The sequence below is a fragment of the Tinamus guttatus genome, unplaced genomic scaffold (genome assembly GCF_059628265.1).
Source record: "Tinamus guttatus ecotype Peru unplaced genomic scaffold, ASM5962826v1 Tinamus_guttatus_pri_ptg000175l, whole genome shotgun sequence".
NCBI lineage: Eukaryota > Metazoa > Chordata > Aves > Tinamiformes > Tinamidae > Tinamus > Tinamus guttatus.
Window position 1 is genome coordinate 304,853 of NW_028288709.1, and position 70,292 is coordinate 375,144.

The 70,292-nt window shown below is 55.7% G+C and overlaps 1 pseudogene; it reads right to left on the reverse strand.

The window, feature by feature from the left end:
- Nucleotides 1–45,375: 45,375 nt before the first annotated feature.
- On the reverse strand, nt 45,376–56,041 carry LOC148594952 (antigen WC1.1-like; annotated as a pseudogene).
- Between the last annotated feature and the right edge of the window lie 14,251 nt (nt 56,042–70,292).

The window sequence follows — 70,292 nt, forward strand, 5'->3', positions numbered from 1 at the left end:
GCAAAAGAAAAGACAGTTTTACTTGCCACCAATGCCCACTGAATTTTAAGTGAACGGGCTCTAAGGCACGACCCGAGGTGACAAGATCCACACCTCCAGGCCATCTGCTGACTGCTATGTAGAGCCCAGGAATCAGGTTTGGACAAAAGAAAGGACAGGAAGCATGGAGCACTGGAGAGTTTTCCTTCTTTCTTTACACCACAGGATCCAGGAAGGAGGAATCTCTGACCCGACCAACAAACATTGCATGAAAACCAAGACACCCATTTACCAAATGAAGAGTACAGCAACACTTGCCTCCTCACTACCCTGCAGCAGGCAACTGCTGCCTGAGAGAACTCCAGGTGCAACTTGTGTCCTTAGTCACCTCTTCAGAGCTGGCTCGAAACACTTGTGGCCCCCTCCAACTGGTCTTGATTTGAAGGTGACCAACTGCAGGAAGCAGCACCAGACCAGAAGTACAGCTGCCTTCAGAAATACTGTTGCCTGCAAGGCTGAAAATCAGAGGCCAACCCTGCATCCTGAGAGCTGCAATGGGCATCTGCAAAGAACAGGGTGTTTTGCCAATTGACTGGGGCAGACGGGGCGACAGAAAGAACCAGCCACCACTGCAAAGAATGGTCTTATTTCACTATTAATATTAAGGCAGTACAGAATGATACATTTAATAAAATAAGTTTATTACACACTCAGTTTTAGCAACAGACAAAATAAGCAAGATAATGCACTTAACCATTAATATATGAGAAAGGGAATAATGATTAAAAGATACATCACCAATTGCCTAAATATGTTACTGTCATCCAGATCCGCAGTCACTGGGGAGTCCCTGTTGTGGCGAGGATTTGGAGAACCTTCCCGGCAAATGGGAGGTCTTACGTGGTGCATCCACCCATGAGCTCTCCAAAATCATGGCAAGAGTGTCCATCTTTTATAGAGCCAAATCAGCAAATCATGATAACTTGCATTTTGTTTGTGAGCGGTAACATCTGATGTGGCATACTTTCCCTATCATGTGGGATGGGGATCTGCTCAGAGCCCAGGCCTCGGATGGGAGGGCTCCCTTCAAGGTCAAAAACAGCCGCACGAGAGCTTAAAAAAGCTACAGTTAAATAAGCCCAAGCTGCCATGAGCAATTCTACAGGTGAGTGTTGTGTACTGCAAAGGCAGTGCCGTATTCATCTAGTCAATGCCGACTCAGGCCTGTCGTTCAGGCCCTGGCACTTCAGTTCCTCACGTTCCACTCTGTCGTGGAGGATGGAAAAGCTCTCAATGTCTTCTGAGGATGGAAAAGCTCTCCATGAAGGGAAGGAGAACCTCTTGTGAGAACTTGCTGGGGAAGCAGATTGGGTGTCCATAGTCTGCAGGGACACAGGAGCAGGTCTAGGATGACCTGTGGCAGACATGGCCAAGGGCGCTGCCAAGGCCCCAGCAAAATGGAGGTCTTTATCCTTCTTTGACCCCTTTATCCTTCTGGGGACCCTGGGAGGTGTCATATGTTTGTCCTGCACTCAGCATTGCAGACCCTCACCCAAACAGTGATGCCAGGGAGGACGTGGGCAACACATGGAGGAAAGGATCTCCCTTCCCAGGGTTTCTCTGCCTGTGCTCTGCCATCTTCCTTGATAAAACACATCAAGGGTGTATTCAGCATCAGAGCCACCTGAGTATTTTCTCTACCTATTACCAATGATTATATTTTTTAGTTTTAATCAGGCCCTGGTGAGTTGTTGTAGTTAATGGCCTCAGTGGGATCCATTAATGCTCTACAAAACTTTAGGGTTTCCTTCTGACTTTGACTTCTTCACTGATTTCTTCACTCTCCTTTCAATAGCTGCAATTCATGGACTCACCTCCAAGTACTGCATGGAGCTCATTAAAAAGCAAAAAGCCCTGATAAACCAGGACTCGCCCTGCTATTTCCTTCAAGTGTCCATGGCTAATTGGAGAGGTTTGGGAAGTGCAGCTGAAAGCTGAAGACAACAATTTTATACAAGTATTTCATCTTTTTGAAGTTTTCTATTTTTATTCTAAAGAATAGGTGACAGCACACCATCCAATTCATAGCCCTCCAGAGTGACTCCTAATGAAGGCAGCACATGTAGGAAAAGCAGTGTTCCAGAGATCAGGCACTGTATGCACAATCTTCCTCCCCAGCTCCCCAGCCCCAGTATTTCCCTCATCAGCCTCTTGGGAATTTAAATCACTCATGTTGAAAGCTAGCCTTAGTCCACCTAAGTCTGGCACTCAATGTTATAGCTCACCTGCCCCAATTCTCACCTGCTTTACTTAGACAACTGGCTGCCAACAGGCACAGGGGGATCTTCTTTTAGTTGCAAAGAAACAAACAACAACAACAAAAAAAAAAAAAAACAGAGTATAGTTTCATGGAAAATAATGACACTCTTTGAATATATGCTAAGTCCATACAACCCATACATATAGTAAGGACTTGGCTAATGGGGCAGACTACAGAGAGACAGAGCGAGCTTTAACCTCCCTAAAGGGCAAACCAGCCGCTGGGTCTCTGAGTGAACAGAGTATCAGGAGGAGTCACAATGTGTCCAGATACTGCCCTAAGGGGATGTTAGAAATTGTCACGTTAAACAGGACATGTGGGAATGGGAGACTTAGGTAGATGCACAGGAGACAGGGGAGAGAATGTGCCAAGACACTCAGCATGCAGAGCTGGGCTCACAGCATCACTGATGAGCTGCCACAGACTGAATAAGCAACCCAAAGAAGTCCTTCCTTGGGCAGTGATTTGGAAAGCCACATCTGTAACAGGGTTCCAGGGAGATGGGGGTTTTCTTCTTTAAGATGGTCCGGAGGACTATGCAGAGATGAAGGAGAGCACGAAGGGAGGTTGCAGGGATATTCGCCAGCTTCATCAGCTGCAGAGCAGGGAGCTGGCCATCTCACAAACTGCTGATGGAGTCAAAAGAGATGGGGACTGATGAGTGAGATGGGGACTGCTGGATCAACACCCGCAGCCTGGACCTCAGTTCTTGTTCCCAGTGATCCTGCTGCTCTCCACCAAGGCTCCCAGCTTCGGGAGCTCCTTCCCGAGGTGTCACACAGAAACTGTCACTGCAAAGACCCCTGTGGATCCTGAGCTGTGGCAGTGGCTGCTCAGGGCTGGAGGCTGCCGCAGGAGTCCTGCCTGAGGGTCCCACCTTGCTTGAGGACAATGTGGCAGCCAGGACTCCTGGGGCTGGGCTTCCCCTGTTAGGTCCGGTTTTCAAATCGACAGAGGCAAACACCATCGATATTTTGTGCTTTTAATAATAGGAGAAAGATAATAAGTATTACCAGCTAGCTAGGGTCCGGGCTTTCCCATGCAGGGGTCACACCACGGACCCCGACTATTTCGGTCGTCCCACTTTTATACTGGTTTAACCCCAAAAATGTTCCCCCCTCCCGTTTCTCTGTTCTACTTTCATGTTAATGTTATCTAATGTTATGTGATCTCGAAGGGAAGGGCTCTGGAGCGGACACTCGTCCCGGAGCTCCTTGTCTAGAGGCGAACAACAGAGCGAGAGGCAGCCCCAGCGCCGACCCCCGTGCGGGCAGTGCTGAGCTCCCGGCCAGAGGCGGCTCTGACTCAGCGAGGGCGGAGCCGGCAGGGCAGGCGGGAATTCAAAAGCTGCCCCCAGGGAGCGCGAGCGACCAGGAGCGCGGCGAACAGAGCGGGCAAACAGGGCGTGGCGCGCCAGGGAGGGCGTGGCGCGGCAGTTAGCGCGGCAGTTTGCGCAGGGAGGAGGTGCGGGCAGGGGTCAGGGAGTAGGGGTCAGGTAAAGACATGGTCTCCACTCGGCAGAGAGCTTCCGCCAGGAAGACTGTGGCGACCCAGACTGAACCGCCACAGAAACATGCAGCGGTCCAGGCTGCTGGCTGCGGGGAATGCCTGGGCCTCTCCATGTTACCGGGGAGTGGCGAAAGCACAGCCTGCCTTAGGTGTGAGCAGGTGGATGACCTGCTCAGCCTGGTGGCGGAGCTAAAGGAGGAGGTAGAACGGCTGAGGGCCATCAGGGAATGCGAAAGGGAAATCGACTGGTGGAGCTGCATCCTGCAGTCTTCCCAGGAAAGCTACCCTGAGAACTCCCCAATTCAGTCAGAAAGTCCAGTGCCCTCTTGCCCTAGGGTAGAGGGGGTGGACTTAACAGTATCCAGGGATGACCAACAATGGAAACGGGTCCCCACTCGAGGTGGCAGAAGATCCCCTCCACAGCCCACCTCACCTCCACCGGTGACCACGTTCAACAGGTACGAGGCCCTGGAACATGTGAATCAGATAGAGGAGGCCTTGAACCAAGGCCCGTCTAAGGGGATCTCTACAGAGGGGCAGTCTAATCCATGCAGTAAGGCTGCTCCCCCTAAAGTGAAAAGGAGCACCCGGAAGAAGCGGCGGGTGATCGTCGTGGGTGACTCCACGCTGCAGGGCACGGAGGCACCGATATGTAGACCGGACCCCTCATCCAGAGAGGTCTGCTGCTTGCCTGGGGCCAAAATAAAGGATATCACAGAAAGGCTCCCAAGAATTGTTCAGGAGTCGGACTATTATCCTCTACTATTGATTCATGTGGGTGCTAATGATGCCATGGGGAAAATGAGGGACGTCAAGCAAGACTTCAGAGCCCTAGGGATGGCCATCAAAGGTACAGGTGCCCAGGTGGTGTTCTCCTCCATTCTGCCAGCGAGGGGAATGGACTCAAGGAGGAGAAGGCGGATATGGCAGCTTAACAACTGGCTGCGCCGCTGGACCTGGCAACAGGGTTTCGGCTTCTACGACCATGGGTCTCTGATGACCAACAGCTAGTGGGGAACGATGGTACTCATCTTAGCAAGAGGGGCACACGTCTCTTTGCAAAAAGGCTGGCCAACCTGGTTAGGAGGGCTTTAAACTAGGCAAGAAGGGGGAAGGGGAGTGGCACACTGACACGGCAAGCAGTACCGCACAGCCCAGGTCAGATGGCGCCCAGCGGGAGTATGGTAGTGGGGAAGTGAGGATAGGAAATGATCACAGAGGGTCCTCTTTCACCCCTCCTGGGAAACCTGTGGCCTCTGTTGCTTCCCTGAAATGCCTGTATACCAATGCGCGAAGCATGGGGAATAAGCAGGATGAACTGGAGATCTGTGTGCGGTCCCAGCGTCATGATCTCATCGGAATCACAGAGACGTGGTGGGATAGCTCGCACGACTGGAGCGCTGCCATGGAAGGCTATGTGCTCTTTAGGAAGGACAGGCTGGGAAGGCGAGGTGGTGGAGTTGCTCTTTATGTGAGAGAGCAACTGGAATGCATGGAGCTCAACCTGGGAGTCGAGGATGAGCGAGTTGAGAGCTTGTGGGTAAGGATTAGAGGGCAGGCTAATGTGGGAGACACTGTGGTGGGTGTCTGCTACAGGCCACCTGGCCAAGACGAGGAGGTTGATGAGGCCTTCTATAGGCAGCTGGATGTTGCCTCACGGTCACAGGCCCTGGTTCTCATGGGGGACTTCAACTACGCCGACATCAACTGGGAGGACAACACAGCCAGGCATAAGCAGTCCTGGAGGTTCCTGCAGAGCGTCGACGATAACTTTTTGACGCAGGTTGTGGAGGAGCCGACGAGGAGGGGTGGGCTACTGGACCTCGTGCTATCAAATAGGGAGGGCCTAGTAGGAGATGTTAAGGTGGGGGGTAGCCTCGGCTGCAGTGACCATGAGTTGGTGGAGTTCAGGATTCAACGAGGAGGAGGCAGGGCTGTAAGTAGCCTTGCGACGATGGACTTCAGGAGGGCCAACTTTAGCCTCTTCAGAGACCTCCTCGGTAGAATCCCATGGGCTAGTGCTCTAGAAGGAAGGGGGGCCCAAGAGAGCTGGTTAGTTTTCAAGCGGCACTTCCTCCACGTCCAGCAACAGTGCATCCCTGTGTGTAGGAAGGCAGGCAGAGGGGGCAGGAGACCTGCGTGGATGAGCCGGGAGCTTGTGGCAATGCTCAAGCAGAAGAAGGCGGTGTACAGAATGTGGAAAAAAGGACAGGCCCCCTGGGAGAAATACAGGAACGTAGTCAGGGAGTGCAGAGATGCGACAAGGAAAGCTAAGGCACGTCTGGAAGGCAAGCTGGCAAGGGACGTTAAAAATGACAAAAAAAAAAATCTTCAAATACATTAACAGCAAAAGGAAGATCGGGGAAAACGTGGGTCCACTGGAGGACGGGATGGGCACCTTGGTTACAAATAACACAGAAAAAGCAGAGTTGCTCAATGCCTTCTTTGCTTCGGTGTTTACCAAGGGCAGCCCTTTAGAGCCCCAGGCCCTAGAGGCAAGAGAAGAAGCGGGTGGAGAGGAAGACTTGCCCTGGGTAGAGGAAGGTTGGGTCAGAGAGCACCTAAGGAACCTCGATACCCACAAATCCATGGGCCCTGATGGGATGCACCCCAGAGTGCTGCGTGAGCTGGCAGATGCCATAGCTAAGCCGCTCTCCATCATCTTTGAAAGATCCTGGAGAACCGGGGAGGTGCCGGAAGACTGGAAGAAGGCCAATGTCACGCCAGTCTTCAAAAAAGGCAAGAAGGAGGACCCAGGCAACTACAGGCCAGTCAGCCTCACCTCCGTCCCCGGAAAAGTGATGGAACGGCTCATACTGGCTGTTGTCTCCAGGCACATGGAGGACAAGAAGGTGCTCAAGAGTAGTCAGCATGGATTCACCAAGGGAAAATCTTGCCTGACTAACCTGATAGCCTTCTATGATGAAATGACCGGCTGGATAGACGAGGGGAGAGCGGTGGATGTCGTCTATCTCGACTTCACCAAGGCTTTTGACACCGTCCCTCACAACATCCTCCTGGGCAAGCTCCGGAAGTGTGGGATAGATGAGTGCACAGTGAGGTGGATTAGGAACTGGCTGGATGGCAGGGCCCAGAGAGTGGTGATCAGCGGTGCAGAGTCTAGTTGGAGGCCTGTGGCTAGTGGGGTCCCCCAGGGGTCAGTCCTTGGTCCAGTCCTGTTCAATTTATTCATCAATGACCTGGATGAAGGCACAGAGTGCTCCCTCAGCAAGTTTGCTGATGATACCAAACTGGGAGGAGTAGCCGATACCCCAGAGGGCTGTGCTGCCATCCAGAGGGACCTGGACAGACTGGACAACTGGGCGGTGAAAAACCTCATGCAATTCAACAAGGCCAAGTGCAAGGTCCTGCACCTGGGGAGGAATAACCCCAGACACCAGTACAGGCTGGGGACCGACCTTCTGGAGAGCAGCTCTGCGGAGAGGGACCTGGGTGTCATGGTGGACAACAAGTTGACCATGAGGCAGCAGTGTGCCCTCGTGGCCAAAAAGGCCAATGGGATCCTGGGCTGCATTAAGAAGAGCATCTCTAGCAGGTCGAGGGAGGTGATCCTGCCCCTCTACTCAGCCCTGGTGAGGCCGCATCTGGAGTACTGTGTCCAGTTCTGGGCTCCACAGGACAAGAGGGATGTGGAGCTGCTGGAGAGAGTCCAGTGCAGGGCCACAAGGATGATCAGGGGCCTGGAACATCTGCCCTATGAGGAGAGGCTGAGGGAGCTGGGCCTGTTCAGCCTGGAGAAGAGAAGGCTGAGAGGGGACCTGAGCAGTGTCTAGAAGTACCTCAAGGGAGGCAGTGAGGAGGATGGTACTGACCTCTTTTCAGTGGTAGCCACTGATAGAACTAGAGGAAATGGCCAAAAACTAAAGCATCAAAAGTTCCACAGAAACTTAAGGAAAAATTTATTGGCAGTGAGGGTGACAGAGCACTGGAACAGGCTGCCCAGAGAGGTTGTGGAGTCTCGTTCTCTGGAGATCTTCAAACCCCGCTTGGACGCAGTCCTGTGTCACATGCTCTAGGTGACCCTGTGTGTACAAGGGGATTGGACTAGATGACCTCTAAAAGTCCCTTCCAACCTTAAGCATTCTGTGATTCTTAGAATAAACCTCCCTATTCATGGATGCCATAGAATGCCCTAAGGAATTCTTGTTGTGTTTATCTCTGCTCACTCCAGGACCAGCTTGTTCCCCCCAGCTTTGTGTTTTTCCTTCCAGAGTTTGTGGCCTTGAGGCTGGAGAACAGTGATGGCTGCTCTGGGCGCCTGCAGGTTTTCTACAACGGGTCATGGGGGAGTGTTTGCTCCAACTCGATGACTTCGAGCACCGTGTCTCTGGTGTGCAAACAGTTGGGCTGTGGAGATGGAGGAATCCTTGAAACAGACCTGCCATATAGGAAGGTATCTGGCCATACATGGCTGGATCATGTTGAGTGTGGGAAGAGGAACAGTTCCTTTTGGCAGTGCCCCTCTGATCCCTGGAACCCACAGTCCTGTGATGACCAACGAGAAGAGACCCACATCACCAGCAATGGTAATGCTGGAGCCACGTGGGCGCAAAGCTCACAGCAGGTCTTGCTCCCTGTTCAGCAAGGCACAATGTTGAGAAGGGGTCTGGAGTGGCTTTTACTTTGCATATGAGATCATTCTGCTGTCAGTGACACAAATACAACATATCCATGAGCAGTAGCTGCCTTGAGCTACCCCCATGGCCAAGGAGGGGAAGAGGCACATGCAGCCTCCACCTCACCTTGGTGATCTCCTCTACCACACCTTGGACACCTCTTGGAGGTGCCTGTTGATCTCTTTTGTGAATAGATGGGGCCCAGACAATTACCTTTTAGCTTGGGAAGTCCATGCAGAGCATTCCACTCATGGTCGTGGTTTGCTGAGGGAATGGGGAGAGAGAACGCGGTGCTGGTGGCTCAAGGTTATGTAGGAACCTGGCCGTGCCCGGGCAGTGCTGGCACCAGAGCTCGGAAACAGCCTCCCCCTGGGGACATGCTCCTGCTCCTCTGATAACCAGGAAACCTCTTGGGGTCAGCAGCCAGGGTAACCCTGGAGTTCAGCACTGTTACACACTGCATTATCAGGGGGGTTCACCTTTGTCCACGAGCAGGGGGAGGTGCTGGGAGGTTCAAGCACAGGTCAGTCCTGATCCTGTCCACATGACCCCCATAAAGCAGCCCCTTCCTTCACTGTAGCGTTTCCTTCTACAGGGAGACGACCAGAAACCCCTCCAGCCCTAGCGGCAGAGTGCCCCAACTCTACGAGCTGCACAGGTAACTGCTGCTCCCTGTGCCCTTCTCACCTGGCCAGGCCCTCCCAACCACCCCAATGACACGGAGGGTTCTGTGTTTTCCAGAGATGGAGAAGATTCGTGTCGTGGGAGGAGAGGACGGCTGCTCGGGCAGAGTGGAGGTTTGGCACCGCGGCGCCTGGGGGACAGTGTGTGACGACTCCTGGGACATGAAGGATGCTGAGGTGGCCTGCAGGCAGCTGGGCTGCGGCCCTGCCGTGTCTGCCCTGGGGGAGGCTGCGTTCGGGGAGGGGACGGGTCCCATCTGGCTGCAGCAAGTGAAGTGCAGAGGGACAGAGCGGTCTCTCTGGGACTGCAATGTGCAGTGCGGCAACAGCGGTGCCTGCCAGCACAAGGAGGATGCTGCTGTGAATTGCTCTGGTGAGTGGCAGTGCTTGGTCCCCTTGTTTGGGGACATGTTATCCCAGCTGGGCCCCCACAGGGCCCCAGACTCCAGAATAGGGATGTCCCTGCAGAGGTTGGGTGCCTGGTGCCAGGTGGGGAGCAGATGTTATGGGGGAGGGTGTCCTCATGTCTTTGCCTGTGGGGTTCTGCAGCCCCCTGAATGCCTGTCCTGGGCTGTCCATGCTGTCCTCCCCATGGCCCAGAGCAGAGAGCCCAGGGCCTGTCATGGGCACCCAGGGAAGGACTGTTCTGATGGCACTTGGAGGGGACATGCACAGGCACAGCCACATCTCTCTCCCTGCTCTGCAGCTGCACCCAGGATGACAACAGCAGCCCCGCGAGCAGGTAACCTGCCCTCCTCCCTGGGTTGGGTCTCCCTGGGGCCAGGCTGTGACCTGCAGCCCAAAGGAAGGGGCCCTGTGCTGGGGTGCAGGGCCTCAGAGAGGAGGCCCAGGGGTGGGAGCGGGTGGATTTGTGGAGGGATGTGAGTCACCCAGCAGTGTGAGAGCTGCCCCACAAACCAGCACAGGGTCCCCCAGCCCTGCCATGTGCAATGGTTCGGGACTGGGGTGTCCCTGGGCCCCAATGTGCCCCAGGTGAGGGCCTGCCTCGTCCATGTCACTGCCCATGCAGATCCCACCCAGAGGCGTGTGAGGGAAAGCGGAGGAGTCTCCGTGCCTGTTGTCATCTGCATCATCCTGGGGGCCCTGCTCTGCCTGCTCCTGGCCCTCCTGGCAGGGCAAGTGCAAAGAGCCAGGGCTCAACGCAGAGGTGGGTCCTTCCCCAGTGGTACCAGGGTGGACGATGCCTCTTGACAGCCCTGTGGGGGCTGTGGGGTGTGTGTGAGGGCACAGAGGGGCTGGGGTGGGGTGCTGCCTCCTGCCTTATTCCCTGTTCCTTCACTGTTTGTGGGACACCTGCAAGCAGGAGCTGTGGGAGTGCTGATGCAGGAGGAGGTGGTGATGGAGGAGGTGAGAAAAGGCAGCGAGGGGCTGGGGGAGATGGGAGCAGCAGGAGACATCCAGGGACGCTGCTGGCTGTGCTCTGGACAGTGCTAGGGGGAGGCTGTGGGGCAGGAGCCAAGAGGAGCTCAGGGCAGGGAGTCTCTCAGAGTGGGAGTCGGTCCCTGGGCTGCTCCCTCTGTCCTGCCCTGTTCTCCCATGTCAGGGCAGGATCATTTTATGGACCAGTCTGGCAGAGAGTGAGAAGCTCCCTGGGGAGAGGAGCTATGGGAGCTGCTCCCTGGTCAGAGCAGGGACTGACTTGGAGCTGAAAGGGACATTGGGGTCTGTGTCTAAAAAGAGAGCATGAGGTTACATTGCCCCAGGCCATCTCCACGGGGGCGTTGCTGTCACTGGGGATCTGACTGTGCCTGGGCAGAGCAGTGGGTCTGGGCTGTGGGGTCAGTGCTCATCTGGCTAAGGTGGAAGGGCTGAGTGCCCACATCGGGGTCCTTCTCCTCTCTCCATGTGCCTGTGCTGATCTTGCCCATATCCTCAGCCTCCAGGAGGTCTCTGGAGCCCCTCTCTGAGGCCGTGTACCAGGAGATCGACTACAGCCAAGTGTGGGAGAAGCAGGCGAGGTTCGGTCCTCCAGGTCTGTGCGGTCGGTTCTGGGACAGAGCACATGGCAGGGCCCTTTCCACTGGCCCTAACCCACGATGGGACCATTGTAGCCCTCGGGCCAGTTGTCTCCTCAGTGCTGAGGTCACGGGTTCCTTCAGGAGAGCAGCCCAGTGCTGGGCTCAGGTGAGGAGCTTCCTCCCGACCTGCTCTGCCCATCCCAGCCCGGGGGCACAGCTTCTCCCTGCCTGTCCTGCTGCCCCCATCAGTTGTACCTGTCGGGTAAAGGAAGGGGGTGGCCAGGGCGGCTCTGAAAGGCCCTTGGAGATGGGATTTTTCCCATGGGAGCAGGGCAAGCCCTGGGCTGTCCTCCCCATGCAGTCCCTGCTAGGTGGGTCCCCATCCCCAGCAGGGCTGACAATTGACAGGGTCAGCAGGGCTCATCCCGATAACACTCGCTGCTCCTCTTGCCAGGTTCCTCTTCAGAGGGCTCCCTGACCAAGCTGCAGCTCGAGCCCAGGGACAGTGAGGAACATCCTGGGTCAGCACCAGGTAACGGGCAGGGAGGCAGGGGAAGGGTTGGTCTCTCCTCCCCATAGCTGTGTCACTGAGTGTCACCATTGGGATGGGGAGGAATTGCCTTCAGGAATGACTCTGGAGTCATGCAGTGTAGGCAAGCATTGGACATGCCCCATTGAGCTGGGTGCCTGAATGGGGCCTTTTTGGGCTCAACTTGTCCCTGCCTCCATCAGGCTCTGAGTTTGTCCCAGGGAATCCCTAGCCCCGGTACAGACTCCAGCTCTGCTATCCCTGTGGCAGGGGGAGAGGGCACCCTGCTGCCTCACACACACTCCCATAACCCTGGATCCAGGATGCTGGACCTTCTGTGGCCCTGCCAACACCCGTGTCTCTGCCCTGTGTTCCTTCATGTCCTTCTTTCCTCTGCTCTGTGGGAGGGCTCCTGTCATCACCAGCTCCTCTCTTGATTCAGAGGTCCCTGTCCTGCCCACAGGTGACCCAGCGGATGGCTATGACGATGCCAGAGAAGTATCTGACCCTAGGGAGGATCTTGTTCCTGGCCAGCAAGACTGGGAAGTGCCCAGGGAAGCAGAGGATGGTGAATGGCTTGAGGAGGCACAGAAAGGTGAGGGGGGAAATGCAGCTGCTGGCTCCTGGGGTGCTGTCCCCAGTGCCAGGAGAGTGGCAGCAGCCTGAGAGCCCGACCTCCCGGCATGGGGAGGGTACCTGCCTCAGGAGTTTTCCTGGTGAGGAGACGGGGGTGGGATTAGGGGACTGAAGGTCTCAGGCAGTGAGAGACAGGGAGGAAGGGGGTTCACAGCCCAGGAGGGGCATGTGTGTGGGGCAGACTGCAATGCACTGGCCTTGCTGCTTCCAGTGGGGAATGTGCGCTGCTGGGGGTGTGATGGAGCCCCCAGGGCAATCAGAGCAGCTCCATCCTTTCCCTTCGCAGACACAGCGTATGATGATGCTGAACGAGCATCCCTGGCACATCCTCATGAGGACACCAAGGCTGTGAGATTGGACCCTGGTGCCAGACTGTCACTGAGCCCAGGTCTGAGAGAGCCCATCACTGCCATGAGATTGGGTGCAGCTGGGACAGAAGAGAGGTCTGTGCAGCTTGGAGAGTCATGAGTGACAAAGACTGCTCTCCCTTCTGCCACTAGTAGCAGAAAGAGCTGGACATTGCCTCTCTCATCTTTTCTCTACTTTTATCCCATGCATTGCTATTTGTTCTTATTAAAACCATGTGGGAGTTTGACCCAGAGATTGTGTTTCCCTCCCCAGGTCTGGATGTCTCCCCAGAGCTAGTCAGGGAAGGTGAAGCAGCACAAACCAGCAGTGGGTAAGGGGAACATCTTGGGAAGAGCAGGCTCTGAGACAGGCTGTGCTCCTGCAAGAGCCCGTGATCTCTGGGGTGTGGGAATCGTGATGAGTCCAGCTGGAGGATATTTCTGCTGGCAGGGACATAGAATCATAGAATTATTAAGGTTGGAAGGGACCTTTAGAGATCATCTAGCCCAACCCCCCTGCACACACAAAGTCACTTAGAGCACGTGGCACAGGATTGCATTCAAGCGGGTTTTGAAGATCTCCAGAGAAAGAGATTCCACAACCTCTCTTGGCAACCTATTCCAGGGCTCTGTCACTCTGTCAGGAAATTTTTCCTTCAGTTTCTGTGGAACCTTTGGTGCTTCAGTTTGTGGCTGTTTCCTCTTGTCCTATCACTGGCCACCACTGGAAAGATGCTGGCCCCATGCTCCTCACTCCCTCTTAAGGTATTCATAGACACTGAGCAGTTCCCCTCTCAGCCTTCTCTTCTTCAGGCTGAACAGGCCCAGGTCTCTCAGCCTTACAGTCAGTCTTAGACATTTCCATCCTGCAAACCTCATGCAGGGTTTCCAGCCATATGTGCCGGTCTGCAGAGTCCTATTATGTCCCTCTGGGCAGGATGGTCCAGTCTCCTGCCCCAACCTTCTCTTTTCCCAGGGGCTCTTCCTGGGCTACCCTGGGACAGGGGCCACCACAGAGCTGCAGCACAGAGCTGCACAGAGCCCCGAGTGCTGGGCTGGGGCCCCATAGCAGTGAGCCTGGAGGTTACTGTAGGCCCTGAACGCCAGCCCATATTTCCATGGCCGAGAAGATGTCATGTCTACCCCTAAAGCAGGTGCCCATGGGAGCTGAGGAAGGATCCCTGTTCCTTGGCTGGGTTTTAAGCAGCTGCTCCCTAGTGTGAATGGGTGAAAGACCTCTCCTGTGGGAGCTGAGTAGGGAGGAGGGTTCGATGGTTGTCCAGCATGTGGCACCCAAACTGCCTCCCTCCTCCATTCAGGGGTCTCTGCAACTTGCTGACCCTTCCTGAGGGGATCCCACACACTGACGGGCAAGTGAGGGCTCAGGGCAAGCCCACAAAACCCGCCTCGTCCTTCACCCCGGCTCATTTCTTTTCTTGCGCTAACCTACTCAGAGAGCTGCTCCTGGAATAGTGAGAAAGGAGTCACACACCTCTATTCCTGTATCTCTTTCTATATAATATATATAGATGAATATGTAGAAGATGAGACATCTGTGGCTAAACTATCAATTTCTGAGAGCTGATTTTTTTTCCTCTTGCTTTAATTTTCCTTTCCTACACTGCAGTTTTCCTTTGCTTTTTTTGCCTGCCCATCACACTACCACTTGTGCATCCATCCTCCACTCATGTCCTGGTTTCAGCCTTCCCAGTCACAGAAGAGCAGGGACTGTGTGGCTGCCACCACCTCTCCCTGCCTCGCTCACCTCTCCCGGCAATGGGTGCCATCAGCTGCGAGACAAAATCAGACATCTCTGCTCAGGGTCTAGGGTCTCTCCGGGGGCGGCAGAGGATAATGCCCCAGGCCCTCTCCCATGGTAGCATCTCCCCACTGGGAGCTTCTCCAGCCCCAAGAGGCACTGAGGAACTTTTGGGGGATCCCAGAGGAGGTTCTGTGGGCCTCGCCAAAGGACCGTATGTGCCAGAAGAGCAGTGGGTCTTTGCACGTCTCTGAGAAGGAAGGGGATCCAACGGGCTGCTGAGACACAAATGGAGACACATGGAGGCCCCTGATATTCACTGAGGCCTTCAGGGCACCAGAGCTCACTCAAGGAGCCTTGGGATGCACTGAAAAACTGACAGCAGCCCAATGAGGGAAATGAAAGGAACTCAAAGACCCATGAGATATACTGAAAAGCAGATCAGGGCCTCCAAGAATCATCAAAAACTAGACAGAAATCTCTGGCACACACCAAACGGCACCTGAGGCCCCAGGAATGGACCAGAAAATGAGACACGCTGAAAGGCACTCAGAGGCTGCTCGGACACACTGAATGTGCTTGGGTTCTCCTACGGTGCCCCAAGAAGCAGACAGAGACTCATGGGATGCACCAAAAATCAAGTGTGGGCACTGTGAAGAAACCAAAGGCAATCAGAGGCCTCTGAGAGGCTCCAAGTAGTGCTCTGAACACCCTAGAAGGGCCCACAAGGCACACGAAGCCCCAAGACAGAGGTTCCTAGGAGCACCTGATAGACACACTGAGCCCCCTGGGAAGTGTGCAGAGGTCCCTGGAGCAAACTAAAAGAAACACAGAGGCCAAGGGAGCACCCCAAAATGTACTCAGAGGCTTCCAGGGAGCCCTAAAAGGTGCTTGGAGGCACCTGAGGCACACTGAAAGACACTCCAGCAGAGCAGTTGTCCCCCAGAAGGCAGTGAGGAGCTGCAGGAACACTAAAACACACATGGAGGCACTGTGGAGAGCTGTGAACAGCGCATGGAGGGCCCTGGGATGCCCCAAAACACCAAAGAGTGGGAGTCCACTGCCAGAACAGGGAGCACGTCAAAGGGACATGGAGGCCTTGAGGGAGCACTCAAAGCCATGCAGAGGACCCTGGCAGGCTCTGTTCGCAAAGAGGGCAAAAGAAGGGAAACTGGCAAGGCAGACAGGAGGTTTGCATGGATCACTGGCAGTGCAGCCCAGCTCTTGGCCTGCTCCCAGCCACTGTCATGAGCTATCCAACTTCTTCTTTCCTAGAGGAGGTAATGACAGAGGAGGGATGGCTTTCTGGACGATGAGGCTTTTTCTCCCTGCAGCCAGCACAAGACAGCTGTACCACTAATGCCACTGCCACTAGCAAAGGAGTGCTTTAACCTGCCCTTGCTGCCTGGGCGCTGGTGACTCTGCCTAGGAGGCTTTTGCTTCCTGCCCCTTGTCTTCAGTACATCCCCAGGCTCTTGCCTGGTAGGGCTTCTTCTCCAAAAGCAGCCAACCGCTCCATGCAGGGCACGTGTTGTCATGGCCGGGGCAGGTGGGGAGCAGAGGGAAGAGGTGGCTTTTCTGTTTGGCAGAAGAAGTGCTCTAGTTCACAAGCAGGACTCTGGCTGTCTCTGCTGGCTGTCGGCCTTCAGCCTGAGCTCTGGTGATAGAGAAGGAAAGAGAAGGTAACTCAACAAATCTGAGATTTCCATGAACACAGCACCCCACAGTGCCATTCCCATATTCTCCGCTGTGCAGGGACAGATGTGTGCTCATCAGCATGAATGGGGTATACAAGTGGGATAGACTGCAGTGACCAGGCACATGGCTTGGCCACACAAGTGCAGTGGTCAGGGTCTTGCTTACACACCACTGCCCCTTTTCACTCCCTCTGCCTCATTCTGTTAGCTGCAGTGTCCAGTGATTTCTTTTACCCTCTAGTTCTTCATGTCCTGTTCAGTTAAGTCCACACTGGGCCAGGGTTGAGGCATCTGCCTGCACACCCTAACTCTGCTTGGCCGGGGGAGCTGTGGGCCTGGATGGAAGATCCACGGCCACCACATCCTTCACTGTGGTGCGGAAGGGCCCATTTCAGAGCAAGACAACCGAGCTGCCCAAGAGCAGCTAAGTACTCGGTCAGGCTTTGTTCACTCAAAGTGCTGCAACTTCCCTGGGGCCCAGTGTGAGGATATGGAGTTTGCTTTAAAGAGTTCACAATTCCCTTGAGAAATGGGATGCTCACATACAGTTTATAAAAGACATTAACAGCAATTCTGCCCCTCAGAGGCCCTAACAAAATGAAACATGAATGCAAAGGAGTGCTTTCCGTTCCTCTGCACTTTTTTGTTATCCCTGGTGCAACACAAAAAAAAAAAAAAAAAAAAAAGAGAGATTTCATCAACACTACATGCTTCTGCCCATCACTTTGCCATGAAAGGATATGGATGATAGAAGGTTAGTTTATTAGAAAAAATAGTTTATTTGAAAACATTCTCAAACATGGAGTACTTCTTCAGCAAAGAAAAAGACGGTAGGACATGCTTATGTATCCAAGATAAAACACTTTTTTTTTTTTTTTGTTAACAGAAATGCATCCTAGACTCATCAGTGGATATAAAATGGGGCTTCTAACAATGAACATGCTGGCAGCATGTTGTAAATATATATATTTTTAAGAAACCTCCCTCAAAAGTGAATAAATAAAGCTATTGCCCACATGCCATCACTGGCTAATGAGTGAAGCTGTCTTCATCACAACAGTGAAACTGAGATTTATTTATGTATTTGAATCCAATGAATTTTAACTTATTGTAAGCTTAATTTTCTTGGCACCTTCTTAGCATCTTAAACTTAGCATTTTCTGTTCTTCAGGGAAGGAAGGTGTTTTGAGGTTTCCTCAAAAGCCCTTGGTCATTGTTCCCAAAGTTTTCAGATAAACTTCCTGAGATGATTTATGAAAGTTCCTTGTGTCAACATGTACTGTCAGCCTGTGTTGCAGTCTGAATAAGGGGGGTTACATTTAGTGAACATATTTTCGATTTCATTTATAACAGTCCCTTGTAACCATGGCACAATTCACACCCTCCCCTGTCACCACTGCAATCCAAAGAGAACACAAATCTGCTGAGGCACCTGTATTAAATAGCTACATATATATATATATGTGATATAATAAATCATGCATATTTAGAATGGCTATTACGAAAAGCGTCAAGGCAGCCAAAAGTTTGCATGTCCAATGACTTCCTTCAGGGCCTCAGGGCCTTTTTTTTTTTTTTTTTTTCCTGAGACTTTAGATGAAGGTGTTTGCAAAGAGGTACAGGACCATGTTCAGCACAGCTGCAGTTCTGACGGTCTCCATGAAAACGTCTTCCATCACAAAGATCTTCCCAAGGATGGACTGGGCCTGTTTTTATTTTATCTCTCTCTGAGTCATGTTCCTGTCTGAGAGTGTAGTGATGTATTTGCAGCTCAGAAGAGGGTTCTCTGTGCCAGACCTTTGGGAGAGTATATCCTTCAGGGGAGGGCTGAGCTCAGCCCCACATCTTCAGGGCCAGGACTGACACAGCCCCAGGGCTCAGCTCCGGAAGACCCGCGCAGGTCCCAACAGCTCCCCTCATGCAGCCCCTGGTGACACGCGCTGAGGTCACACTGGCTTGTGCTGCATCACAAGGAGGTGACCCCAGCGATCAGCAGGGCCCTGTCACTTTCCTGCCAGGCACGCGCGCTGCTGGTCACTGCTCGCCGTGCTGTGCTCCACTGCTGCCCTTTGGAGCTTCTCGGTGACGAGGAGCGCACACAGGAGGCAGCGGGAGTGCTCGGGGAAGCTCTCCCTCACGGGCTGAGAACAAGGGGCTCGTTGGAGAGAGAGGAGGCCTTGGCGAGGTCGTGGGAAGAGAATTCTTCATCCCTGCTCGACCGGCGAGCCAAGGACAGCGGGGAAGCCAAGATGGAGGGCTTCTGGACTAAGACCGTTGGTCCGGAGCACTCATTTCTATTCCCCGTGCTCCTGCAGCTCTCCACTGAGGGTAAGGGTTTGAGGGCTGCTTTGCCAGGTGCCGCAGATCCTGTTAGGGGTCAAAGCAGCTGTGGCCCCGGGGCTGTAGCCTGTGGAGGGCTGGGGGCTGTTGGGAGAGCCTGGCCTGAGGGTCCTGCCTGGCTTGGGAGACAACGTGTCATCCGGGACTCGTGGGTCTTGCACCTGTGGCTGCCTTGGGTCCTAAGGCTCCTTTGGGCACAGCTCCCTCTGCTCAGGGAGTTGCAGTGTGGGGTCACGTCTGCCTGGGAAGGGGGAAGGCCTTTGGTGGACTGCCGCTATGAGGGAAGAGATCCCCTGTCCAGGAGATGGATGTGCCCCCGCATTCCCCCAGGGTTCTCAAGTGCTCACCACCAATGCCCCTGGTGGAAACAAATCCTTTGCTCTGGAGTAAATCCAAGGAGGTTTCTTGTTTGGGACAACCTCAGTTTCATGCCCCTGCATCCTCACATGTGCTCTAGTGGGCAGAAGATGTTTTGAGTTTCGCACTTGCAACTGGCATCCTTTGCCAAGAGTCACTGGCCACTGATCTTGTGCCAAATCCTTCCCCTGTCCCGCCTTCTTCTCTGCATGTCTGTGGGGATCAGCGTAAGGCTGGCAGCCTGAAACAGGGGCACAGACCACCTGGGCAGCTCGGCCAGTGGCTTCTTGGTTGGCTTGCATGCACGTGCATCGGTCACCCAGGGGGAAGTCGTTTGCGGAGAGCTCGTGAGCTCTCTGACACAGGGCCTGACACATCTTTCCCTCATTCCACAGAGATTGTCACCATCTGGGACGCTGTGTCCCATTACATCCTGAAGCAGCTGAAGCTGAACAAGGTGGGCTGCCATCCTGCTCCTCCTCTCCTTGGGGGTTTCAGTTGTGCAGAGAGCCCTGGGCCCCTGGGAGCAATCCTTCCCCCAGCGCCATGGCAGCGCACTGCCACCAGCCCGTGTGCCGCAGAGCAGCTCCTTGTCAAACTGGGGGAGAAACTACGGGCAGGTCTCGTGTGAAGAAACATTCGACACCTCGTGGGGCTTCCCTTTCCTGGTGGCTACAATGCAGAGGCCAAGCAGAGAGATGGAGGCATTTTCCTGCCTCTGTCCTCTTTGAGAGCCCTGGGATCTTGTTGTCCACTGCCATGGTAGGAAATACTTGGAGGACGGTGAGGACCAAATGTGGAGAGGAGGCTGAGGACAACATCCACAGGAAGGGGCTCTCCTCCAGAGCTTTCCAAAGTCTTGCCCTGTTGTAGCGCAACAGCAGGGAGGGCGCAGAGCAGCCTGCCCTCGCTCACACAGTCCTCCCCTTTTCCATCAACACAATGCTTACACAGGGCCTTTCTGTCTTTTCTGTGTGCAGGGTGTCCTGCTCAAGGGTCTTGGCACCTTCTGCACAGTCCAGGAGCCAGTGAGCCTGGGTGAAGAAGGGGTGCTCATGGTTCGGAGACCCATCTTCAAGCTGGGCGAGCAGATGGTCTGTGTGCAGGAGTGCCCCGAAGTGACTCTCCCTGGTGAGACAGCAGGGACCACCCTCCGCTTCCCCTCTCCACTGTACCCGGGCTGGGAGTGCGCTCCCTGCGCTGTGCAGGGGCTGCCAGAAGCAGGCAATGCCCTCCACAGCTGGGGAACACAGAGAGCTCCCCCCGCGCAACCCCCCACACAGAGAGCTCTTTCTTGGGAAGGACCTTCGGTGCACTCTTCTGCTGCGAGTGTCGCAGCAAGTTGGGCTCTCTTACCCTCGATGCCCCAACTCTTGGCTCCACGCCACTCCCATGCCTTGATGGCCCAGCGATGCCAGCTGCGGCCCCTGTAGCACTGACATTGCAGACTCTCTTCCTTGCAGATGATATCTGGATTGAGACGCTCGACTACCACCGCTTGTCCCTGGCCACCTCCTTTCCGTGGCATGTCATAAAAGACTGCGTGAGAGAGACCATCCACTTGTTCAGATTGCAGTTGGGCAAGAAGCAGGATGTGGCCTTTGCCTTCAGGGACATCGGCGTGCTGACCCAACAGGGAGACAGACTTTGCATGAGGTTTTACGCCAGCTGCATCAAAAAGCTGGAAAAAACAGCAAGCTTAATTGCAGCCCTTCGCAGTGTAAGTTGCTCTGCTTTCCAGGCCTACTTCCATTGCTTTGGGAAGCCTCAGTGGCTTCCCGCTCTGGGCAGGCTAAACAAACACCTTCTCCAAAGCTTGGTCCCACCAAATTCCCCACTCCCCAGGAGAGCGTCCAGCCCCACTTCCCTGCATCCTCGTCTCTACAGAATGACTCGCATGGATATTGGAGTCATTCCAGAGCCACTCTCAGGGCTCCCTCGTGCAGCATCTGATCGCCACATCAAGGGCCTTATGGGCACGGTTGGGGCTGAGGAGGCGGCTTTGGAGCGGCGGCTCCTCCTGCAGCACCCGCAGGGGCTGCTGCCTTTGCCAGCAGGCAGGAAGCTGCCTCGGAAACCTCCCAACGGGCCTGTGCTGCCTTGCAGGTCCCTTGGGCAAAGGATCCCAGCAAGGCAGCTGGGAGGATGACTCTTCCCGGGACCTGCTCTCGCCCCGTGCGCGTCTTCCCCAGGTGAGTGCGTTTCCCTTGCAGCCCTTGGCTGGCTGACAGGGGGCCCTCGCAGCTGCTGCTCAGCCGGGTGCACTGCCGGGGCTCAGTGCTCACAGGCACTTACGCCAAGTTCCCTGGCTTTGGGGGACACTGCCAACCCCCCCGGGGAAGTGTGCACGGAGGCAAAGCATCTGGTAAACGAGGAGTTCTCCTAGGGCAGGAAGCAGCATGAGTCCTGGAGCAAGAGGCCAGGGCAGACAGCCCCCTTGCTTCAAACCTGCCTCGTCCTCTGCTTTCCAGGTTTCGGCTCCTGGAGAAAGGCAGCCCAGAGGCCAAGGCTGTCTCCACCGCCTCCCGCTCTGGGAAAAATAAAGCCGAAGAGCTCAGGAGCACCAGCCCCACCAAAGGTAAGGCCAAAGCTGCCGCCTGCGGGGCACGTTGGCTCCCTGTCCCCCCACGCTGCCTCACAGCAGCCCCCTGGAAAGGGGCTGCTCAGCAGGCTCTGCTCAAGAGCTTCCTCCCTTCCTCCCTGCAGAGCAGCAGCCTGGCAAGCGCCTGCAGCAGCGCCAGGAGCTGTGTCTGCCCGCGCTGCCCAACGCAGGCACAGGCAGCAGGCGGCAAGGCCTGGCGAAGCAGCCTGCTGCCAGGTGAGAGCCTTGGCGGGAGGGAGGAGGATCTGTGCTCCAGAGCGGGCCCCTTTGACCATGCTGGGCCTAGGGCCTCCAAAAGGCCTCCCACACACACCCCACTTAAGGCTGTTCTCCTGCTGGAAGGCAAGCATGTACCACTTTTCATGAGAGCCTCCCATGTCCTTAACTTTCCTCCAGCGCCAGGACGTTTTGGGGAGCTAAAAGGAAATGCCTAGTGCAGGAGTGTTTGTCCAGGAAGGAGTCCCTCGAGATTGCAGGGAATCCCATCCTTTCCCTTGTGGGATCAAATGCCTCCTGCCCTCAACCTCTTGCCTCCCACGGTGTCTTCTCAGCAACTCAGTCAAACAAGCGGGGCCCATGGAAGACGTTTTGGTGCCGAAGGAGGGGAAAGTGGAGCACCGCCCGCATCCTCCGGCCGCTCCTCGGCCTGCCGCTGCCCGTGCTGCTCCCAGGGCTGCCGCACAGGTGTGTGATGGGAGGTCGTGGAAAGGGCCCTCGGCGCGGGCTCCCTACAACCCCCAGTGGCCTCTTTAGGATGTGTCCTGCAAGGATGCACATTTCGCTCTGTTCTCCAACACCAAATGCCTTCAAAAATTCTTCTGGGGTTTTCTTAATCACAGAAGTGGTTCTGTTTGGCATTGAAGGCGTAGAGGACAGCTTGGTGCCTCTTTGGTCCCTGCTCAGTTAGGACAGGAGAGAGCAGTATTCCCGCTGTGTTGAAAAGGGGCAAAGAGCGCGTGAGGCTCAAGAGCAGGGGCAGAAGAGACGGTGAAGGGCAAAACCCATCAACTCTCCCTCCCAACCGCACAAAAGTGTGATCGAGTTGCCTTCCTGTGCCTTTGCCAGGAAACAACCACCCTCCCATGCAGTGCGCTCCAAGGGCTGCCTGCATCTCTGTATTCCAAGAGAGGCAAGGGCAAGCCGCACAGAGGGGACAGCAGGCTGTGGGGGCAGAAAGGGCCCCACGTCAGGGATGCCGTGCAGGGCCCTCTGAGAAAGGGGCATCTCCTGCCTGCCGGGCAGGCAAGGGAGCTTTGCAGGCAGCCAGGGCCCAGGAGGAGGATTGCTGCCTGCTTGGGGCAGCAGCCAAGTTGGCTGAGCCCTTCCGAGGAGGGAGATGGCTGCAGCCAGGGGAAATGGGCGAGGGGGTGGCAACCTGTGCATCTGTGCCTGGACTAGGTGCATCCCCTGCAAGTGGGCCAGTGTCGTCGTCTCTGTTCACTTCCCTCCTGAACCTCCTCCTGAAGTTTGTTCTTCTTGCCCTTACAAAACAGACGCAAAGGCTGAAGAAGCTGGAACCCCTTGGCCAGAGCTCCTCTGCAGACAGAGGCATGCCAGCGGACAAGTGAGTGTGCAAGGCACGCGAGTTGCAAGCTGCATGACCTTGACCAGCCCCATCCCTGGGGCACCTGAAATCCCTCTGCTGCGGGGCATGCAGCATCCCCTGATATCTACCGGGATAGACAACATCCCCTGAATTCTGCTGGGGAGGGTGTGGAGGAACTGCAGAGGGGAAAAGTGCCAGGGGTCCCCAGGGAGCCGGACAAGGACTTTGTTCCTCCTCCTGCAGATATCACCTACCGCAAGCAGAGCAGAACGCGAAGGTCACCACCGCGTACAAACTGCTTCGGGACCGCTGGAAGGAAAGGGTGGAGCAAAACCAGCAGGAGCAGAAGCAGGAGGAGGAAGGGGCTCGCCGGTAAGTAGCTCCCAAGGCAGGCAGGGTCCCTGCTCCTGCCAAGCCCTTTGTGCCAAGGCCCGGGGGAGAGAGGGTCTTTCGCTGCCCCCTACGCCAGGGCACACAAGTGCCCTTGGAGCTTGGCCTCGCCTGTGCTGGGCCCAGCCATCCCTTGCACGGAAATGGGGTGGGGGCTGGGGTGTGCCTTTGGATTTCCAGGAGGCACCTGTGTGTCATGACACACTCAGCATCTTTCTCCTGTACCCCTCAGTGCTTCGGTGATGTGCAGCCTCCAGAAGAAAGAGCAGCGGGGCCACAAGCTGGATAGATCTGGGAGAAACGTCCCTTTCCCCAAAAAATAAACTCCCTTTTCAAGTTCATGTGCGCCTTTTTTTGGTGCGGTGTGAAGCTTGCAAGTGGCACCAGGGCATCTTTGGAGGGGCAGGCAGGGGGCATAGGGCAGCAGGGGGAGCGTGGAGCCCCCATCCCGGGACACTCTCGCTCTGGGCCATTCCTGTCTTGACCAGAGAAAGGGAAGAAGAAAGGCCATAGGAAAGGCCCTCCAAGGCAGCCGTTTCTGAGATGACGCTGGGCGCTGCGACACTGCTTTCTGCACCCTGGGACCAGCCTTGAGCAAGGGCAGGCGGGCTCCTGCAGGGAGAGGACCTGCTTGCGAGGCAGAAGCTCTCCCCCATCAGTAGCCAAAAGCCAAGTGGGCACCTGTGGGGCAGTCCTGTGCAGCCTGGCAGCTCCTCCCTGCGGGCAGGTTCCTTGGCCCAAAGCAAGATCCTCCCCAGCTCCGGGAGACCGTAGCATGGGGAAAACCTTGCCTAAATCCTGCTCTGAGACATGCCAAGTCATACGCAGTGGGAAACAAAGCGTCTTATGTTCTGGATAGCAAAATGGAAGAAGATGCTTTGTGAGTTACAAACGCCGGTGTTTAGCAGGTGGGAAGGCCTCAAATCCCTTCCCCACGATGCTGCTGGCAGGATGCCTGCATCGCTCTTTATGGCTTGCGAAGAAACAGCCCCTAGGGAGAGCCCTCCTCCTGTTTTAGCGCCGAATGCCATTCTTCCTCCTGCTCTTCACCTTCGAGTCCCTTTCAGGCTCGAGCGTATCTTGGACAAAAGAGCCAGATAACCGAGAGAGCGGGGCTCTGTTGCCTCAGTGTGTGGCCACACAAATCCTGTGGTGCTCGGGCACAGGCATTTTGAGCCTTCTCTGTGCACCATGCAGAGCCCAGGAGCTCTCCGTCTCTCACAGAGGGAGGAGATGCTGCTGGTCGGGGCCAGGTGCTCCCTCTGCCCTGCTGCCTAAGGACCATTCCCAGCACTACAGGCCATTTCCTAGCAGCAACCGGAGTGTCTGGGGGCCTTGCAGCTCCTGGCCTCAGCCACTTGAGATGAGCCCAGGACACGCAAGATGGCAGCTGGGGCCCTTCCATGGCCAGGGAGTGGCACAGAGTCGCCCCCCTGCCCAAGGCACGGCCACTGGCAGAGGCGAGTCGGCACCTGGGTGGACCAGTGTCGATACCTCTGGGTCTTCCCTCCTCACTCTGCATGGGCAGGAGGTGCCAGGCCCGCCGCAAGGACACGGTGCAGGATGGCCATTGAAATGAGAGCAGCAGGGCTGGGGTTGGACAACAGGCTGTTCTCCTCCCGGAAACACAGGCGAAACAGCACGCGAGAGTTTTATTGCTGGGGACGTGCTGTGCAGGACACCATGCACCCACGTTGCTGGAGCAGCCAGGAGGGAGCGTCTCTTGCGGTGGCTCCTTGGTGGCCTCCATCCCCCATGTCAGGGGAGCTGCCTGGCAGCGGCATTGCGGCGCTCCTCCTCTCGCTGCGCCGACACACAGCAGCAGCAGAAAGCTCTGCGCAGAGCTCGCAGCGCTGCCCGGAGGCGCGAGGGCCGTCTCGCGGGAGCTGCAGCGCACGGGAGGGTGCTGGTGCCTGTGGGGGAAGCAGAGCCGTGGGTCAGGGTCTGGGTCAGCACCAGGTGCCTGTCCCCCACCGCCAAGGGCTTCCCAAGGGCTCCTGGCCTGTGCTCAGCCGGTCCCCGAGGGCATCCTGCTGCCGGCCTCAGCACCGACCGCTGTGTTGGGACGGGCTCGCCGTGCCCACAGTGGCTCTGCAGTTAGTACATACCTGTCTCTACCTCTGGCGTGTTCTCGGGGGAAGATGGTATCTTCTCCTGCTCCCTGGGTCCAGAGGACACCTGCACGGGCAGAGCAAAGCCCCAGAGGCGGGTGCTATGAGCTGGCAGTGCTCAGGGTGCTGCTGCCCCCAACTGTGCACGGGGAAGGGTTTGGGGTGGCTGTGTGCTGTGGGTATGCGCCAGCGGCAAGGGGAGGGCCGTGCAGCTGCCTGTGCAAGGGAAGAGGCTGGTGCTGGGGCTGCAGCAGCAGGGCTGTGGCAGGGGCCACGCCATGCAGGGAGCACTGGAGGCAGCCCCGTGTGTGTCCCGAGGAGGCTGGGGGATGCTCGTGCTTGGGGCCTGCTGCTGGGGCTGCCCCTTCCCTCCTGACTCCACATCCATGCCCCAGGGCTGCGCTCAGCGCAGGGCAAGCAGGGCCTGGCAGCCGTGCCTGCAAGCACAAAGCAGCAGGCGTCTTGCCCAGGGCACACAGGCCATGGGCTGAAGGGCTGGGGGTGACGGGGACTGTGAGCAGGGGGGACCCATGGGATGGGTTAGCTCTCCAGAGCCACCCTGCAATGCCCTTCATAGGGCAGCTCCCTTTGGTGGTGGGTGCTGACAACAAATTCTTTGCTCACGTGCTGAGGAGCTCCGGCGGCCAGTTCAGAGCTGTCTGGTGCAGTGTCTCGAGGCTCTTGTGTTTCAGGAGGTGGTCTCTTGCTCTCTGTACCAGTATCATCAAGCACAGGAGGAACTTGTGTCTCTTGCAGGGTGGGAAGAGATAGAACAAGAACACCATTTTCCATGGCATCGCGAGAGTCTCTGGGAAGCAGGGAGGTGTGTGTCTTTGGTGCAGTGGTGTGTGATGGGACAAGAGGCACGCTGTCCCCCACGTGTGGCAGGTCTGCAGCCAAAAGAGGTGATCCTGCCTCGATTTCCTGCAGTAGTGCTGGGGAGGAAGGTGATTTCTGCATGTCGTTGGCTGCCTCCCTCACATCGTCTCCTTCATTAAAGCTTTTGCAGGCAGGCAGCTGCCTGAGGCATGTTGCTCTGCCACCCAACATGCTCCTGAGGCTTGGAGTGACCCAACTCGTGCACACCGTGGTGTTCCTCTCCATTTCTTCCCATTGGAAACTCTCTTCGTCATCCTCCTCGTCCTCCTCACTGCACTCCTCCTGCTCCTTGTGCCATGCTCTCTGCACTCTCTTCTCCCTCTTGGGTGCATGGGTGTAGAGCCCCTCCAGCACCTCCCACTTGGACCTGGCATCCTTGAGGAGCTCCACTCGCGTCACCTCCGGTTGCCACAGGTTATAGAAGGAGTTTCTAGCGCGGAGCTGAAGGGAGAGAGGGGAATTGGTGAAAGGAGTTGATTTTTCCACCAGAAAATGCCCCGCACAGCCCTGCGAACCCCTGCCCAATCGCTGTGTTGCTGCGGGCCACGGTAGCAGACCTGAACACAAGAAGAGTTTCCACCTGCCCCAGCCCATGCCTTGCACTCACCTCCTTGGGTCGAACACTGAGGCATCCTGATGCCGTGAGGGTGAATCGTTTCCCCTTGACCTCCAATTCCTGGCCCTCTCTCTCCTTTGGCCCTTGCTCCGTCCTTTTGAGGAAGCTTTCTCGCAGCTGCCCCAAGCTCTGTCCGGTGCACGCCAGGAAAGTCCTCGCGAGTTCCTCCAGCGGCTCCGTTTTGATGGAGAGCACGGCCAGATACTGCGCGGCGTTGTCGCTGTGCAGACGCTGCGGCGTGCCTCGAAGGCAGCAGATGATTCCGGGAGGCTGCTGTTGTAAGGCCTGCCAGGAAGGCTGCCAGTGTAGAGTCACCGGCCCATAGGCACTGCCCGGGGAAGAGAGCACAGACAGATACTGCGCAGTGCTGTCAGGGCGCACACGCAGCGCTTGGCCTTGGAGGTTGCAGATGATGCTGAATGGGGTCTCCCACGGCACCATTGCACTCTGGGTGCCGGCAGTGCTGGCTTGTGCCGAGCTTGGTGGCACCTCTGTGAAGTAGCGGCTGCTGAGGCAAGCCTCCACTGAAAGGCTCTTCTCCATGTCCTCCCCGTGAAGGGCATCCTCTGTCACAGTGCAGGGTTCCCTTTGGGGAGTCTCAGCAGCAGACGCTTGGCCTCGTGGAGGCCACATCACAGGCTCTGGGGACACTGAAGTCTTGGCTCCCACGGAGTCCTGGCTCTGCGCCTTCGTGTCCAAATCCTTTTCCAAGGATCACAATGAGGAAAGTGAGTGCAGTCCTTTCCTCCCACTCTATGCCCTCCCCTCCCATAAATTCCCTGCCCTTCTGGGGCCTGAACAACAGCAGCGCTCTCCCACCTGGGGAGAGGCTGCCCTGCTCCTACAGGCAGGGTGGGGAGGGGGTTGTGAGCATGGGGCAAGAGATGGGCAAAGGCCATTCCCAGAGGACCCTGAGGCAGCTCCTTGCAGTCCCTGCACAGAGCAGGCAGTTGGGCTGTGGGGCCAGAGCCCTCCTCTTTCCCCCAGTGCTTCCTGCCTGCTCCTCAGCAGCTGCACAGTCACGCAGAGGCTTGGCCACCGTCGCGGTGCAGTCCTGTACCTGTGTGATGATGTTTTCCAAGTCTTGTGAGCTCGGTGGGGCCGGGAGCAAATGCAAGCTGTCCCTTGTGTGGGACGAAGCCAGGGTCTCGCCGTGATGCAGTGCAGCACGCGGATCCTGCTCGGCTCCCTGCGCAGACAAGGAGAAACCAATGAAGGTGGTTGTGCTGGTACTAGTGGCTCCTGAGGCACAGAAAGCCTCATCCCCACGTGAAAGGGACGTTCACAGCTGAGCCAGGCCAGCTATGCTGGCCCCACAGATGCTCTCTGAACATCAGGGCAAGGCTCGCAGGCTCCATCAGCACCTTGGATGGTCCTGCTCACTGTGCTTTGTGTGGAGAGTCCAGCAGCGAGTACCCTGACCTGAGAGCAGGTCCTGCCAGGCTGGTTTGCCCCGACTCCTCTTCCCCACCATCCTCATGCTCTCTCGTGTGGCTCCCATCCCTGCTGCCCGTCTCTCCCACTAGAGCCACCACTCACCTCACTGCCACCTTCCTGTGCATCAGAAAGGCCTTCCACAGGCTGTGAGCAAGCGTTCGCCTGCCGCTCCTTCTCCATCTCCTGGCTCTACACCCGGAGACGGGCTACTCTGGACTCAGAGAAGTGCTGCTCCCTCGGGAAGGAGCTGCTCTGCTCAGAGCACGCATCCAGAGTGGGCCAGGGCGAGGACTCTGCCCAAGCATAAATACGGTCACCGTGGGCACCATCCCATCACAATGGCCTTGGGGACGTGAGGTCATCTCCATCACAAAGGCCTGCGTGTTGCCATGGGGAGGGCCAGAACCATGGCGTGGTGATGACCAAGGGCACCCCCATTTCAAGAGCTTAGTGGTCACCAAGGGAAAGCCCACAGCACACAGAGCCCTCCGCATGGATCCCTGAAAGGTCAGGCTTTCTCCTGGAAGCAAGAGGATTCCATCACGGGGGTCCTAGCAAGTGACCAGGTCTAGGGGACTGTTTGTCCTCTGCCCTGTGCGTACCAGAGCTGCGAGATGCAGGTGGGGGCAGGGGTGGCACCAGGAGTTTCCCATGTGTTTGGAGAGCACATCTTGTCTACTGCAGCGTGTGCTTAAGAGAACACCCGGCCAAGGCTCTGGGCTCTCTTTGGAGGCTCCTTGAACCGGTGTATCTTGCACGGAGGCAGAGGATTGTAGTAGGTGCCGCTTTTCCAACAGAAATTAGGGCACTGCCACGTGGATTGTGGAAGGAATGGCACAGCTGCCACAATTCGGACAGGAATTATGCTGCCGCCACGTGAGACGGTGGGAGGAACGACACAGTTAACACCTTTCCCCACAGAAATGTGCCTGGTGCCTCCTCATTCTTTCTCCTCAACTCAGGTCTCTGCTTCTTTCCCAAATTAAACTGTGAATCTTTTTCACAGCTAAAAGAAAGGTGTATTATGCAGAATAAAGGTGCCGCTTGAGGTGGGGGCCTCCAAGCAGGGACCTCTAATCCCCACGTTCTTAGTTGTAGGTTTGGGCTGCAGCCCAAGCGCAGCCGCTCCTGCCCCCATGGCCTAATCCCTGATAACCCATCCCGCAACCTCCCAGCCTGGCGTCCTGGTGCCCCATGGGCTGCCTGTTGCTGGAGGGGTCTCTGGAGGGGCGCTCGGGGAGGGTTATCTGCCCCTGTCACTGCTGCCCTACGAGCGGCTCCCGCTGGCCGTGGCTGTGGCCTGGCTGCAGCCGGGCCTGGGCCCTGCGGTGTCAGCTCTGCAGTGACCAGTGCTCAGGGCTGCTGCTCCGGCTCTTCCCTCCTGGCGCTGCAAGGGCAGGAGGTGCAGGGCCCGCCCCAAGGACATGATGCCGGACGGCCATTGAGATTAGAGCAGCTGGGCTGGCACACAAGGGTTAGTACATAGCTGCTTCTGCCTCCGGCGTGTTCTCGCGGGAAGACGGTGTTTTCTCCTGCTCCTTGGGCTCAGAGGCAACCTGCATGGGCATGATCCACTCTTGTTATTTGGGGTAACCAACATAAAGAATTTGCTTCTCCACTCCTAAAGTCTAAGCTGAAACAAATCCACTCTACAGCAGCATATATACAATGTCAGCGAACAGGCAATGTGCCAAAATAAATAAAGGCAAAATTTATGCTATTTTTTTTTGCTTCTTAATGCTGTTCAAAGACAGCCAGAGATGTATTCTACTTGCCATTTAGAGGGGGAATTCATAGGATATTTTTTATCTTCAAAGTGGGAAAATTTTCAAGCTGAGGAGTCCAATCTTAGGCTCTCATAAGCTATATCAGGCCTTCAAATAAAATGCTTTATTTCATGTTCTTCATTTGGCTTTGCCATATACCTATACTTATAAGGAGGACTTTATTTCTGTAAACTCTGTACAAATATTGAAATCTTTCTCTGCTCTCCCTTCCAAGTTCCCAGTCCAAAAAACCCTCAAGGGTCCCTTGTCTGATATGAACATAAATGTTAGGGAGTCAATGCTGTTTCTAAGGTCAGATCACTCAAAGATCAAGAGGAAGAGTCACTCAAAGATCAAGAGGAAGAGGTCTAATGAATCTTTTACATGCACTGTCAGGGAGGGATTTGGTTTTATGCCTCAACAAAATAGTAGAATAGCTCTCTGCTAAAATATTGTTTTCCCATCAGCTCAGACTAAAATTTCTGGGGTTGCCAGAACTGAATCCTTCGTGCCATTCATTTTCCTTAGGTTCATTCAATCCAGGTTGGATGAATCAATTTACTAAATGCATGAGAACCGAATAGACTCCAGTCAACCATATAGGAAATTAAAACAGTAGCTTTCTATCAAAAAGTGTTGCTATTTCTTTTATTTTTATTGTTATATTTATTTTTTTAGGAAGCGTACCAGGGAGCGGAGCAGTGTCTTTAGTTGGTGCTTAAGGCCACTCTGTTAAGCGTCACTCCGTATTAGTCAAAACACACCCTGGTTTAGCAGAGACATAACGGCAGCTGTTCCAGCCTTTGTCATGGGCGAGTGCTAGTGCCAGCAACATGAGCGGAGCATTTGGCATTTTTATCATGCAACACAGGGATTCATTTGGCCACAGCCAAGTGAGAAAGCAGCGTGCACCCGTACAGAGGTGAAAAGTTTGGATTAGTAACCCTCTGTCATGGCACTAAGTGGAACAACTGCTAATGTTATAAGGGACCAAGTTTGTGCTTGGCTTTGCTTTCACTAAATGGGCTAAATGGGATGGGCAAACAAAACATGCATTCTCCTTCAGCCTTGGATGCATGGGGTTGGTCTGGAAAAAGAGAGGTCCATGAGGAGCCACAGAAACACCCTGACCACAGCACAGCACAGGGGATTTTAGAGGTAGGCTTCCTTGTGTTCAAAGTCTGCTCTTGTTCTCCATTAGAGTAGAACCCTAAACAAGGCAGAGATTTGGGTTTATTAGCCCTTATGCACAATGAGGAGCTGCATGAGCACATTTGGAAGGGGGAAAGGTGATTAGGACAGAAGGGGAAGGAGAGATGGGGAAGCGGAAAAGAGTGAATCCATGAGGCCGGTGGCCTCATCATCACAGTTATAACTTGCGACCACCACTTCCACACCCCCATGTACTTCCTCCTCCTCAACCTCCCTGCCCTGGACCTTGGCACCGTCTCCACCATTATCCCCAAGTCCATGGCCAGTTCCCTCCAGAGCACCAGGGCCATTTCCCGCTCAGGATGTGCAACCCAGCTCTTCCTGTTTGCCTTCTTCCCTTCAGATGATCATTCTCTCCTCACAGTCACGGCCTGTGACCACTGCGTTGCCCTCTGCAGACCCCTGCACTACGAGACCTTCCTGGGCAGCAGAGCTGGGGTCAAAATGGTAGGGGCTGCTTGAGGAACAAGAAACTCAAGCATGCACTGAATAAACAGTTCAGCTGGTACTAGCTGAGCAGCAATCAGCTGCCCATTCCTCTGCACAACTGATTTCTAATTTATCTTGGAAAGATTTTTGTCCTTTGAAATTGTCTCCTTGATAGTAGTGTTTGAATGCATCCCACTTCCCCAGCATCATGCACCACAGTCTACCTGAGCTGGTCATATCTTGTAAATATGTGATTCAGGGCTGTCCTCTCTCCAATAAAAGGGAAGGTCACTTTGGAGGAGGGTCTTTTTTTTTTTTTCTAAAGTTGGAGCCGAGGATTTGCTCAAGGCCTTTTAGCATGAAAGACACCTTTTGCTTTTCCATGGATTTCCAAGGCCTCGTGGTAATGAGCTCATGGGGTGATGTGTGAGCATGAGGGCTGGATTCAGCATTCACTACTTGGTTCCCTGGAAAAAAAAAGATAAGGGAAGCAGAGCATCACTGTCCTCTGTGTCCTTGTGCCAAGCACTGGGCCTGGTGTCAGCTTGGGGACTGGTGGGGCAGCTGATCACACATTCCTGCACCCTGGAGCTGCTTTGCCCACAGTGGCTTGGGCTGTGCTGTGAGTGTCCAGAGCTCTGCAGCACCCTGTGTCGGGCACTGCTGTGGGGCCACGCCAGCCTGGGCTGCATGGATGGTCGGGCTGGGGAGAGGGCAGCAGAGGTGGGGAGAGCCAGAAAGGGGCTGTTCTGGGCTGCTCATGGCCCACGAGAGGAAAACAACAGTGTTATCTAAGGGGGGTGAACAGGCAGCGGGGGGGACACACATAGATGGGTCTGTGGTTCTGGGCCAGCTCTTGTGTCCACGGCCTGTATGGATGGGAACGGTCAGATCTCCCCAACCTCTCTCCCATCACAGACTGCGGCAGATCCTGGAGGATGTCAGTGTGCTCCCCCGGCCTGAGACCCGACCACGGCTCGGCAGGCAGCGGGTGCTGGGGAGGTGCCAAAGCAGGAGGGTTGTGGAGGGATGGAGCACCAAGGGTTGTCCTGGGGACTGTGCTGGGGACATTCCCCCAAGCCAGAATGTGCCTTGTCCTATGTGGTGACTGCACAGTGGGTCCATGCTGCCACATATCATAGAATCATAGAATCCTAGAATGCTCCAGGTTGGAAGGGACCTCTAGAGATCATCTAGTCCAACCCCCCTGCACTCACAGGGTCACCTAGAGCACGTGGCACAGGACTGTGTCCAAGCAGGTTTGAAGATCTCCAGAGAAGGAGACTCCACAACCTCTCTGGGCAACCTGTTCCAGTGCTCTGGCACCCTCGCTGTTAAAAAAATTTTCCTTACGTTCATGTGGAACTTTTGGTGCTTCAGTTTGTGGCCATTACCTCTAGTTCTGTCGGTGGCCACCACTGAAAAGAGACCAGCACCATCCTCCTCACTCCCTCCCTTGAGGTACTTATATACACTGATTAGATCCCCTCTCAGCCTTCTCTTCTACAGGCTGAGCAGGCCCAGCTCCCTCAGCCTCTTCCCACAGGAGAGATGTTCAAGGCCCCTAATCATCCTTGTGGCCCTGCGCTGGCCTCTCTCCAGCAGCTCCACATCCCTCTTGTACTGTGGAGCCCAGAACTGGACACAATACTCCAGATGTGGGGCAGGGATACTGAGGGCACGGAGCTGGGACAGAGATGGGAGCTGTGATGCTGCTCACTGCTCCACCGCCCAAAAGAAAAGCCAGGAGGGCTCTCCCAGCCCGGCCTGATGAGCTCTTGTCCCTGCGCCCACCATGTCAGAGAAGAGGCTGAGCACCAGCAGATCCCTCAGCTACAGCTGCGCCAGCCTTGGGGAGCTGCCCGGAGCACCAGGACAGGCAGAGCACCTTCCTGGCATGTCCCAGTCCACAACGAGGGTGGCAGAAGCAGCAGGGAAATGGTCTGTTCTAGTTCCTGAACACATTAAGGCCGTGGGAAGATCCCTCGTGAAGTCATCGAGGGCAATTTGTGCCTCACCAACCTGATTGCCTTCTCTGGTGGGATGACTGGCTGTGGGGACAAGGGGAGAGCAGTGCACGCTGCATGCCTAGAATTAAGGAATGCCCTTAACATGTTTTTCCATAACATCTTTGTAGCCAAACTGGGGGAACGTGAGCTGGAGTCATCAGCATGTGAGCAATGAGCTGGAGGCCGCTTCGCCCAAAGAGGGAGAAGTGCTGGAAATTCAACTGGCCAATGGTTATGTGTGAGATTCCCCAGAGCCCAGCTGAGATTCCAGCTGTCCGCAGGGAGGAGCTGCCAGGCTGCGCAGGACTGCCCCACAGGCGCCCACTTGGCTTTTGGCTACTGAAGGCGGGGGAGAGCTTCTGCCTCGCAAGCAGGTCCTCTCCCTGCGGGAGCCCCCTGCCCTTGCTCAAGGCTGGTCCCAGGGTGCAGAAAGCAGTGTCGCAGCACCCAGCGTCATCTCAGAAACGGCTGCCTTGGAGGGCCTTTCCAATGGCCTTTCTTCTTCCCTTTCTCTGGTCAAGACAGGCATGGCCCAGAGCGAGAGTGTCCCGGGATGGGGGCTCCACGCTCCCCCTGCGGCCCTATGCCCCCTGCCTGCCCCTCCAAAGATGCCCTGGTGCCACTTGCAAGCTTCACCCCACACCAAAGAAAGGCGCACATGAACTTGAAAAGGGAGTTTATTTTTTGGAGAAAGTGACTTTTCTCCCGGAACCGTCCGGCTTGTGGCCCCGCTGCTCTTTCTTCTGGAGGCTGCGCATCACCGAAGCACTGAGGGGTAGAGGAGAAAGATGCTGAGTGTGTCATGACACACAGGTGCCTCCTGGAAATCCAAAGGCACATCCCAGCCCCCACCCCATTTCCATGCAAGGGATGGCTGGGCCCGGCACAGGCAAGGCCAAGCTCCAAGGGCACTTGTGTGCCCTGCTGTAGAGGGCAGCGAAAGACCCTCTCTCCCCCGGGCCTTGGCACAAAGGGCTTGGCAGGAGCAGGGACCCTGCCTGCCTTGGGAGCTACTTACCGGCGAGCCCCTTCCTCCTCCTGCTTCTGCTCCTGCTGGTTTTGCTCCACCCTTTCCTTCCAGCGGTCCCGAAGCAGTTTGTACGCGGTGGTGACCTTCGCGTTCTGCTCTGCTTGCGGTAGGTGATATCTGCAGGAGGAGGAAAAAAGTCCTTGTCCTGCTCCCTGGGGACCCCTGGCACTTTTCCCCTCTGCAGTTCCTCCACACCCTCCCCAGCAGAATTCAGGGGATGTTGTCTATCCTGGTAGGTATCAGGGGATGCTGCGTGCCCCGCAGCAGAGGGATTTCAGGTGCCCCAGGGATGGGGCTGGTCAAGGTCATGCAGCTTGCAACTCGCGTGCCTTGCACACTCACTTGTCCGCTGGCATGCCTCTGTCTGCAGAGGACCGCTGGCCAAGGGGTTCCAGCTTCTTCAGCCTTTGCGTCTGTTTTGTAAGGGCAAGAAGAACAAACTTCAGGAGGACGTTCAGGAGGGAGGAGTGAACAGGGGAGATGGCACTGGCCCACTCACAGGGGATGCACCTAGTCCAGGCACAGATCCACAGGTTGCCACCCCCTCGCCCATTTCTCCTGGCTGCAGCCATCTCCCTCCTCGGAAGGGCTCAGCCAACTTGGCTGCTGCCCCAGGCAGGCAGCAATCCTCCTCCTGGGCCCTGGCTGCCTGCAAAGCTCCCTTGCCTGCCCGGCAGGCAGGAGATGCCCCTGTCTCAGAGGGCCCTGCACGGCATCCCATAGCTTCTCCTGACGTGGGGCCCTTTCTGCCCCCACAGCCTGCTGTCCCCTCTGTGCGGCTTGCCCTTGTCTCTCTTTGAAGACGGAGATGCAGGCAGCCCTTGGAGTGCACTGCACGGGAAGGTGGTTGTTTCCTGGCGAGGGCACAGGAAGGCAACGCAATTACACTTTTGTGTGGTTGGGAGGGAGAGTTGATGGGTTTTGCTCTTCACTGTCTCTCTGCCCCTGCTCTTGAGCCTCACGGGCTCTTAGCCCCTTTTCAACACAGCAGGAATACTGTTCTCTCCTGCCCTAACTGAGCAGGGACCAAAGAGGCACTGAGCTGTCCTCTACGCCTTCAATGCCAAAAAGAACCGTTTCTGCGATTAACAAAACCCCAGAAGAATTTTTGCAGGTGTTTTGTGTTGGAGAACAGAGCCAAATTTGCATCCTTGCAGGACACATCCCAAAAAGGACACTGGGGGTTGTAGGGAGCCCGCGCTGAGGGCCCTTTACGTGGCCTCCCATCACACACCTGTGCGGCAGCCCTGGGAGCAGCACGGGCAGCAGCAGGCCGAGGAGCGGCTGGAGGATGCGGGCGGTGCTCCACTTTCCCCTCCTTCTGCACCAGAGGGTCCTCCACATGCCCCGCTTGTTTGACAGAGTTGCTGAGAAGACACCGTGGGAGGCAAGAGGTTGAGGGTACGGGGCTTTTGATCCCACAAGGAAAAGGATGGGATTCCCTGCAATCTCGAGGGACTCCTTCCTGGACAAACACTCCTGCACTAGGCATTTCCTTTTAGCTCCCCAAAACGTCCTGGCGCTGGAGGAAAGTTAAGGCCATGGGAGGCTCCCATGCAAAGTGGTACGTGCTTGCCTTCCAGCAGGAGAACAGCCTTAAGTGGGGTGTGTGTGGGAGGCCTTTTGGAGGCCCTAGGCCCCGCATGGTCAAAGGGGCCCGCTCTGGAGCACAGATCCTCCTCCCTCCCGCCAAGGCTCTCACCTGGCAGCAGGCTGCTTCGCCGGGCCTTGCCGCCTGCTGCCTGTGCCTGCGTTGGGCAGCGCGGGCAGACACAGCTCCTGGCGCTGCTGCAGGCGCTTGCCAGGCTGCTGCTCTGCAGGGAGGAAGGGAGGAAGCTCTTGAGCAGAGCCTGCTGAGCAGCCCCTTTCCAGGGGGCTGCTGTGAGGCAGCATGGGGGACAGGGAGCCAACGTGCCCCGCAGGCGGCAGCTTTGGCCTTACCTTTGGTGGGGCTGGTGCTCCTGAGCTCTTCGGCTTTATTTTTCCCAGAGCGGGAGGCGGCGGAGACAGCCTTGGCCTCTGGGCTGCCTTTCTCCAGGAGCCGAAACCTGGAAAGCAGAGGAGGAGGCAGGTTTGAAGCAAGGGGGCTGTCTGCCCTGGCGTCTTGCTCCAGGACTCATGCTGCTTCCTGCCCTAGGAGAACTCCTCCTTTACCAGATGCTTTGCCTCCGTGCACACTTCCCCGGGGGGTTGGCAGTGTCCCCCAAAGCCAGGGAACTTGGCGTAAGTGCCTGTGAGCACTGAGCGCCAGCAGTGCACCCGGCTGAGCAGCAGCTGCGAGGGCCCCCTGTCAGCCAGCCAAGGGCTGCAAAGGAAACGCACTCACCTGGGGAAGACGCGCACGGGGCGAGAGCAGGTCCCGGGAAGAGTCATCCTCCCAGCTGCCTTGCTGGGATCCTTTGCCCAAGGGACCTGCAAGGCAGCACAGGCCCGTTGGGAGGTTTCCGAGGCAGCTTCCTGCCTGCTGGCAAAGGCAGCAGCCCCTGCGGGTGCTGCAGGAGGAGCCGCCGCTCCAAAGCCTCCTCCTCAGCCCCAACCGTGCCCATAAGGCCCTTGATGTGGCGTGCAGATGCTGCACGAGGGAGCCCTGAGAGTGGCTCTGGAATGACTCCAATATCCATGCGAGTCATTCTGTAGAGACGAGGATGCAGGGAAGTGGGGCTGGACGCTCTCCTGGGGAGTGGGGAATTTGGTGGGACCAAGCTTTGGAGAAGGTGTTTGTTTAGTCTGCGCAGAGCGGGAAGCCACTGAGGCTTCCCAAAGCAATGAAAGTAGGCCTGGAAAGCAGAGCAACTTACACTGAGAAGGGCTGCAATTAAGCTTGCTGTTTTTTCCAGCTTTTTGATGCAGCTGGCGTAAAACCTCATGCAAAGTCTGTCTCCCTGTTGGGTCAGGACACCAATGTCCCTGAAGGCAAAGGCCACATCCTGCTTCTTGCCCAAGTGCAATCTGAACAAGTGGATGGTCTCTCTCACGCAGTCTTTTATGACATGCCACGGAAAGGAGGTGGCCAGGGACAAGCGGTGGTAGTTGAGCGTCTCAATCTGGACATCGTCTGCAAGGAAGAGAGTCTGCAATGTCAGTGCTACAGGGGCCGCAGCTGGCATCGCTGGGCCATCAAGGCATGGGGGTGCCATGGAGCCAAGAGTTGGGGCATCGAGGGCAAGAGAGCCCGACTTGTTGCGACACTCGCAGCAGAAGAGCGCACCGAAGGTCCTTCCCAAGAAAGAGCTCTCTGTGTGGGGGGTTGCGCGGGGGGAGCTCTCTGTGTTCCCCAGCTGTGGAGGGCATTGCCTGCTTCTGGCAGCCCCTGCACAGCGCAGGGAGCGCACTCCCAGCCCGGGTACAGTGGAGAGGGGAAGCGGAGGGTGGTCCCTGCTGTCTCACCAGGGAGAGTCACTTCGGGGCACTCCTGCACACAGACCATCTGCTCGCCCAGCTTGAAGATGGGTCTCCGAACCATGAGCACCCCTTCTTCACCCAGGCTCACTGGCTCCTGGACTGTGCAGAAGGTGCCAAGACCCTTGAGCAGGACACCCTGCACATAGAAAAGACAGAAAGGCCCTGTGTAAGCATTGTGTTGATGGAAAAGGGGAGGACTGTGTGAGTGAGGGCAGGCTGCTCTGTGCCCTCCCTGCTGTTGCGCTACAGTAGGGCAAGACTTTGGAAAGCTCTGGAGGAGAGCCCCTTGCTGCGGATGTTGTCCTCAGCCTCCTCTCCACATTTGGTCCTCACCGTCCTCCAAGTATTTCCTACCATGGCAGTGGACAACAAGATCCCAGGGCTCTCAAAGAGGACAGAGGCAGGAAAATGCCTCCATCTCTCTGCTTGGCCTCTGCATTGTAGCCACCAGGAAAGGGAAGCCCCATGAGGTGTCGAATGTTTCTTCACACGAGACCTGCCCGTAGTTTCTCCCCCAGTTTGACAAGGAGCTGCTCTGCGGCACACGGGCTGGTGGCAGTGCGCTGCCGTGGTGCTGGGGGAAGGATTGCTCCCAGGGGCCCAGGGCTCTCTGCACAACTGAAACCCCCAAGGCGAGGAGGAGCAGGACGGCAGCCCACCTTGTTCAGCTTCAGCTGCTTCAGGATGTAATGGGACACAGCGTCCCAGATGGTGACAATCTCTGTGGAATGAGGGAAAGATGTGTCAGGCGCCGTGTCAGAGAGCTCACGAGCTCTCCGCAAACGACTCCCCCCTGGGTGACTGATGCACGCGCACGCAAGCCAACCAAGAAGCCACTGGCTGAGCTGCCCAGGTGGCCTGTGCCCCTGTTTCAGGCTGCCAGCCTTACAGTGATCCCCACGGACATGCAGAGGAGAAGATGGGACAGGGGAAGGATTTGGCACAAGATCAGTGGCCAGGGACTCTTGGCAAAGGATGCCAGTTGCAAGTGCGAAACTCCAAACATCATCTGCCCACTAGAGCACATGTGAGGATGCAGGGGCATGAAACTGAGGTTGTCCCAAACAAGAAACCTCCTTGGATTTACTCCAGAGCAAAGGATTTGTTTCCACCAGGGGCATTGGTGGCGAGCGCTTGAGAACCCTGGGGGAATGCAGGGACACATCCATCTCCTGGACAGGGGATCTCTTCCCTCATAGCGGCAGTCCACCAAACGCCTTCCCCCTTCCCAGGCAGACGTGACCCCTCACTGCAACTTCCTGAGCAGAGGGAGCTGTGCCCAAAGGAGCCTTAGGACCCAAGGCAGCCACAGGTGCAAGACCCACAAGTCCCGGATGACACGTTGTCTCCCAAGCCAGGCAGGACCCTCAGGCCACGCTCTCCCAACAGGCCCCAGCCCTCCGCAGGCTACAGCCCCGGGGCCACAGCTGCTTTGACCCCTAACAGGATCTGCGGCACCTGGCAAAGCAGCCCTCAAACCCTTACCCTCAGTGGAGAGCTGCAGGAGCACGGGGAATAGAAATGAGTGCTCCGGACCAACGGTCTTAGTCCAGAAGCCCTCCATCTTGGCTTCCCCGCTGTCCTTGGCTTGCCGGTCGAGCAGGGATGAAGAATTCTCTTCCCACGGCCTCGCCAAGGCCTCCTCTCTCTCCAACGAGCCCCTTGTTCTCAGCCCGTGAGGGAGAGCTTCCCCGAGCACTCTCACTGCCTCCTGTGTGCGCTCCTCGTCACCGAAAAGCTCCAAAGGGCAGCAGTGGAGCACAGCACGGCGAGCAGTGACCAGCAGCGCGCGTGCCTGGCAGGGAAGTGACAGGGCCCTGCTGGTCGCTGGGGTCACCTCCTTGTGATGCAGCACAAGCCAGTGTGACCTCAGCGCGTGTCACCAGGGGCTGCATGAGGGGAGCTGTTGGGACCTGCGCGGGTCTTCCGGAGCTGAGCCCTGGGGCTGTGTCAGTCCTGGCCCTGAGATGTGGGGCTGAGCTCAGCCCTCCCCTGAAGGATATACTCTCCCAAAGGTCTGGCACAGAGAACCCTCTTCTGAGCTGCAAATACATCACTACACTCTCAGACAGGAACATGACTCAGAGAGAGATAAAATAAAAACAGGCCCAGTCCATCCTTGGGAAGATCTTTGTGATGGAAGACGTTTTCATGGAGACCGTCAGAACTGCAGCTGTGCTGAACATGGTCCTGCACCTCTTTGCAAACACCTTCATCTAAAGTCTCAGGAAAAAAAAAAAAAAAAAGGCCCTGAGGCCCTGAAGAAAGTCATTGGACATGCAAACTTTTGGCTGCCTTGATGCTTTTCGTAATAGCCATTCTAAATATGCATTATTTATTATATCACATATATATATATATGTAGCAGGTGCCTCAGCAGATTTGTGTTCTCTTTGGATTGCAGTGGTGACAGGGGAGGGTGTGAATTGTGCCATGGTTACGAGGGACTGTTATAAATGAAATCGAAAATATGTTCACTAAATGTAACCCCCCTTATTCAGACTGCAACACAGGCTGACAGTACATGTTGACACAAGGAACTTTCATAAATCATCTCAGGAAGTTTATCTGAAAACTTTGGGAACAATGACCAAGGGCTGTTGAGGAAACCTCAAAACACCTTCCTTCCCTGAAGAACAGAAAATGCTAAGTTTAAGATGCTAAGAAGGTGCCAAGAAAATTAAGCTTACAATAAGTTAAAATTCATTGGATTCAAATACATAAATAAATCTCAGTTTCACTGTTGTGATGAAGACAGCTTCACTCATTAGCCAGTGATGGCATGTGGGCAATAGCTTTATTTATTCACTTTTGAGGGAGGTTTCTTAAAAATATATGTATTTACAACATGCTGCCAGCATGTTCATTGTTAGAAGCCCCATTTTATATCCACTGATGAGTCTAGGATGCATTTCTGTTAACAAAAAAAAAAAAAAAAGTGTTTTATCTTGGATACATAAGCATGTCCTACCGTCTTTTTCTTTGCTGAAGAAGTACTCCATGTTTGAGAATGTTTTCAAATAAACTATTTTTTCTAATAAACTAACCTTCTATCATCCATATCCTTTCATGGCAAAGTGATGGGCAGAAGCATGTAGTGTTGATGAAATCTCTCTTTTTTTTTTTTTTTTTTTTTTTGTGTTGCACCAGGGATAACAAAAAAGTGCAGAGGAACGGAAAGCACTCCTTTGCATTCATGTTTCATTTTGTTAGGGCCTCTGAGGGGCAGAATTGCTGTTAATATCTTTTATAAACTGTATGTGAGCATCCCATTTCTCAAGGGAATTGTGAACTCTTTAAAGCAAACTCCATATCCTCACACTGGGCCCCAGGGAAGTTGCAGCACTTTGGGTGAACAAAGCCTGACCGAGTACTTAGCTGCTCTTGGGCAGCTCGGTTGTCTTGCTCTGAAATGGGCCCTTCCGCACCACAGTGAAGGATGTGGTGGCCATGGATCTTCCATCCAGGCCCACAGCTCCCCCGGCCAAGCAGAGTTAGGGTGTGCAGGCAGATGCCTCAACCCTGGCCCAGTGTGGACTTAACTGAACAGGACATGAAGAACTAGAGGGTAAAAGAAATCACTGGACACTGCAGCTAACAGAATGAGGCAGAGGGAGTGAAAAGGGGCAGTGGTGTGTAAGCAAGACCCTGACCACTGCACTTGTGTGGCCAAGCCATGTGCCTGGACACTGCAGTCTATCCCACTTGTATACCCCATTCATGCTGATGAGCACACATCTGTCCCTGCACAGCGGAGAATATGGGAATGGCAGTGTGGGGTGCTGTGTTCATGGAAATCTCAGATTTGTTGAGTTACCTTCTCTTTCCTCCTCTATCACCAGAGCTCAGGCTGAAGGCCGACAGCCAGCAGAGACAGCCAGAGTCCTGCTTGTGAACTAGAGCACTTCTTCTGCCAAACAGAAAAGCCACCTCTTCCCTCTGCTCCCCACCTGCCCCGGCCATGACAACACGTGCCCTGCATGGAGCGGTTGGCTGCTTTTGGAGAAGAAGCCCTACCAGGCAAGAGCCTGGGGATATACTGGAGACAAGGGGCAGGAAGCAAAAGCCTCCTAGGCAGAGTCACCAGCGCCCAGGCAGCAAGGGCAGGTTAAAGCACTCCTTTGCTAGTGGCAGTGGCATTAGTGGTACAGCTGTCTTGTGCTGGCTGCAGGGAGAAAAAGCCTCATCGTCCAGAAAGCCATCCCTCCTCTGTCATTACCTCCTCTAGGAAAGAAGAAGTTGGATAGCTCATGACAGTGGCTGGGAGCAGGCCAAGAGCTGGGCTGCACTGCCAGTGATCCATGCAAACCTCCCGTCTGCCTTGCCAGTTTCCCTTCTTTTGCTCTCTTTGCGAACAGACCCTGCCAGGGTCCTCTGCATGGCTTTGAGTGCTCCCTCAAGACCTCCATGTCCCTTTGACGTGCTCCCTGTTCTGGCAGTGCCCCTCTGGACTCCCACTCTTTGGTGTTTTGGGGCATCCCAGGGCCCTCCATGCGCTGTTCACAGCTCTCCACAGTGCCTCCATGTGTGTTTTGGTGTTCCTGCAGCTCCTCACTGCCTTATAGGGGACAGCTGCTCTGCTGGAGTGTCTCTCAGTGTGCCCCAGGTGCCTCCAAGCACCTTTTAGGGCTCCCTGGAAGCCTCTGAGCACATTTTGGGGGGCTCCCTTGGCCTCTGTGTTTCTTTAGTTTGCTCCAGGGACGTCTGCACACTTCCCAGAGGGCTCAGTGTGTCTATCAGGTACTCCTAGGAACCTCTGTCTTGGGACTTTGTGTGCGTTGTGGGCCCTTCAGGGTGTTCAGAGCACTACTTGGAGCCTCTCAGAGGCCTCTGATTGCCTTTGGTTTCTTCACAGTGCCCACCCTTGATTTTTGGTGCATCCCATGAGTCTCTGTCTGCTTCTTGGGGCACCATAGGACCCAAGCACCATTCAGTGTGTCCGAGCAGCCTCTGAGTGCCTTTCAGTGTGCCTCATTTTTCAGTCCATTCCTGGGGCCTCAGGTGCCATTTGGTGTGTGCCAGAGATTTGTCTGGTTTTTGATGATTCTTGGAGGCCTCAATCTGCTTTTCAGTATATCTCATGGGTCTTTGAGTTCCTTTCATTTCCCTCATTGGGCTGCTGTCAGTTTTTCAGTGCATCCCAAGGCTCCTTGAGTGAGCTCTGGTGCCCTGAAGGCCTCAGTGAATATCGGGGGCCTCCATGTGTCTCCATCTGTGTCTCAGCAGCCCGTTGGATCCCCTTCCTTCTCAGAGACGTGCAAAGACCCACTGCTCTTCTGGCACATACGGTCCTTTGGTGAGGCCCACAGAACCTCCTCTGGGGTCCCCCAAAAGTCCCTCAGTGCCTCTTGGGGCTGGAGAAGCTCCCAGTGAGGAGATGCTGCCATGGGAGAGGGGACTGGAGCATTATCCTCTGTTATCCCCAGAGAGACCCTAGACCCTGAGCAGAGATGTCTGATTTTGTCTCGCGGCGGAGGATACCCATTGCCGGGAGAGGTGAGCTGTGATGGGGCAGCGAGGCAGGGAGAGGTGGGGGCAGCCACACGGCCCCTGTTCTTCTGTGGCTGGGAAGGCTGAAACCAGGACATGAGTGGAGGATGGATGCACAAGTGGTAGTGTAATGGGCAGGCAAAAAAAGCAAAGGAAAACAAGAAGTAGGGGATATAGTTAACTGCACTTTAGGAAAGGAAAATTAAAGCAGGAGGAAAAAAAGCAGCTCTTAGAAACTGATAGTTTAGCCACAGATGTCTCATCTTTTAAATATTCATCTATATATATTATATAGAAAGAGATACAGGAATAGATGTGTGTGACTCCTTTCTTGCTATTCCAGGAGCAGCTCTCTGAGTAGATTAGTGCAAGGAAACAAATGAGCCGGAGTGAAGGATGAGGGGGGTTTTGTGTGCTTGCCCTGAGCCCGTCAGTGTGTGGGATCCCCTAAGGAAGGGTCAACAAGTTGCAGAGAACCCTGAATGGAGGAGGGAGGCAGTTTGGGTGCCACATGCTGGACAACCATCGAACCCTCCTCCCTACTCAGCTCCCACAGGAGAGGTCTTTCACCCATTCATACTGGGGAGCAGCTGCTTAAAACCCAGCCAAGGAACAGGGATCCTGTCTCAGCTCCTGTGGGCTCCTGCTTTAGGGGTAGACATGGCATCTTCTCGGCCATGGAAATATGGCCTAGCATTCGGGGCCTACTGTCACCTCCAGGCTCACTGCTATGGGGCCCCAGGCCAGCACTCGGGGCTCTGTGCAGCTCTGTGCTGGAGCTCTGTGGTGGCCCCTGTCCCAGGGACCAGGGTAGCCCAGGAAGAGCCCCTGGGAAAAGAGCAAGTTGGGGAAGGAGATTGGACCATCCTGCCCAGAGGGACATTATAGGACTCTGCAGACCGGCACATATGGCTGGAACTCTGCATGAGGTTTGCAGGATGGGGATGTCTAAGACTGACTGTAAGGCTGAGAGAGCTGGGCCTGTTCAGCCTGAAGAAGAGAAGGCTGAGAGGGGACCTGCTCAGTGTCTATGAATACCTTAAGAGGGAGTGAGGAGCATGGGGCCAGCATCTTTCCAGTGGTGGCCACTGATAGGACAAGAGGAAACAGCCACAAACTGAAGCACCAAAGCTTCCACAGAAACTTAAGGAAAAATTTCCTGACAGAGTGACAGAGCCCTGGAATAGGTTGCCAAGAGAGGTTGTGGAATCTCTTTCTCTGGAGATCTTCAAAACCCGTTTGAACGCAATCCTGTGCCACGTGCTCTAGGTGACTTTGTGTGTGCAGGGGGGTTGGGCTAGATGATCTCTAAAGGTCCCTTCCAACCTTAATAATTCTATGATTCTATGTCCCTGCCAGCAGAAATATCCTCCAGCTGGACTCATCACTATTCCCACACCCCAGAGATCACGGGCTCTTGCAGGAGCACAGCCTGTCTCAGAGCCTGCTCTTCCCAAGATGTTCCCCTTACCCACTGCTGGTTTGTGCTGCTTCACCTTCCCTGATCAGCTTTGGGGAGACATCCAACACCTGGGGAGGGAAACCCAATCTCTGGGTCAAACTCCCACATGGTTTTAATAAGAACAAATAGCAATGCATGGGATAAAAGTAGAGAAAAAAATGAGAGAGGCAATGTCCAGCTCTTTCTGCTACTAGTGGCAGAAGGGAGAGCAGTCTTTGTCACTCATGACTCTCCAAGTTGCACAGACCTCTCTTCTGTCGCAGCTGCACCCAACCTCATGGCAGTGATGGGCTCTCTCAGACCTGGGTTCAGGGACAGTCTGGCACCAGGGTCCATTCCCACAGCCTTGGTGTCCTCATGAGGCTGTGCCAGGGATGTTCCTTCAGCATCATCATACGCTGTGTCTGCGAAAGGAAAGGATGGGGCTGCTCTGATTGCCCTGGGGGCTCCATCACATCCCCAGCAGCGCCCGTTCCCCACTGGAAGCAGCAAGGCCAGTGCATTGCAGTCTGCCCCACACACATGCCCCTCCTGGGCTGTGAATCCTCTTCCTCCCTGTCTCTCACTGCCTGAGACCTTCAGTCCCCTAATCCCACCCCCGTCTCCTCACCAGGAAAACTCCTGAGGCAGGTACCCTCCCCATGCCGGGAGGTCGGGCTCTCAGGCTGCTGCCACTCTCCTGGCACTGGGGACAGCACCCCAGGAGCCAGCAGCTGCATTTCCCCCTCACCTCTCTGTGCCTCCTCAAACCATTCACCCTCCTTTGCTTCCCTGGGAGCTTCCCAGTCTTGCTGGCCAGGAACAAGATCCTCCTCAGGGTCAGATTCTTCTCTGGCATCGTCATAGCCTTCCGCTGGGTCACCTGTGGGCAGGACAGGGACCCCTGAAACGAGAGAGGAGCTGGTGATGACAGGAGCCCTCTCACAGAGCAGAGGAAGGAAGGACATGAAGGAACAAAGGGCAGAGACACTGGTGTTGGCAGGGCCACAGAAGATCCAGCATCCTGGATCCAGGGTTATGGGAGTGTGTGTGAGGCAGCAGGGTGCCCTCTCCCCCTGCCGCAGGGATAACAGAGCTGGAGTCTGCACCGGGGCTGGGGATTCCCTGGGACAAACTCAGAGCCTGATGGAGGCAGGGACAAGTTGAGCCCAATAAGGCCCCATTCAGGCACCCAGCTCAGTGGGGCATGTCCAATGCTTGCCCACACTGCATGACTCCAGAGTCATTCCTGAAGGCAATTCCTCCCCATCCCAATGGTGACACTCAGTGACATAGCTATGGGGAGGAGAGACCAACCCTTCCCCTGCCTCCCTGCCCATTACCTGGTGCTGACCCAGGACGCTCCTCACTGTCCCTGGGCTTGAGCTGCAGCTTGGTCAGGGAGCCCTCTGAAGAGGAACCTGGCAAGGGGAGCAGCAAGTGTTATTGGGGTGAGCCCTGCTGGCCCTGCCAATTGTCAGCCCTGCTTGCGATGGGGACCCACCTAGCAGGGACTGCATGGGGAGGACGGCCAAGGGCTTGTCCTGCTCCCATGGGACAAATCCCATCTCCAAGGGCCTTTCAGAGCCGCCCTGGCCACCCCCTTCCCTTACCCAACAGGTACAACCGATGGGGGCAGCAGGACAGGCAGGGAGAAGCTGTGCCCGCGGGTTGGGATGGGCAGAGCAGGTCGGGAGGAAGCTCCTCGCCTGAGCCCAGCACTGGGCTGCTCTCCTGGAGGAACCCGTGACCCCAGCACTGAGAAGACAACTGGCCCGAGGGCTGCAACGGTCCCATCGTGGGTTAGGGCCAGTGGAAAGGGCCCTGCCATGTGCTCTGTCCCAGAACCGACCACACAGACCTGGAGGACCGAACCTCGCCTGCTTCTCCCACACTTGGCTGTAGTCGATCTCCTGGTACACGGCCTCAGAGAGGGGCTCCAGAGACCTCCTGGAGGCTGAGGATATGGGCAGGATCAGCACAGGCACATGGAGAGAGGAGAAGGACCCCGATGTGGGCACTCAGCCCTTCCACCCTAGCCAAACGAGTGCTGACCCCACAGCCCAGACCCACTGCCCTGCCCAGGCATTACGGTCAGATCCCCAGTGACAGCAACGCCCCTGTGGAGATGGTCTGGGGCAATGTCACCTCATGCTCTCTTTTCAGACACAGCCCCCAATGTCCCTTTTGGCGCCAAGTCAGTCCCTGCTCTGACCAGGGAGCAGCTCCCATAGCTCCTCTCCCCAGAGAGCTTCTCACTCTCTGCCAGACTGGTCCATAAAATGATCCTGCCCTGACATGGGTGAACAGGGCAGGACAGAGAGAGCAGCCCAGGGACCGACTCCCACTCTGAGAGACCCCCTGCCTTGAGCTCCTCTTGGCACCGCTCCTGCCCCACAGCCTCCCCCTAGCACTGTTCAGAGCGCAGCCAGCCGCGTCCCTGGACGTCTCCTGCTGCTCCCATCTCCCCCAGCCCCTCGCTGCCTTTTCTCACCTCCTCTATCACCATCTCCTCCTGCATCAGCACTCCCACAGCTCCTGCTTGCGGGTGTCCCACAAATAGACAGTGAAGGAACAGGGAATAAAGCAGGAGGTAGCACCCCCACCCTCTGTGCCCTCACACACACCCCACAGCCCCCACAGGGCTGTCAAGAGGCATCGTCCACCCTGGTACCGATGGGGAAGGACCCACCTCTGCGCTGAGCCCTGGCTCTGTGCACTTGCCCTGCTAGGAGGGCCAAGAGCAGGCAGAGCAGTGCCCCCAGGATGATGCAGATGACAACAGGCACGGAGACTCCTCCGCTTTCCCTCACACGCCTCTGGGTGGGATCTGCATGGGCAGTGACATGGACAAGGCAGGCCCTCGCCTGGGGCACGTCGGGGCCCAGGGACACCCCAGTCCTGAACCATTGCACATGGCAGGGCTGGGGGACCCTGTGCTGGTTTGTGGGGCAGCTCTCACACTGCTGGGTGACTCACAGCCCTCCACAAAGCCACCCGCTCCCACCCCTGGGCCTCCTCTCTGAGGCCCTGCACCCCAGCACAGGGCCCCTTCCTTTGGGCTGCAGGTCACAGCCTAGCCCCAAGGAGACCCAACCCAGGGAGCAGGGCAGGTTACCTGCTCACGGGGCTGCTGTTGTCATCGCGGGTGCAGCTGCAGAGCAGGAAGAGAGATGTGGCTGTGCCTGTGCATGTCCCCTCCAAGTGCCATCAGAACAGTCCTTCCCTGGGTGCCCGTGACAGGCCCTGGGCTCTCTGCTCTGGGCCATGGGGAGGACAGCATGGACAGCCCAGGACAGGCATTCAGGGGGCTGCAGAACCCCACAGGCAAAGGCATGAGGACACCCTGCCCCATAACATCTGCTCCCCACCTGGCACCAGGCACCCAACCTCTACAGGGACATCCCTGCTCTGAGGAGTCTGGGGCCCTGTGAGGGCCCAGCTGGGATAACATGTCCCCAAACAAGGGGACCAAGCACTGCCACTCACCGGAGCAATTCACAGCAACATCTTCCTTGTGCTGGCAGGTACCGCTGTTGCCACACTGCACATTGCAGTCCCAGAGAGACCGCTCTGTCCCTCTGCACTTCACTTGCTGCAGCCAGATGGAACCCGTCCCCTCCCCAAACGCAGCCTCCCCCAGGGCAGACACGGCAGGGCCGCAGCCCAGCTGCCTGCAGGCCACCTCAGCATCCTTCATGTCCCAGGAGTCGTCACACACTGTCCCCCAGGTGCCGTGGTGCCAAACCTCCACTCTGCCCGAGCAGCCGTCCTCTCCTCCCATGACACGAATCTTCTCCATCTCTGGAAAACACAGAGCCCTCCATGTGATTGGGGTGGTTGGGAGGGCCTGGCCAGGTGAGAAGGGCACAGGGAGCAGCAGTTACCTGTGCAGCTCGTAGAGTTGGGGCACTCTGCCGCTAGGGCTGGAGGGGTTTCTGGTCGTCTCCCTGTAGAAGGAAACGCTACAGTGAAGGAAGGGGCTGCTTTATGGGGGTCATGCGGACAGGATCAGGACTGAGTTGTGCTTGAACCTCCCCGCACCTCCCCCTGCTCATGGACAAAGGTGAACCCCCCTGATAATGCAGTGTGTAACAGTGCTGAACTCCAGGGTTACCCTGGCTGCTGACCCCAAGAGGTTTCCTGGTTAGCAGAGGAGCAGGAGCATGTCCCCAGGGGGAGGCTGTTTCCGAGCTCTGATGCCAGCACTGCCCTGCGGACGGTCTGGTTCCTACATAACCTTGAGCCACCAACACCGCGTTCTCTCTCCCCCTTCCCATTCCCTCAGCAAACCACGGCCATGAGTGGAATGCTCTGCATGGACTTCCCAAGCTAAAAGGTGATTGTCTGGGCCCCATCTATTCACAACAGAGATCAACAGGCACCTCCAAGAGGTGTCCAAGGTGTGGTAGAGGAGATCACCAAGGTGAGGTGGAGGCTGCATGTGCCTCTTCCCCTCCTTGGCCATGTGGGTAGCTCAGGGCAGCTACTGCTCATGGATATGTTGTATTTGTGTCACTGACAGCAGAATGATCTCATATGCAAAGTAAAAGCCACTCCAGACCCCTTCTCAATATTGTGCCTTGCTGAACAGGGAGCAAGACCTGCTGTGAGCTTTGCGCCCACGTGGCTCCAGCATTACCATTGCAGGTGATGTGGGTCTCTTCTCGTTGGTCATCACAGGACTGTGGGTTCCAGGGATCAGAGGGGCACTGCCAAAAGGAGCTGTTCCTCTTTCCACACTCAACATGATCCAGCCATGTATGGCCAGATACCTTCCTATATGGCAGGTCTGTTTCAAGGAATCCTCCATCTCCACAGCCCAGCTGTTTGCACACCAGAGACACGGTGCTCGAAGTCATTGAGTTGGAGCAAACACTCCCCCATGACCCGTTGTAGAAAACCTGTAGGCGCCCAGAGCAGCCATCACTGTTCTCCAGCCTCAAGGCCACAAACTCTGGAAGGAAAAACACAAAGCTAGGGGGGACAAGCTGGTCCTGGAGTGAGCAGAGATAAACATAACAAGAATTCCTTAGGGCATTCTATGGCATCCGTGAATAGGGAGGATTATTCTAAGAATCATAGATTGCTTAAGGTTGGAAGGGACTTTTAGAGGTCATCTAGTCCAATCACCCTGCACACGCAGGGTCACCTAGAGCATGTGACACAGGACTGTGTCCAAGTGGGTTTTGAAGATCTGCAGAGAAGGAGACTCCACAACCTCTCTGGGCAGCCTGTTCCAGCGCTCTGTCACCCTCATTGCCAATAAATTTTTCCTTAAGTTTCTGTGGAACATTTGATGCCTTAGTTTTTGGCCGTTTCCTCTAGTTCTATCAGTGGCCACCACTGAAAAGAGGCTAGTACCATCCTCCTCACTGCCTCCCTTGAGGTACTTCTAGACACTGCTCAGGTCCCCTCTCAGCCTTCTCTTCTCCAGCTGAACAGGCCCAGCTCCCTCAGCCTCTCCTCATAAGGCAGATGATCCAGGCCCCTGATCATCCTTGTAGCCCTGCGCTGGGCTCTCTCCAGCAGTTCCACATCCCTCTTGTCCTGTGGGGCCCAGAACTGGACACAGTACTCCAGATGTGGCCTCACCAGGGCTGAGTAGAGGGGCAGGATCCCCTCCCTCGACCTGCTGGAGACGCTCTTCTTAATGCACCCCAGGATCCCATTGGCCTTCTTGGCCACGAGGGCACACTGCTGCCTCATGGTCAACTTATCATCCACCATGACACCCAGGTCGTTCTCCGCAGAGCTGCTCTCCAGAAGGTCAGTCCCCAGCCTGTACTGGTGCCTGGGGTTATTCCTCCCCAGGTGCAGGACCTTGCACTTGGCCTTGTTGAATTGCATGAGGTTTTTCACCGCCCAGTTGTCCAATCTGTCCAGGTCCCTCTGGATGGCAGCGCAGCCCTCTGGGGTATCGGCTACTCCTCCCAATTTCGTATCATCAGCAAACTTGCTGAGGGAGCACTCCGTGCCTTCATCCAGGTATTGATGAATAAATTGAACAGGACTGGACCAAGGACTGACCCGTGGGGGACCCCGCTAGCTACAGGCCTCCAACTAGACTCTGCACCGCTGATCACCACTCTCTGGGCCCTGCCATCCAGCCAGTTCCTAATCCACCTCACTGTCCACTCATCTATCCCACATTGCTGGAGGTTGCCCAGGAGGATATTGTGAGGGATGGTGTCAAAAGCCTTGCTGAAGTCGAGATAGACGACATCCACCGCTCTCCCCTCATCTATCCAGCTGGTCATTCCATCATAGAAGGCTATCAGATTAGTCAAGCATGATTTCCCCTTGGTAAATCCATCCTGACTACTCTTGAGCACCTTCTTGCCCTCCATGTGGCCCCCGTGCCTCCACCAAGAAGCAGGGAGTCTTCTAGACATGCCAGGGCTCAGGTAGTCAGAGGGCCCTGCCAGCAAGGCACTGTTTTACTAAGGGAGCAGAGAGAAGCACCCAATGTGCAGCACTACCCTCCCCCCTGATCTGTGGGGACACCTGTGCTCTCCCTATAGTCCTGAGCAGGTCCTGTGGGGACTGTGCATGGGTGGCCCCACAACCAGGCAGGAAGGGGGCTCAGGACAGTCGGGGCAGTTCCACCATGTCCAGCTTCTCCCTCGTCCCCTCCTCATGAAGCACCAGGCTCCCACCACGGCTGCCCGCACAGACCTGAGCAGACGACTCCTGCATCCTCTTTGTGCCTGCAGTTGTGCTGCCCCCAGGGCCTGGCCGGGCAGTCCCAGAGAGCAGCTTCATCCCCGGAGCAGTTCACGTCATCCAGCCAGATCTGTCCAGAGCCTTCCCCGTAATGAGCAGAGCCGGTGAAATTCACAGCCACCCCGCAGCCCAGCTGGCGGCAAACAACGGTGGCGTCCAGCAGGTCCCAGGAGTCGTCACAGATGGTCCCCCAGGTGCCGTTGTAGTAGATCTCCACTCTCCCAGCGCAGCGCCCTGCCCTGTGCACCAGCCGGACCCGCCGGCTCCCTGCACCCAGGAGAAACCCGGCTGTGAGGGGCTCGCAGCCCTGGGGAGCACAGCACATTGGGGACCGTCAGAACAACTCACCCGCGCAAACCACCCCCACGTCCTCGGCAATTCCTGCAGGCGCTGCTGCAGGCAGGGAGGTGTTGCAGAGGGTCAGGTGAGTCTCCTTCCCTGCACACTGGACCCTTCTCAGCCCCACGGGGCCCGTCCCTCGCTCAGGCTTCAGCGGGTTGTAGGCTTGCTCTGCCTCGCCGCACTGGAGCTGCCGGCACACCACGCTGGCATCGTTCAGGTCCCACTGGTCATCCAGGACTCGGACCCATGTCCCATTCAGGGGCATCTCCACTCGCCCGTCACAGCGGCTCCCTCCACCAACCAGACGCAGGGATCCAGAGAGTCCTGCTCGGAGAGAGGGGAAATGTCCTGCATGCTGCCTTGTTTCCCATTCTCATGCCCTTGGACATCCTGGAGCTCACCTATCCGTATCCAGCTCACAGTGAGGAGCTCAAGGATGGGAGTGCTCCAAGGGATTTTGTTTTCCAGGCCCTAAACCTTGCTGAGCTCTAATATCACCTCAGTGATGGAAATGGGAAAGCATTGGAGGTCAAGCCAAATCCCTGAGCCACCAGATATGTCCTTATGGATGAATCTGGAGCAGCTTCAGCAGCAGGAAGTGGTGGCCTGTACGAGGCCTGGGTGACAGGGTGAGCAGTAGCCTTGCTCCATCCTCAAGCTGGGACTGGCTCCTGCTGGGACAGCTCTGTCCTTCTACAACCCTAGGGATCTGGGATATGGAGCTTGTGTCCTTAGCAAGAAGCAGAGGGATGAGGGCCTTCTTTACAAAACAGGACAAGTTTGAGGTTCATATTGACAAGGAGCAAGGGCAAACCCCAGCCCCAAGGTGCTGCTCAGCCTCAGCAATTGCTCCTGCTGGGTGCACTCATGGCAGTCCCTGCAGGCTGTTGGATCAGGGTCTGGTCTGAGATGGGGGTATGGGCTGCAGGAGGGAGCAGAGGATCTTTCACAGCTGCAGGGAGTGGAGCTGTGTCCCACAGTCCCCTCCTTGGCCTGCGCCCCAAGAGAGAACAGAGGAGCCCAGGCCTGGTGGTGGCCCCAAGGCCTGAACCAGATGCCCTGGAGCAGCACAGATGCCGGCTCCCTGCTCAGCTCTCATCTCCCCCAAGAAAACACGCTCTGCAGGAGCAAGCAAAGCTCTCTGAATCCCTCCATGGGAACCCATAGTTTCTCCAGCAGGAAATTCAGTTTGTCACTGCCAGGAGCTCCCCTGCTTTGTGTTTCCAAGTCACACAAAAGGGGCAAAATTAGTTAATCCATTTTCCCAGAACTCACCTGAGCAAAAAACACCAGCAATATTGTCAGGTGAGCATGGGGACACCCCAAGAACAGTCACAGGGCACTGTCCCAAATGGGATTCGGTCCCATTACAGTGGAAAGTGTCTCTCCAGACAGGGCCTGTTCCTCTCCCAAAGTGCCCTCCTGCAGGAATGGACTCAGCAAATCCACAGTTGAGTTGATGACAGAGAACATGAGCGTCAGAGATGTCCCAGCCAGAGTCACAGAGGGTTCCCCAGGTCCCCTCCACCTCGATCTCCACTCGCCCTGAACACGCTGTGCTGCCATTCACCAGCCTGAATCCTGTGTACTCTGGGGAAAGAGGAAGGAAAGTGAGGATGGTTTTGTGCTCTTGCACCCTCAGGTGCTGGAGGAGATGCCAAGGGGATAGCAGCCCTTTCTGCTCCTTCCACATCATTTTAAGATTACAGACAACAACAGCACCTCACTTCCCTGCTCCCTGTTTCTTAGCACATAGCTTATGGGTGGCATTTCACACTGCCTCCCTGAATGCTCACGTGTGCAGGTGACACCAGCGTCGTTGGCATGGCTGCAGGTCTGGTTGCTGAGGGACCTCCTGGGGCAGGAGGAGAGGAAGGGCTCATTCCCCACACACTGCAGCTCTCCATCCCAAATGGGACCGACCCCCTCTCCAAAGTGAGCTCCCCCATGGACAGACAGGGCAGCCCCACACTGCAACTCCCTGCAGATCACGCCAGCAGCTTTCACATCAAAGTGTGAGTCACAGACTGTTTTCCACTGGTCTGCATCTCCGATCTCCACACGTCCTGAACAGGGACTGTTTCCTCCAACGAGCCGAACAAATCCTGGGGAAAAAAAAAAAATTAAATACCCCACAATGACATGGGGTTGCCACAAGCTTCTGGCAGTTACATACCATGGCAGCCACATCCAAAGGATCCCATTAATGTCAAACAGCAGCTCTCAGTAGGTTCTGATGACACAAACCCTTCAAGATCCTCTGCGCTTCCTCTCACACCCACACAGTGCTCTGGAGCTTGTCTCAATCACATACCCATAGCCACAGGCACTGCTCAGGGAAATGCTGCTGCCCCACAGGCTGCCCCACTGCCCGGCACAGATCCCCAGCACCGCAGCCCTAACGGTTGCTGCAGCCTGTTCAGCCCTGCAGAGCTCAGAGACAGCCTGGGGAATTGCCTCGGAACAGCCCAAAATGCTCCCTGTTCCCAGGGTGTCCTGCACTGTCGGAGGGGTCAGTGACAGGGACCCAGCAGGACCAGCCTGAGCCTGTGGTGACGTGGGAGGGAGCAGAGAGCGGCCCCACAGACACCAACCCAGAGCTCGTGGGGGGCTGGTCCTTGCAGGGTGGCCCTGGACAAGGGGTGCCCTGCTCATCCCCCTGCTTCTCTGCGCCAGGCCCTGCTCTTGTCCCCTCTGAAAAGCCACTTTGGGTCAGCCAAGGCACTCCTGTCTGTGAGGAAAATGACTGCAGGACCCTCAGACATCTTGTACCATTTCCCCAGCCACGGGGTGCTGAGCAAGTCGTCCTGAAGTCTGGGGCACAGGGACACCCAGCACTGCCAGAATATCCTGGCAGAACCTGAGGAGATTGATGGAGACCTAGAACCTGTAGGACAGGGTGAGGGATTCATTTCTCAGCCTGAGGCACCATCCGAGGGTGGGCTGAGCCCCCAGGATCCTGATGGGGTCTGTGCACCCCATGGTGGGCTCACCTGGGACTTTCCCCAGGAACAGCAGCAGCTGCAGTAGTACAGTGAAAGTGCCAATGTCAGGGTCTGAGCTGGTACCCACGTACTGCTCCTTCAAGGCACAGCCTGGTTAGTCCCCTGATCCCAGGCCCCACTCCAGAGGTGAGGAACTGGATGACTCCTTACCTGAACAAACAACTCCGGCGTCCCAAGCATGATTGCAGTTGCGGTTACCCCAACCACGTCTGCACTCAGACAAGGCAGTCTCGGTGCCTTGACAGCTTACAGAGTACAGCCAAATCCGGCCAGATCCTGGCCTAAAATATCTGTATTTAGGGGCACGGAGAGCAAATCCACAGCCAAGCTGCTTACAAACTACAGCAGCATCTTCCATGTCCCAGAAAACACCACACACGGTCCCCCATTGGCCCTGGTGTTTCACCTCCACTCTCCCAGCACAGCGGCTGTCTCCATCCTCCAGTCTCACCTCCGTAGCACCTTCAAACACAGACACGGGGCCGGTTAGGAGGGCACTGACCCCAGCACAGTGACTGTGTAGGGTCCCAGGGCTGAGTCCCAGCCCCTGGGGTGTGAGGCATCTCCCCTCTGCACTCTTGGGATGCCCAGGGACCCATTTCCTTTACCATGATCCACCATGGGTACCACTCAAATGCACCCACCACCTGCAGGGCTTTATGGGTGCCCAGGGAGCATTGAGATGATCCCCATCTTCCGTCCCAACCCTCATTCCCTCCTCAATTACAGGAAAGAGCTCACTCTTACCCCACAGTTACCCAGCACTTACCCCAGCACAGCTGCACCCAGACGAGCAGCCACAGCACCCAAGAGATGCAGAGTCCTTTTGCCTCCATCTGCAGTCTCCTGCCCTGATGGCACTGCCCTGATGCACCCTCTCCTTGCCACAGATCCTGGGGACTTGTGCGGGACAACAAACATGGGAGGCCAATATATATCTGCAGGTGCCGGCCCAGCTCCCGGATGAGCCAATCGAAGCAGCAGGCACCATTTTAGACGTTATTGGGGGTTATCTCCCTTCTGTCACAACCCAGCCCTCCAATGAACTTCTCGAGCGCCGTTCATGACCATATATGCAGCACGGCTCCACTGCGGATGTCCTGGTCACTGCTCTGGGGCATCATTATGGGGCCCATCCCAGTGGAACAGGGCAGACCACAGAGGGAAATGGCTCTGTCACACTTTGTATTCCACTCAGGTGACTGGGAACTTTGGGGATCTCACATGCTGTGTTTGCATGAGTGCCCAAGGTGCAAGTGTCCAGCTTTCCCCACGCCATGAGAACTGTGGAGCTGGGATTGTCCCTGGGATGGGCTGTGTCAGGAAGGGAAGGAAAGAGGAACAGCCCCTGATCCTGCTACAGCCCCGCTGTGCTGGGAGCAGCAGCAGTGAAATGTCTCTTAGCCGCAGCCAGAGATACATCCCGTGAGTGCGATCTCGTCCACCCCTTCTTGGACAGCCTGGTGCTGGTGCCTTGGTCAGGAGCAGGGAGCTGGGACATTTCACTCCTCTGACAGCAGACAGGGCAGCCTAGGCGCTCAGAGCCCCCCAGCTCTCAGGGTGTTCACCCAGGAGCCCGTTATTCCCTTGCCGGGGCTGATCGGCAGATCAAAGCCTCGCCTGCAGGTGCACAAACCACAGCCCACGTGGCCTCGGCAGCCTGCGCCGCGCTCTCCCTGCAGCAGCGACCGAACCAGGAGGACGGTGGTTTCTCTCTGGCCTTGGTTCCCCAAGCAGTGTCACTGCGTGCAGCCACTGTGGCAGCTCCAGGACCTGCTCCCAGGGATGGGGCTGCAGGGGCTGTTCCTGGTGCCTTTGCACTCATGAGTACCGGCTGCAGGTCCTAGAAGGGCAGTGCAGTTTCTCATCAGTGATGCTGCATCTCTCCTCACTTGTTGCTGTGGCACAACTTCATACAGTTCCATGCCTCTAGGCTTTAAGGCTCTAACCTTATGGTTAGGTATTTTAGTTTTTTTTTTTTTTTTTTTTGTAACAAAATGAGGGCTTTTTTATTGAGATATGTTTGGACATTTTATGAGCTGCTTCAAATATGATTGTGTATTTTTTTCCACATTATTTTGTTATGCTACCCTTCCAGGGGATGCTGTCCTTATCCTCTCCACTGCACTCTGCATTTAACTCCTTCACCTTCCCTTCCCTTGGATATTGATTGTGAGGTCATTGCTGCCTGAGTGCCTGATTGGCCAGCAACAGGGGCATGGGTGGGACATGTGCTTTTCACGTCACTCCTCATAGGATAGCTGATAGGCCAGAAGCTGGCACATGGGTGGGACATTTGATTGAATCTTGATCTTTGATCTGTTGTGCTATCAAAAAGAGGCCTCTGTGGACATTTTTCTCACGCCTTTCCTTGGGAGTGAGATTACCTCTGTCTCGTCCAACAGCCATTGCTCCCAATCTGCAGTCAGAACATACTTGGAAACTCCTGACATGCTACAGACCCAAAGGTGGTATTAAAACAGGTGTACATATGAAAAAGAGAAAACCAGTACAGACCGCACAGGCAACTCAAGCAAGCTCCCTGCTGCTGGACAAGCGTCATTCCTACAGCACACAAACCCTGGAAATCAAAGATTGCTAACACTGCAGGCCTATATGCAGGCCTGCTGGGACAGGGGTGGCCTCTCCAAGTTAATTCTTCACCAGATACAAGCTGCTGGTCTATCAGGGACTCAAAATGAGATGTCATCACAGTCACCTTCATAGCCATATCCTTGCTCCTGGCCTGTAAACCTCTGAGAAATAAATTAACCTCACTGTAACTTTTCCCTTGCAGGCCAAGTTCCCCTTCACCCTGGCTGCTGCCAGGAAGCGCTGGGCCCAGGGACGCCAGCAATTACTTCTTATTTGGATTTTTCTCTATACACTTTTTTATTAGCATTTATTGTTGTTAACATTGTTGTTGCTTTTATTGTTGTTATTGTTGATTATATTGTTGTAATTTTTCTTGTTATTTTTTATTATACTGTTATTTTTGTTGTTGTTTAAATATATATTCCTGTATCATTGATTAAGTGTTGTGTGTTGTTTCCAAGCAATCTCCAGCACTAAAATCATCCCCACCCAAGATGTACATTTGTGGCACTCAGATTTCAGACCCTAGGGGCAAGCGAGGGCCAGGAAATGGTCCCTGTAGGACTTCCCCTCACATGTGGCCCTGGCCATGCCACAGTCCCTTTGCCATCTATTTTCTTTTTCTTCTTTTTTTACTTATTCTACTTTTTCTCTTTTCCTTTTCCTTTTCTCGTTTAATTATTTTTCTCCTTCTCTTCTTCCTCTTCTTCACCTTTTTCTTTTTCTTCCCTTTTTTCCTTTTTCTTTCTTTTTTCTTTTCCTTTCTCTTTTTTCTTTTTTCCTTTTCTTTCTTTTTCTTTTTTCTTTCCTTTTTTCTCTCTCTCTTTCTCTTTTCCTTTCTTTTTCTCTCTCACTCTCATTCTTTCTCCTTCCTTTCTCTCTCTTTCTCTCCCCCTTTCTTTCTTTCTCTGTCTCTCACTTTCTTTCCTTCTTTCCTTCTTTCTTTCTTCCTTTCTGTTTTCGTTTTTTCCATTTTTCTTTCCTTCTTTCTTTCCTTCTTTCTTTGTCCCTCGGCACCTTGGGGCCCAGAGACCAGACACCATGGCATATCCTTGTGCTCTTGTGACTTTCCTGATCATCACTGCAGGCATCATCTGCTTCCCCAGCATTGCAGAAGTTCTTATGCCTAGTCAGCAAAGCAGAGGACACAGAGGGTCAACCACAACCTGTTTTCAGGCATGGGCTGCAGACGCTCCTTTCCAGAACTCATCAAGGAAGGAGAGGGCACTCGCAGCGCTCCCCCTCTCCTCTGTTACTGAGCACGGCGCGTCTGCAGGGCATCTGTGGAGTGAGATCCCCTGGACACTGCACACGAACATGTGCTTGATTGTAGAACAGAACAATATTCCCGGCCTTTGCTAAGTGCCAGAGCGTCCTCTCTCACCACTCCCTCCCATCACTGCACTGCTGCCTTATCGCTGAGCCGATGCTGTTCACCATCCTGACTTCCAGGAGACAGAGTTTGCTCAGGTTAATTGCTTGGTTGTTTCCCTTCCCCCTGATGTGGTTAGAGGAGTAGTGAGGAGACCTGCAGAACATCTCCCAAGCAGTCAGTGACCAGCAGAGCTGGTGGTGGCAGGCGTGGCATGTGAACCCACCCGCTGAGCCAGGTTCCATCCGGGACACGTAGGCATGTCCTGTTCTGTCAGGAATATCAAGCTGCTTCCTGGGCAGTAGCTACTCAAGGGCTGCACAGCAGACATAAGGAGACAGTTCGGGTAGATTTGAGAGCTCCTCAGGAGACAGTATGGGGCATCCTGCCTTGGCCTCCTAAAGGAAAGAGTCAAAACACTTCAGGCTTTCTTGGTCAGTGCAAGGAGGGAAAAAAAAAAAGAAAAAAAAAAGAAAAAAGAAAAAAAAAAACACTGTAGAACTTGTCATGTTACAGAGAACCCCTAGAAAATAATGTTTGCATTTTCAAGGACTATAAGGGCTTTTCTAAGGGGTAGAGCAGACAACATAGCCAGATGTGGCCAAGAAAAATAAATAAATAAAAGAACAAGACAATTGCAAACTCCAAGGTCATAAGAGAGATTGCAATAACCACCTTACACTGGACAAATACCAACACAGGAGCTCAGGTATTGGTTTCACTCTGAAAGACTGAAGCTCCACATTGCCTGCATGAGGGATATTTTCTAGCTTTACACATTCCAGGACGGCTCAGACTGAAAAGGACCTTCAGAGACCTTGTTCATCCTCCCGCTCCAGCAGGGTCACCCAGCCAGGTGGTGTCCAGGAGGTGGGAGAGCAGGTCCCAGAGCAGCTCTGTGCCCAGGCAGGAGCTTGCAGGGCCAAGGGCAGCCTGGCGTGTGGCCCTGGAGAAGTGCCAGTGCAGTGGCCCTGCGTGCAGCAGGCAGCAAGGCGGCCAGGGGACAGGGTCCTTCCAGCAGGGCCAGTGATGTTCATGCAGCCCTGAGAGACTCTCTGCGGGGACTGAAAACTTCTTGTGAGCTCTGTCTTTGCAGAGCTGTAAATGCCAGGAGTTTTCTGTTCGGGAAATGGGACAAGGATCCTTCTAGACATGACTGCAAGATGGGAGCTGTGGAGCTGGGGATTCTCCTTGGCTAAAGAGTCTCCCAAAGAGAATAAGTTTTCCTTTGGGTACGATTCCCAATGGATTAGAGTTGAAATAAGCGCTGAGCCAGGAATGATCCTAAAGCTCAGAGCCTGCGGAGCGGTGCCCAATGGGCCGACAAAGCTCCGAAGTGTCCTGGTGTATTTCCTCATCCACTCTACGCTGATCTTGCCTTGTACAATGTATCTTACAGTTTCACCGGCCATCCGATGACTTTTAAATTGCGAATCAATCCTGTCAGGTACTGAGGAATGAGTACAAGTGTCTGCAGGACCCAATTTGTGGGAATACTCCAACCACAAAGACAACATGCACAGACTGAGGAGAGGAGGCTACATGAACAAGGATGGCCAAGTGGGTTGTCCGTGCGGGTGAGCAGAGGAGTTTCCGTGGGAGGGGGAGGCTGGGAGAGCGCTGGCTGCAGCTGCCCCGTGCGCGTGCAGGGCGCAGGGCTGCTGTGCTGCTGTCCCTGCAGGGGCAGGAGGAGCCCAGCGCTCGCTGCGGGCATTGCGAGCTGCTCTTGCGAGGCTGTGCGGCGCTGCCGCAGCAGCGGGTGCGTGGCCAGGCGGCGCAGCGAGGAGCACGGCTCCGCGCTGGCTGCTGGGAGCCAAGGCCCCCGGCGCTGGGCAGGGCCGCGCGCGCAGGGGAGCAGCTCCCGCGGGGCCAGCGCTCCTCCTGGCGAGGCAGCCTGCGCGGGAGCGCCACGAGCGCCGCCTCCTTGCTGCCCTCATCTCGCCATGGGGCGTCTGCAACCTGCGCCACTGCAGCCAGCACAGGCAGCACCTGGCCACGCTCAGGAGAGAGCGCGACAAGACACGTGGGCCACAACAAGGAGCTAAAGCTCAGGGTTCACAGGGAAGCTTGGCGCTGCAGAGGGCTGGGGCTTCCCTTGTTTTCTCCCAACAAGGCAGGAGATGCAGGAGCAGGGAAGGCTGCGCTGGCGGGACAGCCCTTGCGGCCTGGAAACGAGTGTTTGGGTCCGTGCTGAGCTGAGGCACGGTACAGGATTTGGGAATGGGCGGAAAGTCATCCCCAAGCACCCTCTGGGATTTCTGAGGGAAGCCCTTCTCTCCCGGTGTACCCCTTCTCCATCCTGGGAAGTGGCCTCTCGAAAGCATGACAATGCAGGTTGCTCCAGGAACAGGGTCTTTTTGTGTCTAGTTGTAAAATGAGCTTTCTGCACATTCAGGCTTGGAGAAGGAGCCAACAAGACCACCAAAACAGGCAGAGGTTTCGTGCGAGCAGAGGAGGCAAAAGGTGATGCAGCCAAGAGCTGTATGAAAGGAATTGCTCCAATCACTTCACCTCCTCCAAGTCTTCTGCATGGCACCTCCACAGCCCCTTTCCCAGAGAGAGACGTAACAGAAACCCTCATGTGTAAGGCTGCTAATGGACAAGTCAGAGCAATGCCAGTGCGGAGCGCGGGCAGTACCTACACAGAGGATAAAGAGGTTGCTCGCAAGGCCCCTTGTGCCCAAGTCGCGAGGCAGACGAGCCGCAGCTTCTCTGCAAGCAGCCTGCGTGGGGCAAGGGCTTCCCAGCGCCTTTCTGCCAGCGGGGGCACTGCGCACGCCTGGGCTCTGCAGGCGTCATGCGCGCAGGCAAGGGGGCTCCCAGCACTGGCTCTCACAGCCACGGGGCTGAGCTCGCTGCCCAGCCCTCTGCTCGCGCCTCCCTGCAGGGAACACTGCTCTGCTTCGCACTTCCCCTCCAGCATTCCCAGGGCAGCAGACAAATGCCTGCCGACAATTCCCCATGCCACCAGCCCTGCGGCTGCTTGGGAGCCACCCAGAGCCCTCCGCGCACCTCTGGCACCAGCCCCTTCCCAGCAGCTGCGCTCTGCCTCGCAGGGGCACTGCGGCATGCCAGCAAGCAAGCTTGGCCAGCAGCAAGATGCTCCTCTGGGCTCCAGCACTTTGGTGGCAGAGGTTGCGCTGCTTGCTTTTGGAGGGTTTTCCGCTGTGCAAGGGAAACACCTGGCGGCACCGGGGAGATCTCCTGCTCCATCTACCCTTGGCTTTCCTGTACTTAACTGAGAGCTGGGATTTCACCTGTGTTAGCAAGTGAGCACTGTAGCCCAGTGCCTGGGCAGAGTTGCGGCAGCTGAAGGTCCCTGCTGCTGCTGAGGGTGCATTTGTGCCTGCTCTGCCCTCTGCAGCCCTAGGAAGCCATGGCAGGGGCAGCAGTGCAGGAGCTGCACCAAGGCTGCTCTCAGCCACAGCACATGGCGCCTGCAAGGTGCGCGGCAGGACAAGAGAAGGAGCCCAGCACCGCACCAGGGGCTCCCAGGCCACCACCAACTCACAAGGGCTCTGCTGAGGACATGCACACCTGGTCCCAGGGCACAACTGCCCTTGGCGCTCATTGCACTACAAAGGAACACGTCTCCACCCAGCAAGCCCAAGGCCACGCACTGCTCTCTGCCGCCAGGCTCAGCAGTGCTGGGGGAGTCCAGCACACGCAGACCCTTCCTCACGGCAGCCCCCCTGGGCCCTGCCGCTGCCCTCCTCCCCCCATGGAGCAGTGGAACATCCCAGAGGGGCAGTTATCGCCACGGGAACACGGATGCTTCCCAGGGCTGCGCCTCACAGTGGCCCCAGTGCTGGCCACGCAGCAGCAAGGCCAGGTGAGCAGCAGGGCCGCGCAGCACCAGCGGCCACCCGTGGTGCCCATGAGATGCAGGGGAGCTGCGGGGCTGCAGGGCAGCCTGCGCGATGCCTCCCAGGGGAGGCCCCAAAGCCACCGCGCGACACTTGGTGCTCATGGCTGCAAATGTAAACAATTCCATTCCGTCGCAGACTCAGGAGACTGAAAGAAAATGGAGAAATGTGATGTTGAAGAGATGGAGTGGGAGAGCTCAGTGCAGGTACTGTACACGCAGGCAGAGGCTGTGCAGGGACAGCTGGCGCTTGGCTCTGCGAGAGCAGCCGCAGGGCTGGTGGCAGAGGTACCAGGGAGCTCTGGCAGGCCTGGGTGCTGGGGCAGAGCTGCGCCAGGGCCAGGAGCGGCCAAGGCCTCGGGGGCTGCTGCCTGAGCCTGGCGCCCTGGCTCTGTGCACCGCCTGCCCCGCGCACGCAGGGGACACGAGGCCCCGCACACAGAGCCAGCGCTGCTACCATGACCATCCCGACAAGGTCTCCTGCTCTCTTCCAGACTGCAAGCACCCAAAGCCTGGGCAGCTGCATAGATGAGGAGCCTATGGAGTGGGAAAGCTCCAGCTCTGCCCTTCAGGTATTGAACCCTGCAGCCGGATGCAACGGGAGATTTGGGGCTGAGCCTGGACACTTCCCCCTTCCTGCTTGTCACTGCATAAGGAGAGATCCTGGGTCCAGACACTTCCAGCTCTGGGACCTGCCCTGCAAAAGCCTCCTTCTCTCTTACAGCCTCCGCATATGGACGGAGGGCCTGCAGGGAATGAACCTGAGCCCATGGAGTGGCTCAGCTATGGCAGCAGCCAGGTACAGACCCTGCAGCCCCTGGATGCGCTTGTCCTCCCTCTTCCCCACGCACCATCCCCACCAAAATCTCCTGTTCTCTTCCAGGCTGGGGACACCAATGGCCTGGTTGGCTGCAGCACAGAGGAGCCCATGGACTGGGAGAGCTCCGGCTGCAGCCCCCAGCTATGGTCCCTGCTGCCGGCTGCACGGGCAGAGCTGGGGCTGTGCCCGGCCCCTTGGCGCTGCTCCGCGCTGCCTTTGGGGAGCAGCCGCGCGGGAGCCTGGCCCAGGTGTGCGGGCGCTCTGGCGGGCCGCGGCGCCGGGGCAGAGCTGCACAGGACGCAGGAGCGCCCAAGGCCTGGGCACCTGCTGCCTCAGCCCCTCTGCCGGCCTCTGGGCTGCGCTGGCCACGCCAAGCCTCTGCCAGGGCACCAATGACGGCAGCGCTGCTGCCAAAGAGCCCGCGCAGCCGCCAAAGAGCCTCTGCTCCACGGGAGCCCCCGAGCCGCTCCTCGGCCCTGCTCACGCCTCCTTTTCCCTTGCAGACCAACATCCCCTTCACCCTGACTGCTGCCGGGAAGTGCTGGACCTGAGGACTCCAGCCATAACATCTTATTTGGATTTTTCTTTGGAGACTTTTATAGTAATATTTGTTATTGTTGATATTGTTGTTAGTGTTATTGATATTGTTTTTATTGTTGTTGTTGTTAGTATTTATTATATCTTTTTAATTGTTATTGTTTAAATATATATTCCTATATCATTGCTTAAGTTTTGTGTCGTGTTTCCAAGTGAGCTCAAGCACAAAAATCATCCTCATTACAGATATGTGTGTGTAGCCCAAAGATTCCATACCCTAGGGGCAAGGGAGGGCCAGCAAAGAGGCCATTTAGGACTTCCCTTCACACGCGGCCCTGGGAATGCTACAATCCCTTTCCTATCTTTTTGCTTTTTCCTGTTCTTTTTCTTGTTTCTTCTTTTTCTCTTTTTTTCCTCTTCGCCATTTTTATTCCTTTTTGGTCTTTTTCTTCTCCCTCTTCTTCGCCTACTTTTTCTAATTCTTTTTCTTTTTCCTTTTCTTTTCCTGTGTGTTTCTGTTTCTTTTTTAATCTCTTTGTTTCTCTTCTCCTTTTGCCTTCTTTTTATCTTATTTTCCTTTTCTTTTATTCCTTTTCCTCTCACTGTTTTTTTAATTTTTTTTTCCTTTTTCCTTTCTTTTCCTTTCCTTTTCCTTTTATTTACTCTCATACCTTGTTTTCTCCTCTTTATTTTATATTTATTTCGTTCAAGTTGTATCTGTGGGAGAAAACTGTGGCAGAGAAAAAGCAGGTAGGACAACACGGAGCCAAAGAGCATTCCCACAGGCAGCAGGGATCGCAGCTCTGCTCCACACCCAGGCGCTCCCCTTCTAAATGCCTGCACTCAAGCAGTGCCAGGAGAGGACAAGCTCATCCTCAGGAGAGCAGGCATTGCTCTCTGGAAAGGAAGGGAGCCTCCAAGGCCAGGCCTGCAAAGGAGCAATGGTTCTTTTCCAGCAATGTGTATCCATTCCAGTGCCAGGCTGTGGAATGTCTGGCTCCTGTAGGTGTATGGTTCCTGACAAAATGGGACAAGGAAGGAAGAAGACGAGGAGGTTGTTGGCAGATGAGCTGGAAGGCAGCAGTGCCAGGCCCAGCGGGAGTCGCGCGGCACACGGGGAGCAGCTCAGTGCACCCAACAGCCTGGCTCATTGCAGCCAATGACCACCTGCAGGGACCAGCCCTCACACACATGCTCACCCCAGTCCTGCTTCACTGCTTTAGCCCTCTCTTCTGCTTCTCCCAAAGAAGACGACCTGGATCTACTGCATCTCTGCATGGCTCTTGCTTCAGGAAACAGACCAAAAGGGCAGCCTCAGATCCTGAAGGAACCACAAGTGTCCCACGGTCCTGATGTGCAGGCACTTCATGGGGCAGGGTGCACTCCAGCATGGGGAAAGGTCTCCCCAGTATGGACCCAGCAACAACCCTTGGTGTCTCAGCCCACCACAGCCCTCCTGCTTGGGCAGCCACCCTCAGCAACCTGCCCCTGCTGAATCCTGCAAATGTCCGATGTTGGACTAGTGCTGGAAATGGCCAAAGGAGAGACCAGTCTGTGACAAAGGCCCCGTGGCCCCTTCATGGTCAGGCCATGCAACCAAGGACACCCAGCTCAGCAAAGGTCCTTTTCCTCTCCGGACCCTCTGCAGCCCAGCCCAGCCCCTCTCCAGCTCTCCCCACCTGCCCTGCCCTCTCCCAGCCCACCCAGCAGAGCAGACCAGGCTGGGGGTGGCCCCACAGCAGTGCCCCCCGCAGGGCACTCACCCCACAGCCCCAGCCCCACTGTGGGCACAGCAGCTCCAGGGAACAGGGCTGTGTGTGTCAGGTGCCCCATCAGGCTCCAAGCTGGAACTGGACCCCATACGGACACAGAGGACAGTGACACTCTGTGCCTCTTGTTCCTGTATCCCAGAGCTTCCCTACCCCAGGCTGCCTGCAGCCCCCATGCCAGCCCCTCTCTCCAGCACAGCACAAGGCTCCCTGCCCTGGGGCTCTGCTGGCACTTCCTGCTGCCAGGGACACAGCAGCCAGCCCCTAGCTGACATGCACAGAAACATATTTCTTTTCCCCATTTATTCCTCCTTCTAAGAGCACAATTGCTCCTTTTCCCCTTCCCCAGGGATATCCCTGCTCCCTGGAAAACCTTTCCCCAGATTAATTCCTTAGTTATGGTCTGCCTGGAAGGTCCTGGAGCCTCCCCGGTGCTCCCTGCAGGACCCCGAGATGCTGGTGCTGCTCTGCAGAGTGAGTGGGCTGTGGTGCTCTGGGGTCACAGGGTGACTCTGCAGTTGTTGCGCTCATGGTTGGACACAGACCCAGCTGGACAGGCATCATTGTACCTGAGAACACCATATCAAGGGGCTTCTATTGGTGAATGATGCTCTGAGCAATCACAGGCCATATAAAATGGCTCAGGCTGTGTTCATGTGTCCCTAGATCCAGACCATGACTTCGGGTATAAGCTATCAGGAGCGGCCACCACATGGGGGACAGACCCAGGCAGATACTACTTGGCCATTCATCACTATCAGGAGCACCAAGCACTCACAAGTGAGAACTGAATCCAGTCCTTATTCCCTAACATATCCCCCCAGGAGATCATTGCCTTGGACCCATGAAGAGCCCCAGAAAAGCAACAAGCATCTCTCAGGCTGAAAGTCTTGGAGCAAATTCTTGGCACCAGCTTTGGAAGAAGAGCCCAATCCACAAGATGCAATGAAAACATACCCTTTAATTAGGGGAACGACAGCTCTGACACAATGATAAACACATTTAAAGAAGACCTCTGGGTCAGAAAGACACGGTTAACACCTCTGGAGAAGTGGGATGAATTCAGAAACTTGTGCACAAACCTCATTATTAAAGCAAGAATGCCAAAATCACAGGAGTTGTCTGAGAGAAATTAGATATCACTTGAGTAGAAGGATGGGCAGCTTACTGCTGCTGAAATAATACCAATTGAATCATTTTTTTCAGTGCATCCCTGAGTTCCTTGTTCCTCATGCTGTAGATGAGGGGGTTCAGTGCTGGAGGCACCACCGAGTACAGAACAGCTACAACCAGATCCAGAAATGGGGTGGAAATGGAAGGGGGCTTCAGGTAGGCAAACATTGCTGTGCTGACAACCATACAGACCACGGCCAGGTGTGGGAGGCACATGGAAAAGGCTTTGTGCCGGCCCAACTCTGACGGGATCCTCAGCACAGCTCTGAAGATCTGCACATAGGACACCACGATGAAAATGAAACACCCAAGGACTAAACAAAAAATAACCACAAGAAGCCCAACTTCCCTGAGGTAGGAGTGTGAGCAGGAGAGCTTGAGGATCTGGGGGATCTCACAGAAGAACTGCTCCACCACATTGCCTTGGCAGAGGGGTAGGGAAAATGTGTGCCCAGTGTGCAGGAGAGCATACAGAAAATTAGATGCCCAGGCAGCTGCTGCCATTTTGACACAAGCTCTGCTGCCCAGGAGGACACCATAGTGCAGGGGTCTGCAGATGGCAATGTAGCGGTCATAGGCCATGACTGTGAGGAGAGAATACTCTGCTGAAACGAAAAAGGTAAAAGTTAAGACCTGTGCAGCACATCCCCAGTAGGAAATGGCCCTGGTGTCCCAGAAGGAATTGGCCATGGCTTTGGGAACAGTGGTGGAGATGGAGCCCAGGTCGAGGAGGGAGAGGTTGAGAAGGAAGAAGTACATGGGGGTGTGGAGGCGGTGGTCACAGGCTACGGCTGTGATGATGAGGCCGTTGGCCAGGAGGGCAGCCAGGTAGATGGCCAGGAAGAGCGAGAAGTGCAAGAGCTGCAGCTCCCGCGTGTCTGCGAAAGGCAGGAGGAGGAACTCGTTGAATGAGCTGCTGTTGGACATCTGTTCCTTTGCAGCATAGGGGCAATATCTGAGGAAGAAAAGACATGGACAAGTTAGAAAAAACTTCTCTGGGCAAAACTTTTTCGTATCCTTACCCAAACACACACTCATTGCCTCCCCTCCATTTTAGCAGGACCATCCTTGAGCTCTATGGCTTCAGCTCTTGGACTCAATGCTGGGGGAGCAGAGCTGGCCTCTCCATCTGCCTTGGTCGCAATTACCCTGTGCTCTCACCTTGGAGCTGTAGGACACTTGCACTCATGTTACCCCTCAATTAAATGACCCCATGGAGAGCAGAGGATTCCTTTACATCATGTCCACCAGCACTCCTTTGGAGGGGATGTCAGGCAGGTTTCCGCCCTCCCCTTGGAGCCAGCAACACCTTGGGCTCCTGCCAGCTGCCCACATCCACCTCCCTGCAGCGATTCTGTGACCTCAGATTCCAGGAGGCTTCTCCCTGGGGCACCCAGACAGCACCTGCTGTAACGGGGGAGCTGAGCTCTTCCGGAGGGCAGCTTGCAGCCCAGACGGGCACCCAGGGAGATGGCAGGACGTCCTAAGGATGGGGTGTCCTGATGAGAGAGGTGGCTCATTCCAAGCTCCTCCAACCGCACTGCCCTGAGCCCCACAGCATAGAGGGCACTTGGGCACCTCACAGTCCAGGACCCCTCTGCATGGCAGGACCCACAGGGCCAGTGTCTGACCTGCATCAGAAACCCCCTGCCCAGAGACTCCAAGGGAAGGAGAAGGGCACTGTGGGCAGGCGGGATCATGGAGTAACATCATGATAGCTGTGCCGAGGGAGGCAGGGCCTGGCAGGGACAGAGGGGCACTCAGATGTGTCTCCTCTCCTGGACATCTGGCTGCTCTGGGACAACTCCTGCCCTGGCCCCCATGGCCTGGAGTGCAGAGGGCTGTGCTGGTGGGAAGGGGCGCTGCAGGAGGCACTTTCCTCTCACCCTCTCACCATGATTCCATTGCCTGGAGCCGTCCCTGCAGGAGCTGCTTCTCTGTCCCCATGTCTCTGCCCTGTCCATGTTCATAGACCCCATCGCACCTGCTGGGTGCTCAGCTCTGCCCTGTAGACACCTGCCAGGGGCAGGACCCTGCCCAGGGCACCTCCGTGTTTGCAGGTGCAAAAGAGCAGGTGAGACAAACCTTGCTGAGGCCGGGGAGGGGATGCTGGCTGTGTCTGCAGGCAGAGGGGTGGGCGAAGGCAGCCGTGATCCCTCTGAATGTGTGGCTGGGAGTCCCTGCTCTAAAGCACAACCAGCTCCAAACAGGAGAAGCTGGGAGAGCCACCCTGACAAATCCAATCAGCTGCTGAAGGCGCCAGGTTCAGAAGGTCCCTCCAGGAACCGCAGCAGTGTAGCCCTGCAGCCAGAGACTTACCGTGTCAAGGGCTGGGGAGGTTTCTGCCTGCAGTGAGCTCAGCCGCCCTCCCATTCCCACCTGTCCTTCACTTAGGAGTGACTCATCCCAGCCTGGTGCCTGCAGGCAGTGCCCTGAGTCTTGGTGCTCCTTTATGAGGAGTTGCTCCTGGGCAGAGCTGTCTCTCTGCAGCGCCTGCCAGGTTGCCATGGGCTCCCGCAGTCCCAGGAGCCAGGCCCAGCTCAGGAGCAGGACCCAGCTGCAGATGGGACATTTTCTGTCCCCTGTGCAGCCTCCAGGCATTTCTGGGGCTCCAGGGCTGGCAGTTCCTGCAAGGCAGCAAGGTCATCCCTGGCAAAGGTGCACTGATGTAAAGAGAGAGAGTCCGTGGAACGAACCCAGCATGCAGCTGGCCTCATCAGAGGATGGTTGTCTAGGAGAGTGGACATGTCCTGCTGTTGAAGCCTCTGCTTCCATCCCATAAGAACTCAGAACACTCGCACAGGGGCAAGAATGGAGTTAACACCCTCATGCTTCAGGAGGTGATTTAGAGCAGTTCAGCAGTACAGCTAATGCCCATTGAGAAGCTCCAGGAGCGCAGGAGGATTCAGTTTGCTCTTGTGCACTCCACAAACTCAGAGGAGGATTCCCTTTGTCC